Below are 72,089 nucleotides of genomic sequence, written 5' to 3'. Positions count from 1 at the left end.
ACTAAAGCTTCATGTAGTATTTTTAGTAGTTTATATTTATAATATAATATGTTTATATCACAGTTCAAACAACTAATGACCAGTTCAATTCCATCTCAACAGAAAACCACAACAATCAAACTATCCCTTTAAGGAAGCACTTGGCAACAGTGGGAAGGAAAAACTCCTGCCATCACCCGCGACCTGTTGGCGGTAAATGGAGGGAGACTGGACGTAAGACACGCTGTGGAAAAGAGCCGGTGTTTTAAATATAAATCTGGTTTAAAATTGGTCAGCCAACCCACAAACAAAAGTTCATGATGACCTTCCTTTAGCAGCCTGTCAACATAGTCCTGTACCGTGGGAACCCTGAACATAAGTGCTCAGGAGATGTGACTAAATAACATCCAGTAATAAAAAAATAGTGGGTATTTATTTTCAATCTACTTCAAGAAAGGACAGAAAAACACTTTATTAACAGAGTCGTGGACTATTATACCTGAGGAAGATAAAGTTTTGGGCTGACAAATAACTGAAACTTCCATGAGTGATGCTATCACTCTGTGGAATAGGCAGAGGCAGACAGGCAGTGTTGGAGGCTCCCACTAATTTGATCTGGTGACATTTTCTTCTCCAGCTCCTCAGGGGGAAAAGAGCAGCAGAGACAGAGTGAGGGAGTTAGAAATGGAGGTGCTTGGAGAGAGAGTAAGAGAGCGATAAAGAGGGAGAGAGGGAGCGAGAGAGTGATGGCGAAGGAGACACTAATGAACACAGACAACAAAGACCCTAACCTGAGCTCCAAGCCCCTGGAGACACAGAGAGGTTTTTCATTGGGTCAATAAAAGCACTGGACCGTGTCTGCGTTGGCTTGCCCTTCAAGCACCCGCTTAACTACTGAGGGAGACTTTTGTTCAAGGTTGCAGGAGTTAAAGGGAGTATCACTGAATTTCATATCTGAAAATTGCAGAGAGTGTTGATCATAGTCTGTTGTGTGCAGAAAGATCTGCGACATCTTGTTTGAGTGAAACCAAAGCGCACAGGGGATGTGTTACAGTCACTATGTCACTAGATTTTAATTCAAAGCTATGGTTCTGCTGTAATAAAGTTTAGTTAGATGCAAAATCTCAATCAAACAAGGCAATCATACACTGATAAATATAGAACCTCTGTTTTTTTTTAAATTTAGACTCACTCAAAGGGAGCTTTTAATTGCATCGGAGAATAAATCAATTCTTAATTTAAGGACTATTTCAAAGTTAAACAATAAATAACTGACACCAAGGTATATGGAGAAAGGATGACTATATTTCCCACTGGATATTTCAGAGTTAATTTCTGCAAGAGAGCAGCGCGGTGTCCCTTTGCCAAATCGGAGGAACGTGGCAGTTAGAGGAAGGAGAGAGAGGTTAGCCAAAATCAGCATGATGAGTTATTGACTCTTGGCTTGTAATTTCATTTTATGCACCAAGTGGCATACAAGATATCACACTGTTCATAATCCTCAGCGTCCCTGAACACACACGCGTGCCTCCCACTGACTCCTTCTTGTTATTAAAGGGGAATCTAAAGCCGTATGTCTTCCTCCACTGTGGGAGGAGAGCCTCGAGTCTGGAGTCTTCACACCAGGACTCACACCTGAAGGGAAAGCGCGAACATGCACACGCACATGCACAAAAACACTGGGGGATATATACTTAGTTGCCCTACGAAGTCCCCCCACGTCTGACATATGTCACTCCCAATCTGTTCAGCAGGCCACACATATCTCTAGTGGGGTACTGGCACAGCGGCACAGAGGGCTGCAGAGGGAAAAGGCTGGGCAGAGGGAAAAACAGAAAGAGCTGAAGACTGAACAAGAGGGCACAGGGGGACGGAGACAGCAAGAGAGTGAGAAGAGAGCATGAAAGAGGCAGAGAGAGCTGCTGCTAGTGGTTGCCACCCTTTCCGTGCTAATTGGTAGTCTGGAAACAACACCATCTGTTCTTTAAGAAAGTCAGATGCACAATATAAAAATATGCCACCACTCCTGAATACATTTACAAGCAGCCAAGGCAAATAACTCAACAGCCCCGGGCTTCTTTCAACACAAGGATCCTGTAGGACACAAGCTAGACAGGCATCTGTTATACTTGTTATAATGTTTAGGGATGTTAAATCTAGTCCTGGGTTCCTGCCAGGGAGTGCTGAATAATGTAAATATATGATGGTGGAGATGCATTGAGAAGAGGTCTGCAGAATATTTTTTATGTATGAAGTAGGAAAGGAGAAGGAATAATTCAGAGTCCACCTGTAACCATGCAGATTGCCATTTGCATCCTAGGAAAAGGCACAAATGGAAGTGGGGTGCCATCATGTGGATGAGTAATGCAGTTACACTTAAAAGAAGGAGAAGAAATGCTGCTTTATGTGTGCCACTTAATTATCAAATAATAAAGAGAGGAAAAAAGTGGCTGTAGATGTGGACTATCAACACTTCAGAAGTGATATTCATAAAATGAGATCTGACTTTCATCTGAATATAGTTATGGGCTAATGCTTGAATTATGCTTCAGCAAGAAATCTACATCTTAACGTATGACGTTAACTAAAACTTCTTTTAACCCTACACCATAACCTTCTACATAACCTGATGTGCACCTCTCGAGAACTGTAACTACACATCTCGACGACGGAGTGACTTGAATGGCGTGGAAGGTTGTAGTGTGGGGGGAAAAGGAGTTTCTGGTTATGATGTAAGTTCAGACATGTTTTCCCCGAGAAGTCTCAATCAAGCTTAAGCGGATAAAATAATCACCTATACTTTTTATGCCTTTGTTTCGCACAGCGCTCATGGTGAAAATTAAACAACTCTTCAAATTAATAAGTCCAGATCCTCCTGCAATTAGCAGTTTATAGACTTGTACAGGAATTATTCCTACAATCAAGTCTGAACCGAACAGTCTTCTTTAGGTCACGCCACAGCAGTGCATCAGCTGCCCTTCCAAGGACTTCTTGACACAGTTTTGAGTTTGTTGTTCAGACCCTGAGGTGGCCGGTTAATCCAGATCATGGTGCTCCTTCCACTATCACTCACATTTCAATGCTGCTTTGCATTTTGGGTTAAATATTGTTAGACTACTTGTTGGTATTTCTGAAGGTGTTTTCTTTTAATCTCTGGTTCACATCACGAAATCTTGATGACATGCATGATGTGGGTCCAGAAATCTGAAGTCCTTGGCATTTCGCTGAGTTGATTGAGTGCACCTTTTCCAATCTCATCTTCATACCCAAAACAGCTGACTACATAGCTTTGTAGAAAATTAATTAACATAGATGTTCACAAACCGGGACTGTGTACAGATAAGGTACATGTGTGGTTTAACCTGGTTGTGTTTATTGATGACTGTGACCTTACGTGACATTCAGACCACATTATATGAGAAATAAATCCTAGTGAGTCAAACTTTTTGATCCAGTGGAATTACAAAGATTATTGCTGAACAAGCCCAAAAACTCCCCAGCTCCCCTTCATGTCCACATCCACACACCTAGTAGCAATCACACTGATTCACACTAATCACTCTCACACACAACAGTTGGAATTATAGGAATGGATAAAAATTGGGGGGGGGATGCTGTTCAATGTTCAAAAATAATCCTTATATGTGGGAGTAAAAGCAATACTAATGCTTTTTTTTACTGCACAAAAGAAATGGGTTTAAATGTTCATTAGACCGATAAAAAAATAATAATAATCCAGATGCTAGAAACCATCAATCTTACAATGGGAAGGTTCTATGAGATGCATTTAACAAAAAAATTAATCTATACCAACATCAGCTGTATTGGGGAGGATAAACTGGGTTCTCTTGGGATTCCAGGCACACAGCTCAATGCAATGACCGTGTTTTACATCTCCAATCTGTTACAGTGGGATCTCCCCTGCTTCAATCCCATGGATGATTAAGCGTGATAATTAAGGTTTTTGGACATTTTCCACAGAGGAGCAGACGTGGCAGCTGGTGACATTCATGCATTCCCAAACACAGAGGAGGGAATTACAATGAGGCCTCCATTCATTTCAGTGATCACAAAGTCTGCTCTTGGCACCAGTTCAAAAATAGTCAAGCTGTTGTTGAAAATGACTATTTATGGCCCTTTTTGTTGCAATATACCTTAATCTATTTGGGAAACCGATGGAGAGCAGCCAAATATTTGGATTTTAGAGGAAGGAATTTGGCACTGTTAACACAAAGAAAAGAAATACTATTATTGCAATACTATTAATATTTGTAATAGTACAGCACAATATTACATATATTAATGAGATTGAAAAGCTGCTTTTTGTTAGCACCAGCCCATGTTGCTGTATGAGAACGCGGGGAATAAATTACCAAGCATACACAAACATTAGGTTTTCAAGTTCATCAAAACTATGTGAAAAATACTAAAGTGAAACAGATGGATATTTAAAAATTTCATGGTTATGATGACAAGGTATTCATACAAAGAAGGCATCATTGTTGTTTTAATAAGAGGCCTATGTCTCAGTTAGACACTGCATTATACAGATATGTATTATACAGTCTTGAAGCATTCAAACCTTATGAGTCAGAGACATAAGAATTTAGGCTGTGTAAGAAAGGTGCATTATAATAAATATATATATATATATATATATATATATATATATATATATATATATATATATATATATATATATATAAATATATACCCTCTGATATCTGGTTCAAAAAAAGACTGACACTGAGAACACTTAAGGAAATCCTTTGCTGCTGTTCTTTATAAAACCCTACATCAACTCCCTTTTTTATGACAGGCGAACACACGTCAGGATGCAGCACACATTTCCGCGTTATTCCTTTGGGATGTCGTTTCTTAATCTAGTATAATAGTGTAATTATCATTGGTTAATGTTATTTGCACTGCTGTTTACTAAAATCTCTTTTTTGTACAATATTATTTTTCAGTAACTTTTTTTCCTCATTTTATCAGTTTTGTATATAAAATTTTGCGCCATCTCACATTATAATCGTGTGTGTCTATGGTACTTTTAACAGTGTTGCCTCTGTTTGTCTGTTTGTCTATTTATCTATCGAGGTCATCCCTGTAATAGGTAGAGTAGATTATTACATTAGACATGATTGCATACCTGTCCATTTTCCGTCATCTTGAGAAGCTGTAGCTGTAAAGAAAAAGCAACTTTTTCAGTGGCTTCAAAGAAAAGTAAAGAAATAAAAAAAGAGAGAGAGAGAAAGATGGAGCGCTTACAGCTATAACGACTCCATCTCCCAGGATTCCTTTTTGCACTCCTAAAGCGGAAACGCTGGAGGGACTCCATGGAAACGGTCCACTGGCGTGCTTGCCTGATAGAAAAGAGCGTTCATTGATAGCTAGCTAACGTAAAATCAGAGATTCTATCAACGCGGATCTACCCGAACATATTTCACACCGTGTGCCTGCAATGATGAGCCGTACGCCTGACGCGAGCGCGAGGTAAGAAAGATCCCACCCGTCAAACACATCCCGTGTTATTTAGTGGGGAGAGTTAACGTTAGCATTAACAAAATAATCGGACGTACTGTACATAAAGGTACATAAAGGTAGGCTAGCAGTTAACTAGTTAACCTGTGTCGTCACGCTTCTCATCGATAAACTGCACTCATAACGAGTTATTTGTTCGTCGGTTAAGCCATAGTTAGTGATGCTATATAGCTATAGAGTCACTATTCACTGAACGGGCATGTGTTTATAATACTAAAGCAGCGCACTTACTAGTTTAGCTGTTTTATTGCATGCAGCTGGTCGAGTGACCGTATAACCAAAGAGTAATGGAGCGAAGGATAACAAGCCAGGATGCATCGCATCTACAGGATGTTTTGTATGGATTGCTACTTGCATTTAGATGAAACAGCAATAAGTAATTTTCACAGGCCTTGTGCAAAATAGACGTTTATCGTTTTCCCTACTCAAATATATGAAACCGTTTATAAAATTATGTTTCATTACTGCTGTTGATGTTCTCCTTTATCCTTTCCAGGGATAACCAGACAAGGAGGATCCAAGAGAACATCACCAATGTGGAGAAACATTTTGGACAGATGTGCCAACTCTTTGCTGCCTATGTCAGTAAGACAGCCAAGGTACGAGACAAGGCAGACCTTCTAGTCCGGGAAATTAGCCTGTATGCAGACACCGAAACACCAAGCCTTAAGAGGGGGATGAAGCAGTATGCTGACCATCTGGCCAAGATTCAAGATTATCGTCAAGCTCAGGTGGACCTCCTTGAATCCTTACCATCAATCATTATTTCGTGTTCATATCCATAATTTAAATATTGGGTAGAAGAGAAACTAATGCAGAGCTGGTCTTGTAGGTGGAACGACTTGAATCTAAAATCATAGAGCCATTAAAAAGCTATGGAGCTGTGGTGAAACGGAAAAGGGTAAGTTTTACTGCAGCCTACTGCCATGTTGACACTGATTTGAACCACACATCCATCCAATAAGGTGCGCTGGAGCCTATCCCAGCTGTCATAAAGCAGGATTTGGAGTACAACCTGGACAGGTAATCAGGTTGTCACAGGGCCAACAAGGATTTTAGTGAATTTTTTCAGTGCCTTGTTGTGACTTTTTCTGTCAGATATTTGCGTGTTAAAATCCAAGATTTTACACACAAATTCATAAATAAATTTGTGAAATTTTGCAATAGTGTCGCTAAATGAATAATTCATTTCAATTCAATTTTATTTATATAGCACCAAATCACAACAACAGTTGCCTCAAGGCACTTTATATTGTACAGTAGATCCTAAAATAATAGATACAGAGAAAAACCTAACAATCTTATGACCCCCTATGAGCAAGCACTTTGGCAACAGTGGGAAGGAAAAACTCCCTTTTAACAGGAAGAAACCTCCAGCAGAACCAGGCTCAGGGAGGGGCGGGGCCATCTGCTGTGACCAGTTGGGGTGAGAGAAGGAAGACAGGATAAAGACATGCTGTGGAAGAGAGACTAAGAGAAGAGGGAGAACAGAGATTAATAGCAGGTACGATTCAATGCAGAGAGGTCTATTAACACATAGTGAGTGAGAAAGATGACTGGAAAGGAAAAACTCAGTGCATCATGGGAGTCCCCCGGCAGCCAACATCTATTGCAGCATAACTAAGGGAGGATTCAGGGTCACCTGGTCCAGCCCTAACTATATGCTTTAGCAAAAAGGAATGTTTTAAGCCTAATCTTAAAAGTAGAGATAGTGTCTGTCTCCTGAATCCAAACGGGAAGCTGGTTCCACAGAAGAGGGCCCTGAAAACTGAAGGCTCTCCCTCCCATTCTACTTTTAAATACTCTAGGAACAACAGGTAAGCCTGGATGAAGGAGCCTAGGGGGCAGTGAGGGACGCAGAACAATTTGCTGTTGGTGTCATTACTATGGCAAAGGCACATGAGGGCAGTATTGTCTTAATGATAACATATCACTACCTCTACAAGCCACTTTGACCCATTGCCAGCACTCTTCTCTGCTAACCACTATTTTTTTTTTAAGTATATCAAGAAGACATCCTGTGGTATTTCACAGACGCCGCACTACTGTCCAAATTGTCTTAAGTAAATGTTTGCCTTGTTTGGCTTTTAGTCCTTGTCTGTGTTTACTTGTATTCTGCTCTTGCATGCATTCATTCATTTTAATTTTTAAAAAAGTGTGCCCTCTCCTTCAATATGCTCAACGGCTAAAGTCACAGAGCAATTAAAAACCTATGGTTGACAGTACAGTTGAAGATAAACCAAAAACTTGCACAACAGGATCTACTGGAGATCCTGATCCTCACTGATGCACACCAAATTCTTATATGTTAAGTCATGTTTAGCAAACTGTGCATTACACGCTACCACTATTAATTCTTTTGATAACTTCTGGGAATTTGTGTATCCGTGCAGGAGGATCTGAAGACTACTCAGAGTGCCAGAGACAGAGAAGCCAAACAGATGGCTCAGCTCGAGAGGACCAGGCAGAGAAACCCCTCAGACAGGCAGATCATTGTATCCTTGACTTGTTTCTCTTCAGTTCTTTAAATCTCTCTCTGATACCAGATTGACAAAAAGGCTTCAGTGTTACAACAGCCATCTGTATAAATAATCAAATGAATGCCTGCTAATATCAATTCAATTCTTCGTTAGTTATAGACATCAGCTTAGAGCTGTTTGAAATGTTTGTTGTGCCAAGTTTGGACAGTTTAAGCTTATATTTCTTAAGTTTCCTTGACTGAGCTTTCAGTCTCAGGTGCGTCCCATGTAATATGTGTTTTCATCAGTGGTAATGTATGAATAGAAATATGAAAAACATTCCAGAAACAAACTCACAAGCACAGTGTAAATTCTTTACAAGAGCTTAAACCAGTTGGACATTGCACCTGACTTATTTTAGTCTGTTATGTTTTGAGTTGAGTTTTATATGTATATATTGTTTTTGCCGTTAGGCTGAGAGTGAACTCCAGAGAGCCACCATGGATGCCACACGGACCACGAAGCAGCTGGAGGAGACCATCGATGAGTTTGAGAGGCAGAAGATCCAAGACATCAAGGTTTACTTTCTGTGCACCTCAGATTATTAAGTACTGGCTTCAAACTTGCATTAAAGCATTCACACTTGAGAATTTTAAAGAAAACATATTTAATTAGTAAAAATTTGGAACCGTTAAAATGCAATAGGAATGAGTAACTTATAAAAAAGACCGAATGACAACTGACCCGACCTGTATGTAGTACAGTTAATGTTATTTTAAACTATAAATAATAAACCTAAATACATAAGTTTACAGTTTAAACAACTGAATTATCAAAAAATATGATTTTGAGCTGTGTTTAACACGGTCACTAATAGAGGAAAGGATGCAACATTCAACATTTTGTTACAGGTCAGATACTTAAATCCTTATATTAAATTCAGTTATGATAGCTTTTAATTGTAAACATAGAAATTAAGATGGGAATGATTGAACAGGCAAGCAGTACTTGACTACAGAGTAACAAATGGCCACATCTGCCGTTCACAGCAACTACTTGCAGACTTTTATGTCGATCGTGGTTCTTTGGACGTAGCATGGAAATATCTGGAAAGATTTCCCTGTTGTGACCATGTTTCACCCTCAGTTAATGGTGTAGAATTGTAGAGGCGTGCCACTGGTGTGTATGTATGTGTATGTGTAACATACATATGAACGAGCAATCATTGCATTTGATTTATGAGCGTTAAAAACTGACGTACGTTCATGAACCGATCTCGATCATGAAGTTTTTATATATAATTTTTTTATATATTTTTGTGTTTTTATATTTAAGTTTTTATATTTAAGTGTGTATATATATATATATATATATATATATATATATTAGTACAAATCTTGGTTTAATTAATATTGAACTAGTCTGATGATGATAACAGTTTGGTTTGGATAACTCTGGTGAAAGGAAGATTATTATAATTATTGCTGTCTGCAGTAATTTATATTTCATAGATTTGCTTTGACTTAGTAACCCATATGGAAAAGAAATAGTAAAAACTTATATGTGATTACTCATGAAAATGGCCACTTTCATGAGTAAATCATATAAGGCTTACATGATTTACTCATGAAAGTGGCCACTTTCTCATTACTTTCATACATTGTTTTAGTAAGTATCCAAAACATACAAGTTTCATTATATAATTTTTCAAGGGATCTTATATCTGTTTTCACTCTTATATGCTTTTCATACAAGTTTCACACAAGACAGATACAAACTTTATAAGATTTATATATATCTTTTCCATATGGGAACCATGCACATACACATGCACATACAGCCCAACATGCACAAGAACAATGTCAGAGGTGGGGAAAAGCAGAAGTAACAGTAGTGCAGGGCCTGTTGCAATAGGGCTAGCATGTGTGCGGCGACTGTGGACAACCAAACAGCCCCACGTAGGATTTACTGTGATATGTAGAAAGATATCAGCTGATTTTGTGGACTGTCTGGACTGATCCTGTGCTCTGTCTGCTGTCACAGTGCACTGGTCTGTCTGGTCCATATTGAAATATTCAGTATTTGATATTCGTGTCTTCTCTCACTGTAGAAAATCTTTTGTGAGTTTGTGACAGTGGAAATGTCATTCCACGCCAAGGCTTTGGAGGTGTACACCCTGGCCTACCAAAGCATTCAAAGTGTGGACGAGGAGGAGGACTTGGAGGTAAGTTGATGCTCTGCTCAACAGTGGCCTTGGCCTTAGCCAAATGGACATACTGAGGTTAAAAATGTACATAAATGTATATACATCGTCAGGTTATTTTAATACATCGGTAATAACACGGTCTTATGCACCCATCTTTCTTTGAGTCAATGCTCGTACATGCACACACCCTTTAATTTACGTCAGCGTTTGAAGTAACCTGCATTGAATTCTACACAATTCATTCAGTCATGCTAACTGGGTTGCTTGTGTTTACAATTTAATGAGAGGTTTGCTGTATTATTTTTAAGAGAGAAAGCGCGTCCTGAAAAAACAAAGGATCAATGATGTTCGTCGAGCAACGTTCCTCCTGCAGTTGCCCTTGTGTTATTTTCCTCCACCCCTCGCTATCTCATCTGTGTGTTTTTGCACTGAATCATTTGCCTTCCATTCATATGGAAGCAAAACTCCTCATCGAGACAAGGCTGTTTTTCAGTGACTCATAGTACAAAGCATGGGAGATTGAATCATCTGAAACGGGCACAATGACAGGCATGCAGATAATCCTGATCGAGAACCATGGCTGAATTTGTTTTCTACACAGTGAAAACCACTGGGGTGGTTTCAGCAGTAGTTTGTGTTTGCTATGAAAATAATAGTTTTGGAGCTGGTTTAAGGACATGTGTGACATTAACAGACTGTCATTGCTGTCGGTGACTTTTGTTGTAGAGTATTTTTACTTTCTCTATCTGTTTGTGTGTTTTTATCCGAGTCCCTACTTTTAATGCATTGTAAATAAAATACCCTGAATTTAACCTATATGACCTTATTGTACTGTTTGCTATGCCCCGTGGGCTTGTGTACAGGTGCTGCTTCCATTCAGTTTTGTCTCTATAGAAAAGTACCTCTTTTCAGCCCCTCTTACTGTCTCTGGCAGGTGTTCAGGAGTTCTCTGCACCCCCCCGACTACCAGTCACGCTTAGACATAGTGCGAGCTAATTCCAAAACTTCCCTTGATCGGACCGGGTCCTTCCTGAACTCAACAGGGACATTACAGGTAAGATACAGTCAGTGATTAAAAGCTCCAATACAGAGACAAGAATTCCCCAACAAGTATCTGTAATGCCATTCCTTTTCACCTTTGGCTTTGAGTGTTGCACAAGTTTCATTGCGATGATAAAATTCAAAATTCCCTTCTTCCTGTTGTGAGCTCAGAAGTCTTTCTCATACCACTCATACGTGCTTGATAACAGTGAGTCTTATCAGTAGTTGCAATGATTATGCGTGGAATCACCCTGGCCATCAATCGGTGTTGTTTTTTTGTTACCCATGACATTGCATCCAAGGAACATCACGCATTTCCTCCTGCATTCAGTTTTACCCCAGGATCTTAACAGTGACACTGCACTGTTTTGTGATTTCATTTAATTTTTTTATATATTTGCATTCTAGACTACAATTTCTCACTAATTGACAAATAAGAATTTGATATTTTTAATTAACTGTTTTCCGTGGGTCTCGTGGAGTCTGTTGAAATGTAGTGTCTACACTGTAGACTCTACAGTATCTACAGATGCCCATATTGGAACTTGCAGATACAGATTGCTGTACGCAGCTGTCACTAGAATATGCCTCAGATATGTGTTGCGTCACATCTTGAGATCATACTTTGGCTTCGCTGATTAGGTTTGATTTTTATCTGAGAGAAATTTGCAATCACTGCTAAACAGAAACGACATTTGCAGTCAGGAAAAAGAGGATTTATGACCCTGTTTGCATTAAGGATGAAGCCAGAATGGAAAGTTGAAAGTAGAGCATGTTAGTGGACATGGAGAAAGTGTCCTCATTCTTACATGAATACCGTTCACACAATAAGGAAGGTACTTTTGCTTCCTGGAGCCAGACTTTCTTATAATTTTTACAGTGGTCTTGAGCAGTAGTTCTCCAGGCTTTATGGTTTCTCTGTGTTTTTTATTTGGACATTGGCTACTTTTTCACTCATTTGCAGTGCAATGTGGATTTTTTTAAAGGCATCCAACATTAAGAAAAGAGCTTTGAATGTCCTTCAAGAAGCCTGAAGAACTATTCCTGAAAACTACTTAAAGGCATTACCAAAAAGTATGAATAAAGATGCCAGATATTGACTTTCAAGCTTGTTAAAACTGTACAAATTCTGTTTTTGATTTATGTAAAAGGTAAAGACACAGGGAAGTGTTGGCACGTTTAAAAACAATCTTTTTCCACGTATATTTGCACATATATGGAAATGTGTGTGTACATATATCTATGTTTGCTTATGTTTCATCTATGTAAGCAAATTACAAAGAAATAATGGGTAACCCAAAACTTACACAGTACTGTATAAATACATAAGTCAACCCTCATGAGAAGTTAATGTGAGGAATGTGGTCTCAGCACACTTTGCGGTGTGTTTACACCTACCCTTCATTGTTTCTACTAACAACCGCGACTGAAGAAACAAAGCAAAAAAACAGATTCCTTGGAAGTTGAGCTTAATGATTACCTGCCAGGCGTTTTAGTTGCATTGACTGTTTATTTGTTGTCACAGCAACAAAGAGCTGGTAGTCGTCAGACGAGAAAAGAGGAGGAGGAGGAGGAAGAGGAGGATGAAGATGAATCCGAAGAGGATGTTGACGAGGATGAAGACGACACAGATGATGAAAATTAAATACTCAAATTGTTTGGTTTTGATTTTATGATAACAGAAAGATTAAAAGGCAATTTATAAATGAAAAGCAGCCTCATTGCCAAAACCACATCACACATCTGCTCTGAGCAGTATTGCAGTGGTAGTGTTGTAGCGCCGTGATGCTTTGTAAGAGATCTACAATTTGTAATCCAGGCTCCTGTTGTCTTTGCTAGACTTTTATATAACACAGAATAAAATGTGCATTATTGGTCGCTTGCATTTAAGAATAAAAATATATTTTTATGCTTTGCATTGTTTCAGTGAATCAGTTTTTCTATAATAAGCATACCCTCTCTCCCTCTACATAAAAATGTCGACAGAGAGGTTGATTGTTATTTTAGAAATTGTTTGGCGAGTGAATCAGTCTAAGTGACAGTAGTTACGTGACGACTGCAGTTAAAAGTGACTCATCTCTTCCACAGACATGCAAAAATGGTACAAATGAGTTCGGGAACATTTTGCACTGCACTGTCTGTGTTCATCTGGAAAAAAAAAACCTTGGTGTATGTGTGCATTATGTGTAATTTGAGATGTGCCTCTCTGTATATGGCACTTCATGAAGCCAATTACGTGCATGTGGGTTACATTATGTGTTGTCTGCCACTGTGTCGGCTGATGGCCGTCCTGCATGAGTCACTCAACACATTTTATGTTCCTCATCTGCCAGTGTCATGATGAATTCTTTTCTGCCTTTGGTTTTATGCACACAAACACATCTGTACCATTATCTGTTCAACACACATGATATGTGCACACTTTGACACCTTTTTTTTTTTTAATAAGTACAAGGGCGACCAAAAGCAACAGCAACACTTATTTTCTCGGCGACGGAGATAAAAGCTGCGTAGGTGGCGTGTCATAAGCCCTCCGCGTAACAGCACCCTAATGCATATAAAGGTTAATGTGTGTGGCATTGCAAACATGGCCACGCTAACAACGCACTCACGTACCAGTTCAACTTTGGTGTACTGTGGATCTGAATGGCCTGCGTTGCAATGAGTCATCGCCTATAAAATGTGTGTTTGTGTGAGGGAGTGAGTCAGAAAGCTTTTCCAATCGCAGATAAACCTAAAGGCTCCACTCCCTGATCGCAGCATAAGAAGGGACAAGGATTTGTGCGAGAAAAGAGCCTGAAAGGAACATGAAGAGTCATGCGCTTTAAGCAGAAAAACAGGGTCTGGCCATTTTCGGTCTAGAGTCAAAGGTACACAAGTAGGCAAGAGTTGGTTATGAGTCACTATCTTAAAACAAAGGTTGAATAACAAACACGGCGAGCAATTCAAACAACAAGATGCAAAGAGAAAGGAGGAGGGCTGTGGGGTGAAAGAAGGACAGTTGAAAGAGGTCAGTCACACCTCCTGGTCCTTATTGACTCTGACTCATTGCCCCTCAGCACCGAGCCACAGCTATCAAATTTAACACCCACATCACATGTCAATTGCTGCACGGCTCATTGCAGTTACTTTCACATTCTGCGTCTTTCATTTGAGCTTCATGTCAAAGTTCCCAGAAACCTTCCCATGTTCCGCAGGTATTTCTTGTTTCGGCATCAAATTGTTACGCATTCGTCAGATGTTTGCCATACTCAACATTAATTTCATTCTTTCAGTGTGCACAAAAAAATGATCAATCAAACAAAAAAATTATTTAAAAAATCCTGCTTCTTCCAATTTTTGAAAAAGCTGAGCCACTCCTAAACACCACTAGAGGGCGATGTTTAAAAGTTTTGTTACCTGCGCTGTTCACCTCAGAAAACTGATATGGAGACACTGTGTTCTTTTTAAGCTTGTGGGTAGCTGTGGTGTATGGATTTAGCTTCAGGCATCGCATATGCATTTCTTAGCCTGCAAAGCCTAGCTTTTAGCATTCATACAACATTTTACAGCATGTATTACTTAACCGTGTCCCAACACTGTTAATGACTCAGTCATTCTGGCCTCCACCTTGTTTGGGGTTAACAGGTTTTGCAAAAAAATAATAAAAGGCCGATCCTCGATGGAGTCTACCAGTTCATTTATACGTAATGTGATTTAGTCCTTCTGGCATGCACCGACATTAAAAACAACCGCAAAACAGGTGGGAATTCACTTTTTCACCTCAGAAGGCTAACACAGTTTGACAGCTGAGCTGCAGCCCTTTCTGAATTTTTCTTTTCCTGAAGCTTCGCACGTTCAGGAATGTGCAAATGTACACAGTGTATAGGGGAAAGATTCATGGGTCAAATCTAATAGAGTCAGTATTTATGGCGCCGAAGTCTAGGGCTGCGTCTCCTATAGATCAAGCGCACAAAGAGCTAAGGATTCCCTCCTCTCTCCTTCTGACTCATCTGCAGTCATCCCCAGTGATGAGTGTGCCTCGCTCTGTCAGTGCTCGAGTGTATTTGAAGTGCAAAAGCCACAAAAGTGAGTGCTTTATTTGTGTATGTGCCAACATAGCTCCGAGATCTCAATTGTGTCGCAATATTTTAATAGAGCAGGTAATTTACATGTCTGTGTCTCGTGTGTGTGAACATCTATAGAAGTGCATGTAAATGCACACGAATGTGTGCTGCACAGCCCTACAGTACAGTTGTTTAGAATATTAAATACAGTGCCGTGCTGGCGGCTGCTATAAAATCAAGAGGCAGCATAGCCGGAGTGTGACTCACACACTGACTCACTGACAGCACTGCCATGGCGTGTGTATGTCTCGGTGCATGTGTGTGTATGTGTGAGAAAGAGTGCGTCTCACACTAAGTGGTTTCTCTGGCAGACCTGCTGTGTGTTGCTGGTGTTCGAAGAAGTCTAAATCTTGCCACATTTGCTGGATCTCACACCAGCATGCAATGCTGTGTGTCTATATTTGTTTTGGTTTTTCTATAAGAGAATATTTGTTACATGTAGAAAAGTCAGAGGATCCACAAACTATACTGAGTACCAGTAAATTCAGCCTTCGCACGGGCATTGCGAGTTAATTCACTGAAAACAGCCATGCAGAGAGAGGTAAACTCACTCAAGTGTTTATGATCCACAACATTTACAATTTGTTTATTCTCATTTAGGCCCAATCAGAGCTGAGTTAGATAACCCAGTGTAATAGATCCAGGTACACACCTGGGGACAAAGGGGACAAACTTACTGAAGAACTAAAAAAGTGCATAAATGCCAAGAGATGAATAATTTATCTATATTAATGCAGGAGGAAGCTCGTGTTTGTGAAAAGGCTGTCATGATAGGTTTTAAGACTTGTTTGCAGAGAAAAATTGCACGAGCTGCAATGATTATTATTCTCAGTTGTGTTAATTAAGGTTCCACTGACTCAAACGTGACAGGCATTTTTGTTCATCAGATAAAAAAAGCAAAGCACATGGATTTCTCTTAAATGAGGAAATAGACTCGTTGCTATTAGTGCACACTGACTGAATATGCTTACAAGTGTAGTCGACCCCCCTAAAAAGGCTCCTGAGGAGACCAGAAAACCTTGAAAAGTCCTTCCAGTTATTTTTCGACTGTGATGCACCGCTTGTGTTTGAAAAACTTTTTAAAAATGTAATTTAAGGGAACTTTTTATGCTTATTGAATCCCCCTCCCCCCGCAGCTATATACATGTGTTGTGCCTTTTTATGTATCTAAGCAAGTTTTCATGGGAAACAGGAGCACTGTATGCGTGCTTTCAGTCATGTCGTGTTGCCACTGTGAGACCAGACTTCAAGGTGCTCCCAAATGTCTTGTTTACATGTATACAGAAGGAGCTCATCCTCCTACTTCCCTGATTTATGCACCAACATGAAAGGCAGTGAACTTGTTGTCAAGGGCAGTAACTCATAACAGTTATTGTACAGTATCTGCCGCGTATTCCGGGATTGCAGGTAAAACTCTAAATCACTGTGCTCTACACGAGGGGTATAGTAATGTAAGCTTCTGTTGGTATGTGTCAACTCTGGAACAGAATATTATTTGACGGCAATAAAGTCAGCGTGACTTCTCGTTTGCTTTCAGATGCCTGATAGCAGCGTCATTTGGTTATTCCCGCTATGCATTGTTTGCAAAAGAATAAGGGGGAAGTGGGAAACCTGGTATTTATGTCCATGTGGGTGCGTTTTTTTCTACAGACCAAACAAAAAGTAAAATTACGAAAAAGGCCAACCATGCTTGCGGAAAGGATTACTTATCCTGTTAAGAGTTTGATTTAAACTGAGATTAGAAGATTTAAGGTCACTTTCCAAGTAAATATTAGACATGGAATTAATTAAGTCTAATATTAAATATTCTTTGATATACGGTGCAACAATAGAAAGACGTGGTGAAACGAAGTGCCTTAGATACGAGTGCATAACACAGCTGTTAAGTCATGTTTGCTAAACGGCTTCAGATACTCGCGTGTATCTGCTGGACTTGATATCCAGGTTTGGCTTCTTACTCTACCTACTAATCTGTTTAACCCTGTAGCTGTGTAGATGTTGAAATCATCTGCTTTTAAAGGAAGAGAAAAAACGGGAAATTAATAAGGACACTGTACACAATGTAGAAAAACTGCATTCTATGCTGATGTTTTATTGGGACTCCAGCTCAGGAACTGCTGCTAACATCTTGGTGCCAAATACCACAAGGCCCTTCAAGGGGTCTTTTAGAGGTCACGCTAAAAGACCACCATGGTAGGCACTGGTGGTCTTTGTTTATGGTCATTATTGTTATTTGTTTTTCGTTTTGCGCTAAGGTCTAAAATTCCCCAGAATAATGAAGAATTTTGTCAACAATCAAAATTTGAAAGATGCAAACCACGATCACATTTCCTGCACCCTCCTTATATAAGCATGGGACTCATATGGGTCGTAAACATGAACAAAGTTATCAGGCTTATTTTGCCTAGTAGCAAAAACTGTCACCTATGGATAAACTTTGTCACATTAAATAAAAAATGTGGATTATCGGTATATATTTTGTAAGACAGATAAGAAATTTAGTAAAGAGTAAAATGATCAGAAGCAATGGATGTTACTTTGACTTACAATGACAGAAGTGAGCAACTTCTTTCTCTACAGTTTATGCACTGCACAGGCTGCTTTTTCCAGGCACAGCAGCGAGGCAGACCTTGACATGGCTCTGCATAAGAGCTTTAGCCTCGGCGTGTAGCGCTGTGTGTAGGTCTGTGTGTGTATTCAAAATTCTCTGTGTCTGCCTTGTTGTTCTGTCTCGTGCCTATCATCAGCCAGCAGCCTCATATCTGTGGATCCTTGTAAGCCATTTTAGGTGGTGGCCAATTTCAGCCTCATGCCAGGTGAGCAGCAAATGTCTCTATAGTCAACCAACAACTTCCTGTTATAGTGCTACATTTAACCTGCTGTACATCAGCCTTATTAGTTCTGCAGTGCATCACTAGTTCTGTAAACAGTTTCTGAATCTTAGTTACAAAATTATTTAACCATTTTACTGTTTCTATGTCATAAGTTGTATTTTGCATTTACACCAAGAACCAAACCTGATACAAATATGCCAACGCATCAAGATGAAAATCATGATAGCATCCATCTTTACAGGCTTTAAGCAGCCAAACTGTTCAAGTGAAGAACTGCAGGTGTGAATATGTCACACGGTCCATCCAGTATTTTTATAAAGTGTATAGCTAGCTACACTGGCTGCTTACAGCTTTGAAAGCCAGTTATCCATCTTTCATGCTTATTTAGTGTGCTATGGTTCACTTATTACATGAAATTAGCTCATGGTAGATGGTGATAGACAGATGGTTTATTCAAAAAACCTGAATTTTTTTGAAAGCCCAAACAGTTCACAAGGCTGACTTGCCGAAATGTTTCTGTCAAAATTTTCTAAGTCAGGCAATTCCCATTTGATGACAGAGGTCAGTAATTTGCACCAGAGGTACACTTCAACTGTGAGAGACAGAATGTGAAAAAAAAATCCATGAATCCACATGGTAGGATTTGTAAAGAATTTATTCGTAAATCAGGGTGGAAAATAAGTATTTGGTCAATAACAAAAATACAACTCAATACTTTGTAACATAACCTTTGTTGGCAATAACAGAGGTCAAACGTTTACTATAGGTCTTTACCAGGTTTGCACACACAGTAGCTGGTATTTTGGCCCATTCCTCCATGCAGATCTTCTCGAGAGCAGTGATGTTTTGGGGCTGTCGCCAAGCAACACGGACTTTCAACTCCCGCCACAGATTTTCTATGGGGTTGAGGTCTGGAGACTGGCTAGGCCACTCCAGGACTTTCAAATGCTTCTTACGGAGCCACTCCTTAGTTGCTCGGGCGGTGTGTTTTGGATCATTGTCATGTTGGAAGACCCAGCCTCGTTTCATCTTCAAAGTTCTCACTGATGGAAGGAGGTTTTGGCTCAAAATCTCACGATACATGGCCCCATTCATTCTGTCCTTAACACGGATCAGTCGTCCTGTCCCCTTGGCAGAAAAACAGCCCCATAGCATGATGTTTCCACCCCCATGCTTCACAGTAGGTATGGTGTTCTTGGGATGCAACTCAGTATTCTTCTTCCTCCAAACACGACGAGTTGAGTTTATACCAAAAAGTTCTACTTTGGTTTCATCTGACCACATGACATTCTCCCAATCCTCTGCTGTATCATCCATGTGCTCTCTGGCAAACTTCAGACGGGCCTGGACATGCACTGGCTTCAGCAGCGGAACACGTCTGGCACTGCGGGATTTGATTCCCTGCCGTTGTAGTGTGTTACTGATGGTGACCTTTGTTACTTTGGTCCCAGCTCTCTGCAGGTCATTCACCAGGTCCCCCCGTGTGGTTCTGGGATCTTTGCTCACCGTTCTCATGATCATTTTGACCCCACGGGATGAGATCTTGCGTGGAGCCCCAGATGGAGGGAGATTATCAGTGGTCTTGTATGTCTTCCATTTTCTGATGATTGCTCCCACAGTTGATTTTTTCACACCAAGCTGCTTGCCTATTGTAGATTCACTCTTCCCAGTCTGGTGCAGGTCTACAATACTTTTCCTGGTGTCCTTCGAAAGCTCTTTGGTCTTGGCCATGGCGGAGTTTGGAGTCTGACTGTTTGAGGCTGTGGACAGGTGTCTTTTATACAGATGATGAGTTCAAACAGGTGCCATTCACACAGTTAACGAGTGGGGGACAGAAAAGCTTCTTACAGAAGACGTTACAGGTCTGTGAGAGCCAGAGATTTTCCTTGTTTGATGTGACCAAATACTTATTTTCCACCCTGATTTACGAATAAATTCTTTACAAATCCTACCATGTGGATTCATGGATTTTTTTTTCACATTCTGTCTCTCACAGTTGAAGTGTACCTCTGGTGCAAATTACTGACCTCTGTCATCATTTTAAGTGGGGGAACTTGCATTAGTCACACCTGGATAAAGTCCCAAATGATTATTTTAGATTTAGCTCAAAATTGTACCTAGTTACATGTATGACGATGGCTTAGCCCAATACTTTTTTCCATATAGTATAATCAATACTATATTTTTTGCACGACTAAAATAAAATGTTGCTATTTGTGTCTAGAAGGAGGTGGAACTATCTTGCAAGCTTCCTGTAGGTTAATTCTAATTGACCAACGGCAATTTTAATATAGTGTGATTAATAGAGGTGAACAGACTCTCTGTAGATGGCTGGTTTCTGTATATCAGACCAGCTTCTGAAAGAAAAACAAAGAATACAAAGCACTACAGAAACTCCAAACGACATATATATAACATTAGTGTTGTTGTATTTTTCCCTCTTTTTAAACAGGGCTTGAACCTGGCACACTTTTCAAGCCTTATTTACGGTATAATTTACAAGAATGTGTGAAGTGGCTAAACGTGCACAGAGCGTCATAAGGAGCGGAAAAATATTAGTCTGCATTCTTGCTCAACAAAGACAGCTTTCTCCTTCCACGTTTTGAAAAATCTGAACACAGCGTTTCCCCTTAATGCTCGTGCTGCCCATGCCCCCGCCCTCTCACTCTCCCTAAGTAGAAAAATAAAGTGAAACTAAAGACAGAATGTGACATGAGAAGCTGTCAGGCCTAGCTCGGGTCAACAGCAGGGGGTCAAAGCTACAGAGTTATTGAGAGAAGTGTTAAGCGTCTCTCAGGGACACTTTGTTACATGACATCATGGTGAAAAGGGAGGATGAGCTGTTTGCATGTTTGCGCATACATTTACAATTTTTACAAGGGTGAGAAGAGTCCATCAGGCAAGCTAGTCCGTCCTCGTGTAGACTTTACTGACCTCCTCACGATCCTTCACTGATTATTACACAACATGTCAAAACAGAGACAGGAAGCCAGCTACAGCAGTGCAACCTGTCTTTTAAAAATACAGTCAAATAGAAAATGCAGTAGCATCACACAATAAGAAAGAGAGGAGAATCACGCACAGACTCTCAGACCCAAGAGGACATTTATAGAAGAAAAAAAAATGTGTGAACATATAAACAAATGCTTTCACCTACACACACACACACACACACACACATATAAATAGAGACACAACAGTGGCTATGAAACAGCCTGGGAACAGCTAGTCCACTAATGAGGTCTATCCCATGAGGATTTAGTACTGCACAGAGGAATGCAGGCTCATGACTGACCTGCCCTGTCACACACACACACACACACACACACACAGATGGAGGAACTTTACTGTCCGAGAGCTACCCTCTTACACATGAATGAGAAGTGGTAGAGGGTATCCAAGACTAGGGTACTTATAATCTGGTTGGTAGTGCGCTGGAAACAAACATAACAAGCACACTGGGGAATTTGACACTAATTTGAGACGAGAGCAGCGCGGGCAGGGAAAAAAGGGGGGAACGGGCTAAGAAAACAGAATGAGAAGAGAGAATAAATAAACAAGGGCACAGTCGGGTCAGAGAGACACAGAGAGAGGGACACTGAGTTATGAGGATATGAATCTCAGAGTTTTATTTGCACTTAACATTTGTTCTCAGGACTGGCTCATGATGTGGATGTGAGAGCCAAAACGAGTGAGTTTACTAGAACAGATCTGGTGTCTGAAGCAGACAGACCCCCATCACTGGTGGCCCGCTGACGATGCCTGCTGCTAGCTGAGAGACAGACAGCATGGGTGTCCATCTCCGTCAGAACTCTCTCACATAACAAACCAATGTGTTCTCCACTAGTGAAAGTACAACTTTGAGATAAATAACTTTATAAACTAAGTTTGTTTTGAACAAGCGTTACAGTATATGAACCGTGTGGCATAAAAGCAAACAATCTCTACTGTGTTCAAATTATGCTGAAGAAACTCTGGATTTACAATTTAAGATGTTTGCACCACACTACAAAATGATTGTGTCTTCTCTTACAATAAACAATGAGCTGCTCCCCAAAATGTATGATAATTTGAGCATTTCGTGATAATTAGTGGTGATAATCAGCACAGGCATTATCTTTAGGTTCAAATATGTAGCCTGCGCCTTTGTTTATTCTCACATGATAAGATACGTCTTTTCACACCTTCCCGGCCCATGTTTGTTGCGATAATGACGAATGGGATGAGAACGTTTTGTTCTCCCAACACTTGTCGCTCATTTGTTCATTGTTTACACTTCAACTATTAACGCGGATATTTTTTAGAGCTTGTGAGACAATAGTAAAAGATCTTGAGAATGCATTTCAACTTGTATTTCCTTTTTGCACTCCACACGGGCTGTTTATGTGCACCCAGCAAAAGCCCACTCGAACGAGATGCTTCAATGCTGCTCAGACTGCCAGTATCAAAAATTATGCCCTTTGCTTCTGAATTTCAAATTAAAATAGTTACATTAATGTGTTACCTTAATCAGGTCACATTTTTCAGTAATGGAGTAATGTAAGGCATTACTGTGCCAAATTCAACAATCACATTAGAGTTACAATTATGTCCTTGCTTGCATTACTAAATTCCTAGATTATCTGCTTTAAGGGTGGATAGAAAGGCAAGAAAAAACATACCTTTGTCTTCCTGCACACTTGTGCTGCAATTGGCTGAGTTCTTCAGCAGGGAGGAGAAAAATGCTGGACCGGTCAACAACATTTGAGGAGTGGAATGGTTACTGGTTGGTTATCAGTTAACTGTGATCTGCAGTTAATTATTTAACTTGGCTCATTTATATCAGAAGAAATTAAATTATTAAAAAAGAAGAAATCAAATGACAAATCAAAATGTTGTAGGTTGAAGCTACAGCTTATGTAACACCTCCCCCTGAAACAACAGTATGAATGAACTGCATCTTTAACATCTGGCTTAAATACAGAATCACGACTGAAGAAGAAAGAAAAGATATATATGAAAGCTGTGTCCAGGACAGAAAGAACTGCATTTTACTGCTACCACAACATCATCTTTGTAAGCATCTGCACAGTCAGCAGGCTAACAAAATTAGCCAAGAGCCCAGAGTGATGTTAAAGCTGAAGGTATGCAGAACCCAGTCCAGTAGCCAGAATTGGATCTTCAAGAGGTAACAAAAGCAATGATGATCAGTCATGTGTGTACTCATTAAGATTTGTGTTAGTGTGTAAATTTAAGTTGTTAACTGGTAATTATGTAGCAATCCATTTCTGGCACATGTTACAGAGTAATGCACAAGTATTGTAGCCTAATGACTAGGGTAACAAATTATTTTCTCCAGGGAATAATTAAGGAATATAATGCAATTTACAGGGCACGAGAAAAAGAATCATCCAGTTTCAAAGTGTTTTTATTCCTCAGCCGTTCAGCCGTTAGAAAGAGGGGATTTGTTCGTTTCACAGGGTCCTGGTAAGCAGCATAATTACACTAGTGGCTGCAGTGACTTTGAACGTGCTCGCAAAGTATGGGATATGTGTTGTGCGTCCAGAAGGGGAAACATATATTGAGCAGCATGTTTTAAAATTTACCACAAGTTTGTATGTCTGTTACTTTAAAGAAATATAGCTTTTTGAAAGTGGATGATTCTTTTTGATACATACTTTGTGATACATTGTGTGAAACATTACATTTATTGAGTAAAGGCCCAAACACAGATGATAAAATATTAAATAGCAATAGTAATATGCAGAAAACATAGTTTCCTATTTTTTATTATGGACATCTTCTTAGTTCCACATGTTGTGACAGACAACGCTTTCTATTTAATGCTAAAGATAAAGTACTTCCTGCATAGCAGTGACCTGAATTTTGTGGGTATTCTGCCAGATTTTGACCTGATAACAATGTTTAGGGATGGAAGAGTTTATAATCACCATGAAAGAAACTTGACTATGTTTAATGTCATGAAAATCCTTTTAATACTTCACAAATTTCTCTTACAACCACAAATGGTTATCTTGCAGTGCCTCTAGGGGATATTTCAAAGGAATGACCAAAGTCATTATGATTCATCATAGGCTCATGAGCTGTCTCCACAGTGGCAATACATCCAGCAGATATGTTTTACTGTGGAAGTTATATTTCTTGAGAGAAGGCTCTCTGATAACTGTTCAAATATTTTTTCAAAAACAAACATTATGTTCACTACACCAAAAGGATCTCAACAAAGTCACTAATGGATTCATTCTGTAGTCACCATAATTTCCTTTTTAAATGGAATTAAAATGCAACAGCTATTGAGAAATCTTAGTGTAAACTCGAGCTGTGGCCAATGAGACCAACTCTATAACTGAGCTGTAGAGTTGCATTACGAGTGTGTGTCTGTTCAGTGCAATGGTCTGGTTATTGTTAATTATTACAGGTTTCATTAATGCTATATAGCATTGTTCGTGTGCTGACACTACCCTAGAAATGACTGCATTTTACTAATGTGTACACATCCCCTGAAATAAACACTGGGCCACTGCTAATCGTCCATGTGTCAGCCATGCGTAATACCATGTCACAGCCCCCATGCATCTTGAATGCCTTCCAGGTCTTTGTTTTGGAAAATGTGGCAGAGGTTGCCATGGAGCCTGTGTTTGATCTTTTGTAATTAACCGAGTCCATTGATTGCACAACGCTTTGCCCTGGCTCATCTCCGTCAGCGGGCAGCCCCGGACATCTTGTTGAACACCACAATAACCACCGTTTATGCAGTCACCTACCCGCAGTGATTTAACCTTACATGGCCTAACAGCGATGAAAGGAGCACAGGAAGTGGAGGGGGGGTAGGGAAATAAAGATAATTTGAGTATTTAGCAAAACTGAGGTTTACTGTTTAAGACATATTTTGATTCTGAGCTTTGTTAAGTGATTACTGTTGATTACTCTGGTGATTACTTTGTTTGTGATGGTGCAAGTTGTTACAAACCACATATTGACTCACAGTCAATCATTCCATTTTAAGCTGATTTTGCAGATAAAAATTAATTCTTTTATTTTAAAAAAACTTGTTTTTGTTTTTTTGGTTTGTTTGTTTTTGGGGAGGGTAGCTGGCTTGCTGCTAATTTGACCTACTTGTCATCAACCAAACTACAGACCTGCTATTATACATTCAAAATTAAAACCTTACACTAAACTGCGCATACAGCTGTTGAATTACTGAGGATTTGTCATTATGGTTTTGTCCCCTTGTAGATATGACTCAAATTCCTCTGAAAGGCAGTCACTATATCCACAGTTTCATGCTGAGGAAGCTCTAAAAGGTGACCACATCCCTCTGTTTGGTTATTGTCCCTCAGTGGTTCAGTCACTGTGTCATGATGAATGTCTGTCACACAGGCTGGTTTCAGTCAATTAGCCCAGCCTCACAACCCCAGAGGTGGCAATCTTGTGCTCACATGGCCCATCAGGGGCGACCTTCACATGAGGGACTGAGCTTCACCGCACTATGGCCAAGCCCTGGGGTGGGAAACTGCCTACTCTGGCCAGGGTCAGGACAGTGTGAGAGGTAAAAGGATGGATATGAGGATGAGCTTGTAATTACTAGAGAAAGCACTGATTTTGTTTTGTTTTTTGGACCTTAAAAATGTGTGAAATTAAAGGCAGTAGCTAAATTAAATTCTTTACCTGTTTTAGTACTACACATGATGTTGTTGTTTTTTTATGTTTGTTTGCTCGTTTGTTTGGGGTTTTTTTGCTAATTTTATCTGACTGACGTGAGAAGAGTCTTTTTTCTTCCTGAACATAACACACTATGATCTTAATCGGGTAATTGTCTCCAGGGGATTTCCAGTGAAATGAATTTCTCCTTTTCCTGGGCTTGGTCTTTGAAAGTGTTTGCAGAATGGCGCAATAACCCCACAGCCGAGTTTATATCATAACCACAATTAATGCCATTACATGGAACCTAGATGATGTAGACATGCTAGACTCCATGATTTGTGTCTGGACTTTCCCAAAGCTGCGGTGAAAATAAACTTTTTATTTCTTGCTTAGTAATCCTAGGTCACTGAGGGTATATCCCTTGAAGCAAAAGTAGGAGTGGCTCAGTGAATCTGAAGGCTGGAAATAAAATATGTAACAGCAGACCACCCATCATAAAGCCACGGTACAAGAATGAAAAATTCACCAGATTTTTACCAATGCACATTTCAGGATAAACTGCGGTTTATATGCTGGAGGAGATTGTTGTGATCTATAAGCCAAATAATGCTAAGATCATGCAGTGTTATACCGTTTACAAGCTTTGACGATCATTAAGCAGGGGCGTGTTATGAAACTAAGGTCTGCTTGTGTTAGAGTCCACTAAAAGCATTGGAATATGTGCGAGCAGCCTCGCTGCAGTAAAATGAGGTGTTTCTAATTTGAGGGCTGTTAAATTGAAATAAATGGAAAAGCAATTCTGAAATGCAGTGAATTGCCTTGGATGAATTTCCAAAAGCTGTTTACTGCATTTTTCTCTGTGCGAGAGTGTGTGTGAAGTTTTAAAGCGCTGGTTGCTGCACAGTTGTGCAACTGCGGCCCATTTGCCCAAAGCAAATAGCAACATTCTAAGAAAGAGGAAAGGGGGGTTGTGCATTGCAAATGTTCTTTTTTTGCATGTTTTTCCTTTCCATTTTCCACTAATGTCATTTGCGTTTAATCTGCAGGGTTTGCACAATTTTCTGTTTCACTTGACGTTGAGCAACACTTTGATAAAGATCACAAACAGTTGTGGTACTCCTTTCAAAAACACCTCCCTGAAATGCGCAAAGGCCTGGATCTGAATCATGTGTAGTACCTTTTTAATAGCGTTTTAATCATAGTGTACAGTGACAGTCTATCAGCGGTTCTCGAGATTTTTGAAGAGGTCATCTGGTTTGCACAAATGCATTGCTAAATAGGTGTTGGCTCAACTTGTAAGAGCCTGTAAGTCTGCTTGCATTCCTGCATAACCACGGTTTGCTGGTGAAAGCTTAATGTGGTGTACTCACTGAATGGAAACTAATCCAAATGCCATTTGATTAAATATTGTGCAAAATATTGACCTGTACACAATAATACGTAATGCACTGAAAATGAAATGAACTTGAATCTATAAAAAGGAATCTTAAAGCAGTCCATCTAGATGTAGGTATAAATCTAAATTAGATTGGCTTTATCCGTCAGTAAAAATGGACCTCAAAACAACAGGAAAGCGGAACACCTGTGTTGAAAGTCAAATATGAAGGATGATGAAACAGATGTTTCAGCAACAAGGTAACCCTGTCAACACTGAACTAACCAATACCATTTGTGTATACATGTGTGTTTGTGTACCCTTGTGGAGGGGTAATATCCGCTCTGCCTTCCTGGTAAACCTTTGTTTACTGTCAGCTCCGCAGTCAGAGCGATTTTACCAGAAGTCTAAAGCCACAGGAGGAGGTGCACAAATGGGATCACCAGTAGGGGAACTACTGAGGCTCTGATTTCAGATCACTTTTTCGATTTCCACTCCTGATGTAAAGAAACAAAAAAAAAACCATACTGCAGGCAAGTTTATTTAGTTCGAGAAGTGACTTTTTTTGCCCTGTGCCACTGTAACTGAGTCGTTTCACCAATGGGAATCCTGTGTTTACTGACCACACAAACAGCACTCAGTGCCTGGTACCAAGATTGCTTACAGTCACTAAGCATACATATGTCAGTCTATTAGTCAGTGCACTTCCCCATGTGGTGGCATACGGATGTCTGCTCCTCCCAATATCAGGATGTTAAGTCAGTCATCTGTTCAGTGGTTCTCCTCTGCCCAGTCTAATGCTGGTGGAAAATCATCCTGTTTTACTGTCACATGTTCTTAATTGCTGTCCTGTGGCAACAAATATGGGCAGCTTCAAGGGGGAATGAGTGCAGAAATGAGAAATGGTGGTTTGGCAGTGTAATTATAGAATCTGACTGCTGTTTGTTCTGAGCGCCTTGCACGAGATAAGACTCGTGAACAGTATTTTATGAGGAAGTCCTTTTATGTTTCTTTTATCTACCCAGCTGCAGATATCACACACTGCTGTGCAAAAGTCTTGAGCCACACCTTGGTTTTTTAGATTTTTTCTTTTCAAGGGCTCAGACTTTCCTGTAGTTTTTGAGTAAAATGTTATTGAGCAATAGTTCTCCAGGTATTCTGAAGTTGATCTTTGGACAGTGGCTGTTTTTCAGCCCAGTCCTTATTCCTGACCATTTTCAGACAAATCTTATTTTTTGGTTTATTAAGCCACTTAAGACTCACCTATGAATTGATCATAACAAAAAATAACACCTTACTCAAAGGGCTGAATGACTGTTGTCTGTATTCAGGCACTTTGCTGCTAGATGCATGTTGCAAAAACTTTCCATTTCTTTAGTTGAATCTGTGAAAAATGGAAAAGATCACCCAGTTTGACAGCCATTAGATTCTATTTTTGCACAGATATGGGGATTCCCCATGTGATATTAGCTGAAAACCTGATATGCAGTGAGTTCTTCAAAAAAGGGAGGAAACTGAGGATAAAAGAAGAAGCAGTAAACCTAAAAAACTATCTATAGCAGATGAACATTATCTGGAAGTCATGTCCTTAAGAAATAGAAAAAAAATTCCAGCAAAGACCTGACACCGCATTTTAGAGATGTATCTGGCTCTTCGGCTGATCCAGCTACTGTATACTGAAACCTCATCAGAATTGGTCTCAGTGGGAGACTTACTGTCAAGAAGCCATTCTTATGGAAGTGAAACATGGAGAAAAGACTAAGGTATGCCAAATTACCTAAGAACTGGACTCCGTGGGCAACATGTCTTTTCAGGAGTGATGAATCCAAATTTCCATCCAGGGGGCTGGAGCCTATCCTAGCTGTCCTAGCTGTCCTAGCTGTCCTAACTTTCACGGACAAGTCACCAATTTCTTCCAATTTCAACACTGAAGAAGTGTGAGATCATGATGATAGAGAACAGAACAAAAGAAGAGCTTTGGATGTCCTTCAGGAAGACTGAAGAACTATTCCTAAATCCTGTGCTGAAGAAACTGCAAGAAAGCATGTCTAATAGAGTTCATGCTGTGCTGCAAGAAAAGGGTGGTTATTTCAGCCTCATCAGGAGTGTACAAACTGTTTTTGCCTTCATCGCTAGATCTCACTGTGCGTCTTTCCCATTAGCAAAATATAAAATACCATGAAATAAGGGGTGACTCAAAACTTTTGCCCAGTAATTTTAAGAATCTACAAGAATCGAAATCATTATTATGTAAAAAAAAAAAAAAATGTTGAGCCTGCTCAGCAATGCCATTATTCAGTCATGTTTTGTGGCAACGCAGTGAAGAGGCGGGTGGTTGTGCATATTTAGGCACGTATCTGTATGCCTCTAATTGTTTACAATATGACCTTTTCTTGACTTTAATAAGCTGCCCCCACTTTCATGGTATGCTAATTGCAAGTAGCTCATCTCAACTCCGCGTTGCCCACCACATTTTCAGTTTATCAACATATGATGCAACATATTTCATATGTATCCCATTCCAACACCAAAACCCAAGGTCACATTTTAATTGGCTGCAGTGTAGCTCTGATACTCTCATGTTCCCAGTAATGATGGGTTTCCGAGCTGAGCGAATTTGTAACCACCCTCTTGTCACTTGAGTCATCGCGCCCTGTGCAATCCTTTGTCTGCTAGTCTGTACAAGGCATAACCAACAGACAGCAGAGCTTTTGAAATGCAGCAAATTTGAAATGTAAAAATGTTCCCTTTTTTTGTGTTTGATTAATGCCGCAGACCACACACTGTGTGGGGGAGCTGTGGAATTTTTTTTTTTTCCCTTAATAAGCACGTTTCAGGTCAAAACAGGCTGTTTTCTTTTCATACATATTCATGTTGCAGTGTCTGTGAAAACAGGCATGTCTGAATCATCATAGCACATCACAAGGCAAATGTGTGTGGATGGTTACTTCAAAGTGAATGTCATTTACTTCCCAACAGAAAATCACTGAAAATTATATTCATTATCTGACTCTAACAAGCTTTCGGTTTTCCAGTTCTTCATTACACTGCTGTGTGAAATCATTCCTTTTGGGTTTTTTATGCACAGTTCAAACAAATCTGTAGCTCGAAACTTTTTCAGAGCTACATTACGAACAGACACTTCATTGTCCACGAAGCTGAGTTAAAACTTCCCCATGAATAAAACAAGGTTTAGTCATAAATTCATGCATTTCAACAATAAGAGCGTCTGCTGTGCGCAGAGACTGAGGCACGCCATAGAGAGAACGTTTTTTATCTTTCTCCAGCAATGCTTCTGCCATGACTCTTGGACAATAAAGGAAGCACTGGAAAGTATGCTCCTGCTCCGGATTACACATTCCACTTTCACTTTGAGATATCTTATCTTGACAAATGTCTTTACAAACATGTTTCTGACTGCTCAAGCCTATATTAGGCATTGAATGCTCTCCTGTATACACCAGATGAGACAAAGACACCAATCTTAAATACCTGGTACGCCACATTAAACAACAGATTAACACAGATGACCCACAGAACTGCTGAGTTATCACTGCAGGAGCTTCAGGACTTGTACAGAGTCCACATGTTAAAGCTTTCCTGACTAATATTTGTCTCTTTCTCACCGCAGTCCCTGCTGTTTTTGGATTAACTGTATTTTCACTTTTTAAGTAGCAGCATAATTCTTGTCAAAATGATTCTCTCGGTTATTTGTAGAGTGCTGTGTTGATGTTACATTAGATAACACCAGTCAGGAACTGAGGAAGAATATATATAGAGAGGGAGAGACAAATTTGGGTCCACTGTGTCTTAACATACACTAATACTTAATCTTTAAATTCAGCTGTTTTCAGTCATATTGCCACAGGTGAGTAAATTCATCATCTAGCCGTGCAGTCTAACTTTACAAACAATGCTGTAAATGATGTAAATGGAGTGTGGTGCTGTAATTCGGTTTGTGAAATTTCTTCCCTCCCTTAGAATCCACAATCAGCTGTAAGTGGTGGTGCTGCAAAGTGGAAGTGTTCAGGAGCCACAGCAAGTCGCCCACGAAGTGGCAGACTACACAAAGTTACAGAACAGGGTCACCCCTGCTGCATTTTTAGTATTTTATTTGTTTATACAGCAGAGACGACACACAGTAATATTTAAACAAAATGCAGCTGATGAAATATGCATGGGGCTTCTAGCCACAGCTAATTAGCAGATCTGAGGCGCAGTGTGTAAAAGTCACCACTGCATAATAACCCAATAACCGGGGCCTTCTGGACCTCCTCTGGCATTAACACCAGGACAAAAACTTTTCACTGGAGCTTCACGACGTGGGTTTCCGTGGCTGAACAGCTCCCATGGGTGTAATGTGTAGGTGGCCCAGTACTTTTCTGTATGAATAGGTTTCAGGCAAAGAGTAGGTGACCTGCTCTATATCATGACAAGTCACAGTCACCCTCCTTTGTTAGGTGCTTTCATGTACATATAGGTAAAATCTTCTGAAGTCAGAAGACTTTCCAGCGCACCAACATGTGTCAAAATAATAAAATGAAACCATCTGCTTGGCATTCCTCATGTACAAATAAAGAAACACCAAAGATGAATAATTAAAATAAGGAACAGCTGCAATGATTATAATCATCACCAGTTGTTATTCCCATTTTAAAGTATAGCACAACATATTTGCTTGTATAATAATATAATCAAATATACCATTTGTAGTTGATTTAACATTCATGACTAAGTTTAAATATGCACTTTTAATATCTGTATATAAATATATTTCCTATACAAAGGTCTCTAACTTCACCCCCAAAAACCTTACACCGTTTAAATTTGATCTCTTTTTGTATCTTTGCATCACTTACACTGCTCCTGCTGTTTGTAGGAAGCTCCCTGAAAGTCCCAATCTGCAGTCCCACATGCATGTGTGCAAGTCTTCAGTTTGCTTTTTTAGGTATGAGGACACAGTCATGGGAAGACAAATTCTTAGTAAATAGCTCAGGTGATGAGGGACGATAGAGCTGGGTTGGTGAACACGCATTTTCAGTGCACTGTGAGTGTACAGTGGCACATGCTGAAACTCAGGTTCTTTTCACCACATGTATTCCCTCAGACTTATTATACAGGATATTGTAGTGGAACCCCACAGTGGCAGTCTGAACCTCTGTGCTCCGGTCACATTCCAGACATAATCTGTCACCATTGGCTTTGAACAGTTTCAGCTTTTTCTACTCGAAGCTGCTGTTTGGTCTCTGAGTCGTAGCTGAACACTTCACTTCTTGACACCGGTGATGATTTGTGGCACGAACGTTGGGCAAGTTTGACACAGACGTCAGTGTTTGCTCGGTGTGGAAGTTTGAGGCCTGTGGTAAAAACGCAATGCCAGCACTTCCATGACCTCTGTCTCCAGAGGTGACCTTGGAGGGCTTAGGGACCAAATTTAAATAACATAACTAATTTAGTTTTTGCTTTTTGTGGCTGGAGTTACAGAACTTATGAGTTGCGCAGCATCTTCTCTCTTTTTTTGGCAGTTTAAAACAACTGTCAGACTAGTAACATATCACGGACCATCCAGTTTTAATAAATTGAGCGAAAAATTACTGTACATATTTATTGTAACATAAAACCGCTGTGCTGCTGACTCTGAAGGCAGATGTGTGCATCTGATCTGTGGCTGCATGGAACATTACATCCCATCAATCATTTAGTGATGTAAACATCCCCTGAGCATAACACATTTCCAAATGCCCTTCACAGAACGAGCTAACGGAAGGAGGAGAGACAAGAGAGAATAAATGCAGGAGGAAGAGAGAAGACAGATGATAACCAGAGGACGGTCAAGAGACGGAGTGAAAAAGAGAGAGACACTGAGTCAGAATTAAATATCCTGACTGAGGAGTATACAGGGATTTGCCGAGTATCCTGCTCTCCCCGTGAGAGGATTTGTTTGGGCTGGACAGGATACATAGAGGGTACATCTGGACAGATTCAGCTCAGATCTCACTTCCCGTATTGTGTGGGATTGAGGGTCATTTCCTTTAGGGACAGTTGATTTCCGAACTTCATCATGAGTCACTGTATGTGGCTGTAAATGTATAAGCTGATTTGTTATTTTCTAAGCGTGTAAAAACTTGAGCATCCTAATAGTCATTAGTAATATAATTGAGCTCAGTAAATTAATTACTCTTATCTGCTCAAACACAGTGTCAGCAGTAAAACAATCATGCAGGTTATACATTGTCATAGTGAAGACTCTATCACCAAACTGTCCATAACAGTGATACGCTTGAGGCCTAGATTTGATTTTCTGTTTATTAAGTGATTATTAAAAGTGTAGCCTAGTAAAATGAACTGATTCACAAAATTGTTATTTTTGTAAGTTTAATGGTCTAATATTGAGCTTTATTGAGCTTTTAGAACTGCATGATGTGACCATTGAAAGACCGATGACCTGTCCAGGATGTAACCCGCCTTTTACAGGTATTACTTGTGTAATTACTTGTATTTTATTATTATTTGGGACGTTGTGCTGTCAACATTCAGACCTGTGTTACAGGCATTTTTTAACCACTTGTAGGTGCGGATTTACCTTTCAACTAGACCGCCATTGAAATGCCAAGTGCAATTCCATTAATGGCCACTTGATGCTGGCGAGTGAGTCCCCAGTAACTTCAAGACCCAACCTCAGCTGCCATATTAATAGATTCACTGACTGGTACAAAACAAAAGTTTTGGTCTCTTTAGCTAATTATATCCTTCATTACAACTGTACAGAGGCTAAATGTTTTTATACTCCAGGCATTTTCATTTTATTGAGGCTTAAAGTCACCCCTGTGTGTGAACACAGCAGCTGTAGCCGGGCGTTGTCTGCCAGACCTCACCTTGGACTGGGCCTCTTGATCTTGTAAGTGCTCTTCGTGCTTTTTGTAGCATTTTAATTAAATTTGTAATACAGCTCAGTGAAGCTCTAGCATTTTATTCATCTGTTGCTAAGCGCTAATTGGACAGGTGATTCCCAAAAGAAAAAAAAAGAATATAAATAAGCGACTTGAGGTAGCCAACAATGAAGCTTCAAAATGCAGCTTCACAATCTAATGGCTATGTCAAAGTTGTTAAGTCCATCTTTTATGTACAGTCTATGATCAACACTTTAGACTGGCAGCCAAGTAAAGAATGTAATTCACATAGTTCAAATTCAGGTGTGCGGACTTCCTTTTGACCTCTAAAACTGGTTTAAAAAACAAGGGCCTGTTTACACTCACATCGCACAGGTTGCAAACATCCTAACTCTTTACCGTTGACTAATTTAGAATGGTGAAACACAAAACACAGTAACATTGTTGCAATGACAGCTGGATGTCATCATAACAACATTGCTGAAATCAAATAAGATACAAAATGTAGACAACTGGAAATATAGTTTAAAACCCTCCAGGCACCATCGCAGTTCTTTGTTTATTTATTTTATTGTGACAAGAATTTATTGTGTGCGTCACATAAATCCATAACGTTGTCGAGGGAGCTTCACTATATGACTTCACTATATGGCTGTTTGAGTCTGAGTTGACTTGCACAGGACTGGACACGTCAAAGTGCTTGTAAAACTTGAGGTGAGCGTTACACGAGCTGTGCCTGTGGAGGTAAGATCAGCCGATCATGGTGGTCCATTTTACAATCTGTGTCATTCTTTTATCACAAGTTTCGAGCAGGCGAGAAGGCGTTACATATCTTTTCTCGTATATTTATGTCTGAAGCACCTGGAAATTACAAGAAGAATGTAGTTTGTCTTTTAGTGTTTTGTTCCTTCTTCTCAGTCCGGCTGTTTCCAGTTACCTTTCAACCGGTGAATAATATTTACGCCTGAAAAAGACGAGGATAACTTTCCATCTCCGACAATGTTCCAGGAGCATCTGGCTTGTGTTAGAGGAACTTCATTGTGTGTGCATGTGTGTGCGTTGAGAATGATAATCCTAAGAGAAGTGTATTGTTTCACTGTCTGCGTTCTCCCACAGGGGAAGTCAGCTGCAGTGAGTTGCACATGCATACAAACCACAAACTATCCCAACCAAAATAGCAGAGAAACACCACATTTACACACACAATGGACCTCCCCAGTCTGTGTACTGTACGTGTAGGAAGGGGATTCTTGCTGTGCTTCCTCTTTTTTCATGAATTCATATTCACAGCCACACACATACGGAGCATTCAATGGAAAATTTGTCATTGATACATGCAGCATACCACTACAGTCTGTGTGAATGTGTATATTTCTCCTGCTTGTACCAGGAAGTTGGCCCTGATCTTCCCCTCATCGGGTCAATGAACCTTTTGTGTTTTAAACCCAAGCACTGACTATGAGTCACCTCATAGTATCACATTTATGAGTGAGTAAGGATTCTTGTTGATATCATTCAAACAAACAGAAAGTTTAGTGATGCCGCTGACCTGAACTTCTTCTCTAAGGATTCACATGACGTGTTTTTAACTGCCTTCTGTAGCAAGTGATATTTTCATTGACCTCTGACTATTAAAAAAGCAACAAATCAAGGTTACATTTCTAAGGGTCATAATAAGACCTTGAAAATGGCATGATGTTGCATGTGAATATGCAGAATCTGTATGAAAGGAGCTTTCTGGGTTTTGTTTGTGGTATATTTGGTACTATTGACACAATTATTTTGTGCAAGCATTGGTTACACGCAATCAGTCCATGACAGGATGTGTACTAGTAAAACTAAGTTGAAGTTTTAGGTGCCTACTAGCATTTTCAAATGTGTTAGCGTCTCTAAATGGGTGAAAAATGAACCTAAGTGCCTGAAACCTGCGTTCTATTTAATGGCCAGTAGGAGGCAACAGCACAGACACACACAAAAAAGTTTGATTGTGTGGAAATCTATGAGAAAATGATCTTTTGATTTCCTTGATCTGTGACCTCAGTAAACACTTCCCTGAGGAGTTTATGTTACCAGTTGAAGGTGTCAAGTCTTATTCGTGATAAAATGATGTTTGTTTGTTTGTTTGTTTTTCTTAAATTAAGGTCCAAAAGCAGGAAAAAGTCAGAAAACTTTGAGGGGCCTGTTTTTTAATTAACAAGTTGCATATATGTGAGTACGCAGCTTTTTTTCATTCAGATCCACCTGTCATGTATCCGGCTGTTTCAAAACACCAAGATGGCAATGGTAAAAATGCTGAGCTCAGTGGGGCTTTACTAGTCAATCGGTAATCTGCCAGTAGGTACCGACTCTGGAGCAGGAAGTCCTCAACCAAATATCTCCTGAAGTAGCCCTAAAATATAGGCCCCTGCCACAAAGACTAAGACAGCACACTAGCCACTAAGCTCCCAAGCTTTTACAATACTAGTTAAAATTACAGGAGCTAGCAGGTTAATTAATTTTAAAAAAGGGAAAATAAGGGAGGCTTTTTATCTCTTTTCTCTGCTTTGTGCTTTAAGTTGACCAGCTGCTGGGGACACCTTCATATTTACTGCACAAACACGAGAATGGTATGTTATTTTACACAGATAACTCCCGGGCGAATAGATGACTAAACCTGTTTCCAGAGATGCCACAATGTTGTTTTAAGCATCATGAAAGATTCCTTAGAACACAGTTCAAGTGAACATTCATTTACAAGCTGAAAAAAAAAATATTGATTTCATTTCAGCATTTTTCGCTTTGGGCTTTTTTTTGTTTGTTTGTTTGTTTGTTTGTTTGTTTTTTGTGCATGTGTGTAATCAACATCTCTTGTTCTTTTCAGTGATGGCACGGAAACCCGTCATAGCCATTGCTTCTATGTAACTGTTGTTGTGAAGAAGCTCAGACAGCATGATGAACGTCAGCCCACCAAAGAAATCTTCTGCTGTTCATTGCTGCTTTCAGATTGTCAGCCCTGAAGGACTGCTAACACTGTCTACCCTCTGGATTTGTAAGGAGTAATTAGCATTGATAAATATTCATCGCAGATGTGAAATGATTTGTTTCATAATCTTCTTTGAGCTGTTTGATTTTCTTTGATTAAATGGTTAGCTTGAGTGGTGGTTTTCAGCAGAATTTGAGCAGCTAGGTGAAGAAATCCCCGAGAAGCAGCTCTCTTTCCCTCCTCCTTCTCTCCACGCCATGAAAACTTCACCCTTTATTTCCAGGCAAACCTCCATGCAGGTTTGAGCTGTTCTCTTAGATATACAGCCAGGCGCGGTAAAGAATAATAACATGTCAAAGACGCTCACACCACCACAGACCACAGAAAATGGAACACGCCTCAGGGTGGATAAACGCTTCAAGATTTCTCGCACTTCTCTTGAATTTAATAAGTGCCCCAAACCCCCTGCCTACTGCTCAGGATCAGAGGACAAAAAGAGGAGAGAAAGAAAACAGTACTGAGACACTATTTTCATTTTGACCTTGCTAGAAGATAGCAGTACAGTTTTGTTATTTCAGCTACTATGAAATATATCCCATGGCTGCTTGAGACCACCGATGTAAAAACTTAAATTGCATTTGTAGGTTTTTTGTTTGTTTTTTTGTTCCTGATGAATCTCCTGGGACATGGACAGTAAAAAGAAAGATTTGCTCAGATGGAAAATCACACAGTTGTTCGTGCTGATGTTGATTAGAAAATCAATTCCCAGGAATTCCCAGCCCAGCAGAACTAATATGGCTTTAATCTATTGCTTGGTGTACTACAGGGATTACAGTGGTGCTGCAGGACCAGGATTTAGTCTTGAAGTTATGTGCATGTCAATTTGCAAATGCATCACAGGAATGTGGTAGCTGCTTATTGCCAGTAAATACCTTCACTTACCTGAAGTAATTATATAATGTAGGTACAGTGATCTTAAAAAGAGCTTTTGGTTTTATTTTAAATTAAATTTTAAGACAAGATTCTTGTACCCCTTCTTTTCTTGCAGCTGTTGGCTTACTTTGTGATCTGTTAAAATAACTTTTGCTAAACCCTCACAAATCTCTTGTTCAGTTTGTTACACCGCTGCTCAACCAGGATTTAAAAGGACCAGATCAACCTAACCCCTTCAGAATTCACCCTGAGGGAAAATGACATAACACTAAACACTGAGGGAAAATCAACACTAAACACTGAGTCACAGCCTGGTAACTTGCCTAACACCTAAGCCCTGTCTCAACACTGCGGCGCAAACAAGCACAGCTCCTCTTCAGCTCGCTGAGCCACGAATAGAACATTTCTGTCCTAATTTGCGCGATGGCCCTGTCACGACTACATTCACCGAGTGCCCCATGCAGCCTGTTTTTGTTGCAAGCTTGAAAGGCAAAAATGAACTCGTGAACCAAAAACCAGTATCAGAAATGGGACACTTGCACAAGCACTAAAGCCCAAAATTGGTTTTGCACTCTCACTGATGCACAGACTGAAGCACATTTTCAGACTGCAGTGCAAAGTAGTTGCAGATCCCATTCACAACATACGGTGTATTTCTGTAGTATTCTTTCTAACTCAGAGAAACCAGCTCGCACGACACGCACAAACCTCGGGGCTGTTAAAGCGGCAAGGCATGACAGATCACGCTGCCTCTCCATTATTACGTCGTGTTACGATTAATAATGCATGTTTCCTGACACCTTAATTACCTCCGCCCACACCCTATACACACACACACACACACACAAACACACACACACACACCTTCAGTCAGCACAGGCTCTGTTAACATTAACGCACACGCTCTTTCCCTGTGAAGCGAGCACATCAACAGCACCCATGATGAACAGTGGATGAGCTGCCTGAAGTATCTGCAGCTGTCTGTCCCTGAACACACACTGCAGGACATGCTGCTCACTCGGCTGTCACGCATCCATAGTGATCCCATCACACTGACTCAGTGCTCAGTGCAATGAAGACAAAACCTGTTTCCTGCAGGTCTAACTGACTGGGTTAAATTTGGTGCAGTGAATCACCATTCAACAGAACCTGTATGACTATAATCTCAATGGGGCCTCTTGACCTAGAGGCTGAGATCTGTAGAAAAAGGTTATGTCATGGAAGTGTGTACAATGTTGGCATTTACCCAGTCTGACACGCTTCAGTTTAGAGAGTTGAAAGAAAACTTTGTTAATTCTGCATTAATTGCATTTACAGTTTTTCTCCATTGGTTTGGCTCATTTCTTGAAACAGAAATTACATTCTCAAAATAACATGGACAAACCTCCAAACCTCTTGGCAAATGTTCACAACAGAATGGCATTTCTCATTCATTTTATCAAATGGCAAATGCCTAAGTACATGTCTCAATTGTCTCAGTGCATCTTTGCAAATGATTAAGTACAAGTAGCCTACAGTTATACAGTTAGCCCACATTTAGCACATTTTCCAAATGAATAGATCTTGTAGATCTAAACTGATTAGTTGATTCTCAGTCTAATGATCATTCTCTCCAAAACATGTCAGCATGATTTCATTGTATAAGTACTCGCATGCACAACTGTCTGTTCAATTGTCAAAATTGGTCAAGAACATAATACCATGAATACCATATATGAATTTCTTTGAATATTTGATAAATTGATGACAGTCATTGACAGTCAGGTGAAACTAGACTAACGAAGGGGGAGTGTGACACACAGGTGTGTTCCATGATTGTGTGCTGCCAAACACAGATATATAGAGCTTGACCAGAGCCAGTCCGATCTCTGAACATGGATTCATGCTTGAGTGTATGGAAGGGCCGAAGACGTGGCCGTAATATTATTGGCCACCTGGCCACAGTGGATGTCCCAGGTCAGCGAGGGGGCAATATAACTATGTGTGCTGCCATTTCTGAGAATGGTGTGGCCACTCACATCCCCAGTCTTGGCCCATACAACACACACAAGCTCCTCATCTTCTTGGATCGCCTTTATACCGATTTTATCCCTGAAAATGAGAGAGGTCTCATAGGGCCTCACCTACCCATTCATTTAATTTTGTGGGACAATGTCAATTTCCACCATAGCCCACTCATTAGGGGCTGGTTTGCAACGCATCCAAGGATGGTCATGGTCATTCCTACCACCTTACTCTTCTTTCCTCAATCCGATAGAGGAGTTTTTCTCTGCTTGGAGGTGGAGAGTGTATGAGCATCATGCTCAGGATCAGCCGTCCCTGCTCCATGCTATGGACGCAGCGTGTGACGACATTACAGGAGATCAATGCAGGGGACCAGACGGACAACAGCGTGTAAATAATCAGGAGGGTGAAGACAGTGGACAAGAGTGGGAGAATGAGTACAGCGACCACTGAATAAGTCCTTGTTTTTTGATTTTGTGTTCATACAATTTACTACTGTAATGTACATTTTCTTTTTACATATGTATAAAACTTTCTTTGCGTGTGAATAACAAATGGTTATAATTTCCTTGGTAGTGTGAGTGCAATCTGTGATGTCAAACCTTGGAGGCTACTCTTTTCTGTTGTAAATTGTTGGTCCTCTGCCATAGTGACAAAACATCTAAACATTTTGTATGGCAGTACTCACATAATGCCAAAGGGACGATGCATTTTGGGGGCACTGACTATTCAGATTAGAAAGAAATGTAGTTTTGACACATGAGTGAACTGTTTTAGGGGAGATATGAGCTTTTGCAGGTGGACCATGTTGTTGTGATCAACCATCCAGGTTTATTTTGACAAAAGCACCAAGAATGATGAGAATGTCCGATCTGTGTCGAGAAATGAGCCAAAGCTATTGAGAAGGATCTTTGCCATTTTGGAGACACTGACTGTTTAAATGAGAAAGGGATTTAGATTGAAGCCCGAGTGGACAGTTTTGGAAGAGATATGAGCTTTTGCAGGTGAGCTATAGTGTTGTGCTAAACTGTAAGAGTGTTTTGCCAAATGATCTTAGAGTTTTGAGAATGTAATTTCTGTTTCAAGAAATGAGCCAAACCAATAGAGAAAAACTGTAATTGCATTTAAAATTGTAGTGATGACTCAGTTCCTGGAGCTCTGTAAGGTTGAGTCTTAATTTTTCCTGTTCCTGGTTTTACATCATGAAAATATGAAGAGCCATCAGCCTAAGAGGCGATCATATCAGACTGGATTGTGCTTTCATCCTTCAACAATTTTGTAGCCTTTACTTCCTCAGTGTTAAATCGTGGTTTTGTCCTGGAGACCAGTTACTCACTGGTTGAGTATTTCTTCATTAGTTGGCAGGTGGCTGCTTTCAGTTGCTAGGTAAAAACTGTTCACAAAGAGAAAGCTGATTGCACCTGTAACCCATGGTCCAACTTTGGTATGCTGACTTGCTTGCAAACACCAACTAACTAATGCGGGAGCAGTAGTGAAACTGTGAACACTGTCAGCCATCTGCTAACAATAGCCAGCAACCACTGGGCAACCAGTGAGGGCATATATACTATTCCCTAGCAACCAAATGCAGCTAGGGGTTCGCCAACAGGTCTCTCGGCATGTGTAACTGAGGCCTTTTGCCTGTTTTCATGTTTTTTAGATAGATAGATAGATAGATAGATAGATAGATAGATAGATAGATAGATAGATAGATAGATAGATAGATAGATAGATAGATAGATAGATAATGATGTAAAATACCATAATATACAAATTCATTTGCCTCTCAATTATAGGGAGTTGTCCATACCCAGGGGCACAAGAAGCATACTCCTCTCTATTTTGTTCTTACATACCATCCATTCTATGTCATACATTCGTACACAGAACAGCATGTTCTACCCAGACAATTTAACCTCACCTGAATCTACTAAACTGACACTTTATGTAGTGATTTTCTGCTAGAGAAATCTTGATTTGCATGTAGTAGACTAAAGAACCCTAAAAACCAGCTCAATTGACTCTGTTTCATTCTCTCCCCCCCCCCCCCCCCCCCCCCCCATTCTGTGTTCACTTCAATTCAGTTCAGTCCAATTAATTTTACCTATCTAGTGCCAAATCACAACAAAATACACCTCAATGTGCTTTATATTGTAAGGCAATAGATCATACAATAATACAGAAAAAACCCATCATATGACCCTCTATGAACAAGCGACAGTGGGAAGGAAAAACTCCCAGGAAGAAACCTCCAGCTGAACCAGGCCCTGGGATGGAAATCCCAGAGCATTTGACCCTAGAACTGAAGAAGCTTCTCGGATGACAGGTGAAACGTCTTCAAGCAACTTAAAGAAGTCCAGACGCTTTTCTTTGCAAGCTCCTTTGACTACGATGACCTGGATGACTGAAAACCTTCACAGACATAGTGTCTGTCTATGTAATCCAAACAGCAGGGAGCTGGTTCCTGGGGCCTGAAAGCTGAAGGCTCTGCCTCCCATTTTACTTTTAAATACTCTACAGGTAAACCAGCTGCCGGTGAGCAAAGTGCTCCACTGAGATGATGTGGTACTATGAGGTCTTTAAGATAAGATGGGGCCTTATTTAAGACCATGTATGTGAGGACAAGGATTATAAATTTGATTCTGGACATAACAAAATCCAAAGTGTTGTAAGTTTGGAGTCATCTCACTAGAGTGCAAATTTCTAGGGAGGTTATCCACATCGCTAAAGTGTGCGGGCTGATGGATATCTAAAGCGGAGATTATTTCAGACTATTTACAACTTTATGCAAGTCAGCAGAGTCTATTTTTGAGAGCCACGGTTCACATCAGGAATAGCAAACTCCAAATGTCCATTTTCTGTCTGTGTTTTTTATGAACATAAACATAACCAACACCTCCAATCCTGTGTCACTGGCTAGATGAAAATCTCTGACTGTTGCCAGGCTATTTTTCCTTCTCCTCTTCCTCCTCCTTCGGCCCCTTTATGACTGTTTGAATCATGCGTTCAATATAGAGAAGAAACTTAAAAAGGGAATGCTTTCATTCATCGTGTTATTTATAAATATAGATGAACGACTGACCATGAAATGCTGAAATCGCTGAGGAGCCTCAGATGCTCATGATAATATTTTAGCCTGGCTGACTACATGGTGCACTCCTTAAGTGTACTGTCCACCTTATCTGATATGTAACCGGTAGTGCTGCCAAGAAAAAAAGGAAACACATGCTAATGTAAACTGTTGCAGACTACTGTCCGCTGGTCACTTTTCATTTTCTGCAGCTTGAGTACATGAATATGTGTACGTGTGTTATATATTAGCAGAATTTTGCTGTACACATACGAAGAATAATGTCTATACCTCTTCTTCCACTTCTGTAATAAAAGCCTAATTTGCAGCATGCACATGCAAGTTTAAAAAAAAAGACTTTATAAGACATTTTATAATTTACAGTAACAACAATATTAAGTAATAACATTTTGGCGCTTCCACGTTTGGTTATTTGAGTGAGCAGATCTCATAGATCAGGTCTCGTGCAGGTTCTGAATGAACTGTTTCAGGCTTTGTTCCGGATGTTTCTTGAGATTTAATTTGCCCCAGTCGGCTCTACAATCTCCCCTTAATTAGCAAGCTGTACCGCCACAATTCACCGGGGACGAACGCCTATGGATCCATTCCTTTGAAAGACTCGAGTGCCAGTTTCACTAACATCATGTGTACTCCTTTATGATGACATTCTGCCATTGAAACTCAAATACAAACTTCATGAATGTTAACCCACATTTTCAACATCCTTTAAAACTGATGAAATGCCAAGAAACGCGGGGCCTAATTTTCAGCAGCCACACAGTCTGCAGTTAATGGAGCAATGCTCGGCTTTCATCTCTCTCCCGTGAGTTGTAGCGCAATCATATCATTAAAGGCTCTGCGTTAGGTAATTTGTGGAGTGACAGGTTGTTGTAGCCTGCTGAATGGTAAGTGCGTTTGTATACTCCCAGACACTTTTGTCTTTTCCTCCTGAATGGTAAGCGCATATGCGTACACACAAACAAACACTTTTGTCTCTCCCTCCTGTTCCTCGCTTCCTCTTTCTCCCAATGGCCTGGCCCTCGTACAAGCAGTGTGTTCCAATGCATGGGAAATAATTGGCCATCCCTTTCATCATAGGATTATAAGAATAAATCTCCTTTTGGAGCAGAGAAGTGCTAACAGTCATTGAAATCCTGTTACATGGGGTATTATCCTGCAATTAATTGCTTTTTCCAAACGCTAAGCTCCTCTCTCCCCCTCGTGTTCACACACTTTGATAAATTCACTACTGGTTGACTCACTCTGGAAAGAGGTTGGGGGTTAAGGGACTTGTAGAGGGGATTGCTAACAAATACGAATCTTTTTTTTTTCTGTAAATCTGTCTCACTCGTTCACTTGAAGTGTCATTAATGATGATCCAGCCTCTTATGTTTTGGCTGGAGGATGCGCTTTGCACCCTCGGTTATTGAAATGAAAAGAGACTTGAGGATTTGCTCGCTTATGAATATAATTTTGTGCAGGTATGTTAAAAGCGAGCTCCGTTTTTGAACAAAAGCCACGGCTTATCTTTCATCACGCCGCACAGAGGAGATTAATGATGGTTGACACTTTCATGTGCCATCTTCTGAGGTGGTGTTTGTAAAAGAATATTTTTAACACGGCCGATTTAATAAATCAAAGCGAGTGACACCAGGGGGAAAGGGTACGAGTGGGAACACTAAGAAAGGACAAGTGAAGAAAATAAGAGGCATTTACATATTTTTAGCTACAGTCTCTATGGTCTACCAGTGGGGCAGGCCACCCCAATCGTTGATGCAACCATAAAAAGAATCTTAATGGCTCTGCTGATCCCCTTAACTTTTCTCACCTCAGTCAATCACAGTGTAAAGCCGCTGTGACTTTATGGTAACACAGAGGCCGTCAAAGCAACTGGAGTGATAATTTTGACTGATCTGTAATCAGTCACCTCTACTTCCCTACCTCTTTTTCCTTTTTCCTCAACTGAGCGGACAAATGACGCGATTCACTTCTTGTTTCCTTTCGCTGTGTTTTCTCATTCCACTGACAGTGACATCATGGACTCGGCCTGTCTGAGCAAAGGCTACTTGTGCAACCTCAATGATGGGCCAGTGACAGTATGGTGGTGACGTGTGTGTTTTGCGGCTACAGCACACACACACACATGCATACACAACTGTCATTCACTTCCCATTAACAACAGGAAACCCCTTGAGTCATCCTGGAGTGGAACTCTGAGAGTAAGACGAGCTATTTCAGTGAAATCATGTGTTGAAGAGTGACTGATAAACACAGAGTTGTGAAATTTTTGTTCTTAGGACCTGAAGGGAAGTGAGCTGATCTTTTCAAATGAAATTCTGCTGATGTAGGGCTGAAGGGGGGTGCCTGATACATGTGAGTTTTCCAGTTAAATTGCGTTATTGCACCAAAAAAGGATAACTGCGCTGTTTCGCTTTGAGTTTAGTGGGTTACAGTGGGTGAACGTAATTCCCATTTTCTCACACAGTGCACTTCTTTCATCTTCAAAGTCATTTTAGCCTCTTATGTGTAAGATCTTAGGATGTTTAAGCTATTTTGTGTTTGTCTTGTGTGCTTATTAGTGCTGCTTATATAGTCACAATAGAAATTAATCAGCTAGTTACACCAGCCTGCTTTCAACTAGAAGCATGTGTTTATTGTGTTAGTAGAGGCTGGGTTACAAAGTTACTCATAAGGATTTTTAAACACCAATGCATGAGTTATCTTCTCAACCAGGTGAACTAGTTAATGGAAAAGGCTCAGAGGCCAATTAGCTGGTTAATAAACAAAAATCAATTAAAAATGATCAAAGACAATCACTCAGTGCCTGAACCATACAAGGCAGAATGGATTAATGTTTCAAGTTGTTCACTCCTAGTTCTGACTCTACCATCTGCATTTTGCATTGGACCAGGTAATGCTTTTTCCAATCTTCTATTGTCCACTTTAAGTGAGCCTGTGTGAATTATAGGCTGGTCATATTCTTCTGACCTCTGATATTAACGAGACATTTTCATTCAGAGAACAGCTGCTTAGTGGCCTTTTTTGTACCATTCCCTGTAAACCCTAGAGTTGGCTGTGTGGGAAAATCCCAGTAGTTCAGCAGTTTTTGAAATGCCCAGGCACCAGCAATCTCACTTATACTCACTTTCTTCCTCATTCTGGTGCTCAGCTTGAACTTCATCAGGTTGTCTTGACCATGTCTGAATACTTAAATGCATTGAGTTACTGCCATGTGATTGGCTGATTAGATATTTTCATTAACGAGCAGCTGCCAAGGTGTACCTAATTAAGTGGCAGGGCAGTGTACATATAGAATATAAATACATTTCACTGCATTCAAAAGTTACAAAGTTGTTGGGCTTTTTTGTCCAAAAGACTTCATACATCCTCAGTCACATCAAGAACATCTTTACGATTACAAATTGATCAGTAGTCAAGACAAGAGCCTATAGTGGGCCATGATTCGGTCCACAGGCCATTTGTTGATAAGTGATGGCCTACATGGTCACCAGATCTCAAACTGGTTAAACCAGAAAAAACTGTAGACCAACCATGCTATAGCTAGTGTATCTACCCATCATATAATAACCAAAAAACTTTCTTTGCTCAAAGCAGAACTCATATCAGTAACACCAGGTTATGTCTATGGTCAAATACTACACCTGTGCTTTGAACGACACACTGCCCTAAAAGTCATTTCTGGATTTACACTGTTGGAGATAACTCCACGCCCCACGAAACTGCTGACAGGTTATTGCCTCAACCTCTAAACATGCCTTTTGCACTGCACTTCTAGACCAAAGCCTATTTGATTCTTCTTATTATGTTCATAGCTTCTGTTCAGGAGGGTTACGCATCCATCTTGATAACAGGTCTTGCACTTACTGCAATTAACTCCTCTGAATGTAAAATAAATTTTAAACTAAAACAATGCCTTGCTCCCCTTAGTTTGTGCAGGTTATGAGTGCTTTGTGACAACATATCAGTACTATTTGGTTGGAAATTTGAAGAAGAAAAATATTATAGGTTCTCAGTCAGGAAGATCATGGCAGTCTTGAGTGCTTGACTTGAGGGCCACTGAACTTGAAGACGTTTGTTTTCTCATCTGAGAGTCTTCTTTAGTTCTGATAGAGTGATAGAGAATACCTCTCATGGATCTGTCACCTTGGAGGTGGTCTTTTTATCAGACTATCAAATTTTCAAAAAGAAGTCACACCTTGGCTCTTGCAACCCTAACAACTCAGATGAGGACATGGTTGGTGACTCTCAGAACACAGGGTTAAATCCTGGGACTCCCCATCAGCTGGTAAAACTGAGGAAGCACCTTCATTTGCGAGGTCTTCAAAAACCTATAAACAAAACCCAGATGCCTTCAACTCAGGCTCTTAATATTATAAAATATACAAAGAAAAAACATTTAAAGGAACTTCCTGCCTTCTGAACCACAATAAAGATGACAAAGCATGTAGGTTTGCTTTGCCAATCATTCATTTACAAGAACTGTCAGCCATAAAAGACATATTAACATTAGATAGCACTTCGTGTGAACGCTCTGTGGACAGCAGATGAAGAATTTAATTTTTCAGCTTAACTTTACAGCTTCTCAGAAGACCTTTGGGGAAGTCTTTGTGCTGAGTATGTGCAAATATGACACCTCCCCTCTGTGAGAACAAATGTTTTCAATCACAGGGGAACAATGTGTAGGGGTGTGTTCCAATGTAAAAACAATTAATGCTATAAAACCTGAGCTGAAAATATTGTAAAAATTAAAAGGATGCATGAAACCTAACCTGGGATTGAATAGCACAAATATCTGTGCTGCCAAGGAGCCAGTGAGTCTAAGCTAACCTACCGTGTCTCAGCCCAAAGGATCAAAGAAAACGTGATGGACAGATTGGGATAACTAACAAGGACTGCAGAAATTTTTGGCCAGACTACAGTCTGGAGTCCTTCCACATGAAACAATCTCCATCTCAGCTCCTGGTTTGATTGATTGTCCTTGAGGTCAGTCTAGGTTGTAAAAATATAGAGCATATTCAGTAGGAATGATTATTGCGGATTGATGGCTAATTTGGTTGGGACCTCAACACTTGAGTTCATGCAGTTCACAATATGGGAGCTTATGTGAGAATATACACTAGAAAAAAGGAGTACTGCATGCTTTAAACCATTTTTTTTTGTTTTAGAGGCAGAATTTTTATCTTGACAGAATAGAAAGGCAATAATTTTTTATTAAAAGCATGCAGTTTAAAATCCATTGGCCCACTTCTATCTCCCACACTCTAATTCAGCATTCATAGCAAACTGTCAGCTGGCCAGAGAAACAATGGTAATGGCAGACAACCAGACATTTGGAGAAAACAAATTCTACTTTGCAAATGTCATAAAAGAAAACAGGCTGCATGATACCAACAGTGGAAATGATGGGCTTGTGAAAAGACTCATATAATGTCCCTACTTCCTTCTGCTTCTTCCAGATTTACAAGAATAGGATCCAAGTTCAGCTGTAATTATACTTAACTGATATCATGAAGTTTGTGAAGCTGTTACTTTGTCAGAGAAATACAGATCAGCTTTCCTTTGCTGCAGAAGAGTTTTTGGGGGGAGGAGTTTAAGATTTGAGGTGCAGTCACTAAAATCATTTGACTAATACTTAACAATGATAATAATTTTAACAATGTTAGCAAATAAATGCATACTACCAACAACAGATGAAAAAAAAAATCAAAATTAAAAGTGAAAGTGAAAGTTTCACATTTGGGTCAGTTCCTGTCTCAAAATGTCAAACTTTACAGTTGAAATAAACATGCTGGGGAAAAAAGGTTTGGGGCTTTACATTAGATAAATATGCATAGAAGATTCAAAATATTTTTCAATCGTAAAGCTTTGCAAAAAGCGTGTATCGCCTTTTAAGTGGGTGCTTATCCAGTCACTAGCTGTTTGCTAGCCTGCTAGCTTGACTGATCTGGAGCTCCCATTTTTTCACTGTCGGGATGCTTTTGGAGCAGTTTTCATGCAATTAACTGAAAAGGATGTGAATAGTTTTATGTCAAGTTTAGTAACAGTGCTTTGGTGAATGTTCAGTCGAAGTTTGTTTGTTTCTCTGCAATGCATGAATGGACTCTACGGGTGCACCTGGCTAACCAAGTATGTGTTTGCTTGTCAGACATGGCCAAACATGCTCACATCTGTCTCCAAAAAAAAAACTAATAAAAAAGATTAATGCGAAATTACTTAACTGAACTCAACAAACGTGCGATAACGGGACAATTTCTGTGGTGTTACCATCAAGATAGCTAACAGATGTTTCTCCATCAATTGCATGAAGTCAGGTTATGTCAATAGACGCTAGCATTCACTGGTGCAGTGGGTAACACATAGCGCAGAGGTTCTTCATTCAGATCCTGGCTGCGGGGCCTTTCTGTGTGGAGTTTGCATGCTGTCCTTGTGTTAGTGTAGGTTACCTCCGGGTATTCTGGTTTCCTCCCACAGTCCGGAGGAATACATGTTAGGTCAACTGGTGATTCTAATTTGGCTATAGATGCAAGTAAAGTGCAGTATGTAATGCTTTTTTGGGTCAAAAAAAGAAAGAAAAAACAGTTCTAAATAAAAACAAATCTTTAATCTTTTTTTAACATATTACAAAACTAAACTAAACTTTAAAAAAACACACATGAAAGAAGCATTCTCACTGTTTACTCATCATGTTTAACACAGAAACTGATAACATGTGGAAGATTTAACAGTTTTTTTAATTATTATAAAGCATCTAAAGTATCAACAGAAAGAGGTAGCCTAAAGCAGGCTGAGCTGATTCTGGTGACTATACATCTAACTTGAGTTACTGTCTCACATCTGCAGCTCTGTTAATTGCATGTGTCTGTGTACGTTGGTAAAAATGAGCATGAATGAAAAGTAACCCACAGTGATGCCTGGATGTCAGCCAGATCAGACTTGAACTATTCTCAGAGCAGATCAATTCCCAGTCTCTCTTTATTGCTGCCAGTGGTGAGTGACTCAGCTAATTATAACAAGGAAGATCATGCCCTGAATACTGTTTTCACTTCTAGCTCACTGGCTACTCAGTAACACTCCTACTCAGGCACTGTATACATGCACATACCCACACACACCATGAGGCACACACTGGCTGACCGGCTATATATACTGCTACAACCTGCTGTTCGGCAATAAAATCTACATTGTGTAGTCCACAGCCCACATATCTTGATGTGACTTTGCGTGATGTGATTCCAGCGTGAACTCTCAGTTACACTGATACAAAATGTGACCTTACATGCACACACAAGCTTTCTTTAATCATAGCCAACACAAATAAGTCAGCTTTTCCAGTATCCTCCTAAACACCGTGTCACGCACAAACAGACTCCAAACACACATAATCACTTTGATGTCACATAACAATAAACCTTCAGTACCTCTGCCTCCCATTCCCACAGTGACTGCTCATCCTGTTTGTTCGACTTCTTAAAAAGAAAAAGAGGGAAGGCAGAGAGAGAGGAAACCTGTTCCCGTGCCTGCTCAGCAGCATGACAAAGACACTTGCTCACAGAGACACGCATGCATCAATCAGTTGAGTGAGTCACCTTTTTCGTAGGACGACCACTGCGCAAAGAAAGAATGCAAGGCCTAAAAATAACAGCCATCATTCCTATGGAATCTGCAGCTCATCCATGTTTGGACAGCCTGCAGAAACAGGTTTGCATGACCTTTTTGAATCAAGCTGTGCCCAACCGCTGTGACCTGGTTAAGTGTGTGACATGTTGTGGAAGGAACCGTGTTAGAGATGTGAAAAGAAACGACTGGGAACGGCCTGCTTCTGATTGGCAGGATTGGCCGCACTAAAGAGGTTTGACGGTGCACACGCGCACACCGGCCAGCTGGTGCTCTGTGTTTTCAGTGAATGCTCAGTGAGCCTCTGCTGCAGCCACTGTGCTCATTCAACATAAAGCAGTGGAAAAAGAGAACTCTTGCACAACACGCACATGGTCACACGTGTGCACACACCCCGACAAACGCACACAAACATGCACATTTATAATTGCCCAACACGACTCGTCTCAGCGCTCATCACAGGAATGTTTTTCAAATATATCCTGCACTTCACCCTTGAATTTTTGACGGTCCATCGTTCGCTTGATTCCTATCATTGCATAATTCTCATAAAGAATTGCACAGCATTTGGCTCCTTTGGTAGAGGTGCTTGATGTACAAGTGGTTTCACCTTAGCCCGGCTGCTATGATGTTGTTTACAGAGCCGAGCTGGCATATTTTTCTGTGAGTTCTTATAGCCCAACAAAACTACAGCTTTACGGGGGTGAGTCATATCCACAGACCCAGCATGGGAAAATATCATGGTGTTGTTAAAGCCAGAGTTCAAGCTAGCACACTGAAGCTTTTTGTATGGGCTGGTTCACACCTGAAGCCCAGCGTTTAGAGAGCAAACAGTTCCGGTGCCACGCAGAGGTCTGTGGAGAAAATGTTACAACTGGCAATAAAGGGCAATAAGAGCCGAACACTAAGGAACAACTGAGTCAGACAAGGTACTTCAAGGATTGTTAATTATTGCCTAAAACATGTGCATGCTTGATGAGGCAGCTGATAAGTAACAGATGATTTCTTCACTCCTCTCATCAGCTCCTCAAGTTCCTTTGGTATCAGCAAAAAAAAACTCTTATGGGGGAATTTGAAGATTCATGACACACTGGTTAGGAAAAATAAATAAATAATGTTTGAAGCATATGCTCACGCAGTCGTCTGAGAAAGCTAATACAGTGGGTAGTGTCATCAGAGTCGCGCTGAGCAGGATTGCTCAATGGTTGTGTCACCAGGAGGCTGGACTGGTCGGGCGGAGTGTTTGAGCTCAGAGCTCAACATCACTGGAGCTCACTCACTCTCAGCCACTCTTTGAGTGTGAGGCGGTCTCTCTTTCTCTCTGTGTCCTCTCTCTTTTTTCCTCTCTCTCTCTTCTCTCTCTCTAACAAACACTGACTCTGGGCTATGAGGGATCGGATTTTTTTTCCTCTCACCAAAAGTACACAGACCTCAGAAGCCACGAGCACTCACTCTACAGAAGGACGTCGATTTGGATTATTACCAAAATCCGCTGAAGTTTCTTTTATGTGTCACCAGTGCTGAGTCTTCTACGGAGAAATGGAGAGCACAGTTTGTAGCTTATTTTAACCGTCAAAGGGAGCATCTAAAAGCTGACGGAACGGACCTCGCTTCTGTTTTTTTCTTTTTTTTTTTTGCTTTCATGGTGAATCGGCCTATGAGGATGAACTTGCAGTGGAGCAGCCGGGCACCTTGCATCCGCGCGGGGAGACTCGCGCACAAGCGGCTTGATTCAGACGATCAGCCGCCGGCCAAATGCGCCCGGCTGAGCGCCGAGGCTGGGGACACGCAGGGACTCCTCGGCACCTCTCCCGGATCCCCGGTCAGCCCCGGCTTAACCTCTGTCCCACCGACTCACCAGGGACCGTCCAGCATAGGATCGTATCTACTTCTACCTCTGGCGGACCGGGAATGCATGCACAGCGCGATGAACACCGATACTGGCAATGAGCTACTGTGTAAGGTATGCGCAATCCAGTCATTGTGCAATTTCTTTGAATGAAGGATGTTTCAAGACATCCCATTGCCCAATACCCTGTCTGACATGTCATCCGTATTTGGCTGACTTTTTCACCAGATGTCATTCTCACGCGAAATGTGTCACGATTTCCGTAATAAAAGTCTTACTTCATTGTATATATATATTTTTTTATTTTTTTAAATGTCTGAACCTGATAAGGTTCCTTTCATTTTTACACGTCGTGAAAGAGCAGCCAAACCCTGTGCTGCCTGTTTTGTATTGTGGAAATTCAGCCTATCATACTGAAGCCCACCAATCCTTGGCACCGGTGCTTCGCACTGTGTCTGTCAACTGGGCTCATTTGCATACACGTCACCGCAGTACGCCACGCTGTGACACACAAAAATGCAAACATGTGAGGCAAAAAGGCTCTCGTGATAAGGATCTTTCCCGATAAGGACAGGGTCCTCCACTGTTCCAGATCCCTGTTTATTTTGCATGATAGACCTGCAGGCGTTTGGCTTTGTTGATTAATAAAGTTAATCGCTTCATGCTTTGATGATTCATTTGTCACGCGCTTGCAAAAGCAATGTATTGAGCTGGAATCAAAGCATATCCCAAGCCTTTTTTATGTCGCTGCCAAATTTTCATGGTTGTTTACTTAGATGATCATTAAGAACACACTGACCTATTGCCTCGTCCTCCTCCTCCTCACACTCACTTTCTCTCTTCTCCTCCTTACCCATCTTTCTAATTTCCATCCTGCATCCCTCCTTTTCCTCCCATCTTTCTTCCAGGTCTTTGATATGGGGGTATACCAGGAAAAGATCAGAGCCTATGGTATTCTACCAGCACACAAGAATGTGGCCGGCATCAGGGACATCATCCTCGGTGAGCGCAAGGCCTACGTGTTCCTGGATAAAGACTTTGGGGACATGCACACTTTGGTAAAGAGCTGTCGCCGACTAGACGAGGGACATGCCTGCAGGCTCTTCCGTCAGGTGGCCCTGGCCGTAGCCCACTGCCACCAGGCAGGCATTGTGCTGGGTGACCTGAAATTACGCAAGTTTGTCTTCACTGATGACAAAAGGTGAGGATTCTAAGTCCTGCTGCAGCGTCAGATTCACCTGTCACGATTCTCGAATTGCTCTCAGTCCTTAACACTGATCTCACCTATACAGATTTATTTGAATGCTCTCAAACGTCTAGTGTAGTGGCACATGCCAGTGAAAACACAGAGCGAAGACAGCAGCAGCTGATACACACACAGGCCATGTGTGCAGATATCAATGTGGGCACAGATAGAGTAGGAGGTTCTGTACTTGTGGAGGCAGACTGCTTAGCTTCCCAGATTTTCGCCCTCTCTGTCTGTCTCCCTATTTCACTCTCGATGTGTCTCTTTGTATGCAGTGTTGTGTGTTTGTTTTGCATGCTTGTGCACAGGCAAGCATGTGTGAATGTGGTGGGTGGTAGTTTGGCAGAGCTGCGAGACGAGGCTGCTGAATGAGAAAATCATACCTTCTGTGGTCTATATCTTAGAATGCATTTATTACTCATCATTTATTAATAAATTACATCATAGCAATGCTGCAGGATAAATGGCGTGTCCAGCAAGATTTCATTCACTTACATCCATGAAGTAGTATGCTTTGAACCTGCTCCCACACACACACACACCTACACACACACACACACACGCACACATCTAAATGCCTGCATCTCCCAGTGCCAGATATAGTTCAGGAAGATACACAAAATCCATGCTTGCAAAACTGTTTGTCGCCTCTTTGCCCTTGCGTCACTCTCTTTTCTGTAAGCGTCCACTGATTCCCCCCCCCAATCCGGCTCTCCAAAGGGCCTTTTTCATGGAGACTTTTGAACAGTAACATTCTTCAGTCATGACCTCTGGGTTAGCTGGGTTACAGTCGATGAATGAGAGCAGACAGCCAGTGAGAGAAGTTGAAGTTAGTCGCGTCCCTCTGATAGCTATATGGCTGCAGAGCGATGAGTCACTGTGTATATGGGCAGAGGGGAAGAGGGGAGGGAGGGGGGTGTTGCACAGCTTTTTTCTTTTTTTCTTCGTGCGTGTGCATGTGTCCGTCCATGCATGTTCGCGCATTCAGAGCTGTAAAGCTGCGGTCCATTGCGAGTTCAAGTGGCTTGTTGCTGGCAATTCAGTATTTCGTTAACGGAGCGACGGCACTGCAACATTAATGTTGGTAGGCTGACCTGCTCGACCCGTGAAGATGTGTGGTGACGGCATCTTTTTTTTCTCATGCAGACTTCTCTGTGCACTTTTTGTGGTAACATTTCAAAGCGCCACTACAAAAACAAAAAAAAACTCAAAAGCATCCTGTCGTGACTAACCTGCAGGCTTTGCTGATAACATTAAACGGCTCTGTGACATAATGGAATTTGGCGGTATTCGTTTCCAGAAAATCAGCTTTGTTCACCCTGAGATCACCTCTTTTGCTCTTTTGTCCAAACACAGACAGACAACAACTTAAGGCTCACTGAGCTCTTACGATTCTGCATGACCTCATTTATTCCGTCATCCATTCCTCCAAAATTCACAATCAGGCATCTTTCAAACCCCAGCGCACAAGCCGTGATGCAATGTCCTGGCCAACAATGCAGCGGCCGAGCCAGCGACAGAGAAAGTCACAACATTTTGACAAATACTAGCTGCATTCGCGCACACACTCGCACACACACACAGACATACACAGTGCAGTTGGGAGAGCCAGTTTAGGAAAGGTGACTAGCACTCTGAAGCATGCAGAGCTTCACAGTCAGGCCAGCCTTCCCGTGCGTCACTGATGTGGCAACAGCCATTTGAGGGTAATTATGGGATGGCTGGCGCCGCAAGTGTGGGACCCAGGTGCAGATAGCCTCGGCTCGAGAAAGAGAGAGAGAGAGCGAGAGAGGAGGAGGAGGAGGAGAGGAGATATGTACTCTCAACAGTAGGATGAGTCATTCTCTCCACCCCTCTAACTCTCTCTGTTCTGTTTCCTTTTCTGTCTCCATCTCCTTTCTCCTCTCCTGACATATCTCCTTCACTATCTCGCTATTTAAATATCATTTGCTTTTCTGTCTTGGTCCTTCTGGCTGTCACTCTTTTCATCCTGTCTCCGTGGCTTTTTCTTTGTCTGCAGTCAGTCCATCTGACATCTCAAGTGTCTCACTGGGGCGAACCCCCGAGACTGAGATACAACAGAACTCTTTATGTGCGCTTCACTTGATGAAATCCCCTCAAGTCATTATACACAAATTAAATTAGAACTAAAAACAGTCTGTATCTGCTGCTGTAAAAAGAAAAAAAAAGTCGAAAAATCCATGACATATTTTTTTACCCATGGAAATGGCAAAAGTTTCCCATCAAATGTTCTATCTTTGCGCAAGAGCGTTTCAGTGGTGAGTACCTCATCCTGAAAAAAAATGTGCTCTCACAGTCTTAGTTGCTCTGCTGCAGGACTAAATGTACGTCCTGTCATTAACTTGGCTAAATATAGCATTGTGTGTGTGAGAGTAAAGAAGGAGGAGGAGGGTGTTGGTGTAGTGTATTTATGTGTGTTTACATGACCATGTGAGTGCCAGGAAGTCATTGGAAATTTGCTTAGGCAGCTCTGCTTCTTAAACGGGAATCACAGTGGCGCACTTGGGTCGTAGTAAGTTCACTTCTGTGTGTGTGTGTGTGTGTGTAAAACTGTCTGTCCATCTGTCTGTTGCACAGATTAAAGCTAGAGGAAGGAAACACACTGTACTTATGCTGCTTTACAGTAAAATTAAAGCCCTCTCTTGTGGTTATTTTTGTGGGATAGCGGTTTGGCTCAAACATACATATATTGACATTTTGTGCTATTGAAGTCCATTCCAGATATCTTGACCTTTGTTTTTACTTGCTTTACAGGACGCAGGTGAGACTAGAAAGCCTCGAGGACTGCCGCGTTCTGGAGGACCCCAAGGATGACTCTATGTCAGACACCCACGGCTGCCCTGCCTACGTCAGCCCAGAGATCCTCAGCGGTTCCACGCCTTACTCCGGCAAGATGGCCGACATGTGGAGCCTCGGGGTCATGCTGTACACCATGCTGGTCGGCCGCTACCCCTTCCACGACCCGGACCCGGCCACACTTTTTTCCAAAATTCGCAGAGGCCAGTGCTGTTTGCCTGAAGGTTTGTCTCCCAAGGCCAAGTGTCTGCTCCAGAGCCTGCTGAGGAAAGAACCCTCTGAGAGACTCACAGCAACTGAGCTGCTCGCTCACCCGTGGTTCCACGTGCCGCCATCGTCCCGGGAAGCGGCGCTGGGTGACCAGGAAGTAAGCTCGGCCGAACAAACGGTGCCATCCTTTGATGCGGAAGAGGAAGACGACCTCTTCTGCTGACGGATTCGATTTGAGCCTGACTGAGGGACCAAAACAAACTATGAGGGATTCATTGTTGTTTTGTTTTTGTTGTTTTGTTGGTTTTTTTTACATTGGCACTTTTTAGAAACCCATTTGTGTACTGTTGTGTGTACATACACCCTCAAGCTTTCTACAAAATCTTACTGTACTGTATTTTGTTGTCGTATACATGTTACTCGCTAAGGGCATTGTTCACAGTGATCACTCATTGTGTTTCTGTATGTGTGATTTGGAAATTATTTGGTGCTAGAAGAATTAACCATGACAGAAATAAGCCAGATCGTGTATTTTTAAAAAAAATCTCCACAGGCTTCTCTGAGCGTGTCACGGGAATTTAATACCCAGTCGGAGAGAAGTCATTGATGTTTGTTCTCAGCGTGAACTCATGAGGCTTCATAAAGCATTAGCTGAATCTCGAGCGGGAGGCGAGGAGACCAGGATGTTGTTCCTCTCACTCTCTGACCAGACTGCAGGCTTCACCAGCTGACTCACCGATCAGCTCGAGGACCGCCAAGCACGAGCTTGACGTCTTGAAGCAGACAGTGACATAAAGTGAGAAAGATGGATAGCAGAGGACTGATGTGTCATCCTCAGCGGGACACTACAAAGGTGTCTCACTGCCAATCTGGCACTGTCTCCGCGAATGGAGCGCATTTACAAATTTCACACCACGCACAGAAGGTTGAGACAGGCAGGGTGTTACTGGTGTAAGACTGGCAGAAAAATGGTAAGAGCTCGACACACACACGATGCTGACACAAGTCCTTGTTAATGGCTAACAGAGAAAAGTACATCTCGGTCATTTTATCATTTAGAACTGTTAAGACTGTTTAACATTTATGGCACAAGCTCAAAGCTGAATATCTTGCCTAAAGGTTGAATCCGAACACAAATATGAGCATCAGTCCATCCAGCATGTCTGAAATCCTGCATATGTGCAATTGCCATCAGCTAAAACCCAACACTAATGCTTCTGGTTTAACTACCTAAATGCTGGGAGCAACTCTGGTTTTAAAGACTTGGCCACATGAATCAGCAGCATCAGAGATTACTGAATAATTCCTGAACCCGATGGCATCAGTGGGATTTCAATCAAAGAAAAAAAAAGGGAAAACAAGCACCGATGCAATCAAAAAAAAAAATCTGCATTTGTTCATGAAATGTGCCAAATATGCACTTAAATTAGAAACCGACGCATTGCAGAAAAATGAAGACTTTCCCAGCTGAGCAGTCGAGCCTGTTTTGTTCATTTCTGTCGGAACATTATGTGAACCTGTTTTGCTTTAACAAAAGCCGAGCTGTGTGCTGAGTGTTGTGCCCGTATCACTGTGTTTCATAAACTGAATGACTCTGAATCAGTCGCAGTCAGGCGATATTTGATGTTGGTTGTCTGTTGATGACTCAACACTTGAGCGTGTCTGCAGAGAATGGTGATGACCTTGGCTGGAAGAATCTGTTCAGACTGTTTCACCTCTTTAGTGGTACTTTTTTATTTTTTATTTTTAATCTCCCCCCTTTCCTTTTTTCTTGTTTTGAAAGCTACGGATCCATGGAGACCAGTCTTCATAGTTGGTGACATTTTGTACCACGCTCTAAGATACACTGTTCGTTTGTGAAAAGCAAATAGAGAGTTTCAGCCACATTCAAGCTATTATAGCCAGCTGTTTTGCTCTGGTACAATTTATTGACAATGGTACTAAATCTGGCACATCAGAGAAGCGTTGCGCATTAATTTTTCTTCCTTTTTAGTCACGCAGTAGGCTAATAGAGCATCTCGCGGTTCTTTCTTTCTTTCATCTGCTTGAGAAGACCAGATGGAAGGAGACTCGTGACAATCGCAATTGTCCTTCACAGCGAAATTAATTTAAGAGGTTAACGATGTTGTTTCTGTTTCATACATGTAGAGTGAGTCACGCCTTCATGTGACATGTAAGCTGACACGGGTGCACAATCTTCATAATGCACTGTGAATTATGTATTTGTGACACAACCTAGAGGCTATTTTTAGTCCGGATAGGTTACACACAAGAGTTATATTCATTGTATAAAGTATGTAAATATGTATATTTGAAATATGTGTGGAGTTGTTGAATAAAGATCACATTTTTCATATTCTCACAGCATGTTATTATTTATCACTGCCACTTGTCTTTCGCACACACAGCCATACTAACGCCTGCCCGGCTCTGACGCGCGCCTCAGAGGTTTTCCTGGAAGAATTCTCTCAGCGCCGCTCTTCATCACCGTGAGGGAGAACAATGCGATTTCCCTCAGCGCTTTCAATTTCATTTTTGCAAGAGAAAAGAACCGAGGAAAAGAAAACTGCCTCTCCCGCTTTCTCCATCTCTGCCTCTAGCCGTTTACTCTTCTCTGACCTTTGTGTAATGTAACATTTAACTCCTCAAACACACAAATGTCAATAGTGGGTCAGTGTTTCTTTCCTGGAACACACAAGGGGGAGCATAAGCGCTGCACTCGTTCTCTTTTTCTCCAGCTTCAGCAGTAACCAGGGGAACTCGAGGTCATCCCATCAAACAGTGAACAACAGCACTATTTGAAGTCAAATACTTACATGCTTTCATATCCAATCCTTGTTTGCCTGTGAATCATTTGACCTATAAGAGCTTGGCATATCTCCACCCTCTGTGTGTTATGACTACCTTAGGCATGGCTGGCCGGGGCTTGCGTAAGCGTTGTTCGTGTGTGCGTGTTCATGTGCATACCTGCCTGCATGTCTGTGTGTGTGTGTGTGTGTGTGTGTGTGTGTGCGCGTGTGTGTGTGTGAGAGAGAGAGAGAGCAAAAGAGTCAGATTAAGTATCAACAGGGTAACTGGAGTGTCTCAGCTGCTGGGAAGCTGCCAAACGATTGCTTAACACATCAGAGCCGGGCTCCTCCAGGAATGACAACAGGGCCCCCGAAAAGTAGGCTAGTAGAAGGTCAAGTAATGAATATCTGGAGACGTGTGTTGGGGGACTGTGTGTCTGAGAGGAAATTTGATTGTGTGTAGCAAGCGACAACCTCTGGGGCTTAAAAATGAAGCCAACGCGGAAGTGCCGAGTGCACTTCCTGCAAAGGCCACCTCAGGTTAGCTCCAAAAGAGAGTACATCCCTATAGACTGCCATGCTACAACATCCCTTTTACAGCATTAAAAGGCATGTTTATGGTCTGGAGCAAACACAGACGGTATAAAAGATGAACGTAGCTACCATGATGTCATCCTCTGCTGTCTAAACTTCCATTTTGAAGCCTTGACGTAAGCGTTTCTTTTGCATAGCCATTTGCAAAAAACAGACGTGACTGACAAGTAAACTAAACAATGAGTGTTTAGTTTACAGGTAATCCTTCAAGTATGACCAAGATGTACTAAATAGATTTAATTTTTTGATTCAGTGTGACCTAAAACGGGTGTCTGAGCCCAAAAACCCATCAGCAAAGTGTTTACAGAGGTTAAAACTGAAAGCTGCTTTCCCTTAGACTTCTATGAAAGTGGAAGTCTTTTTGGAGCCACAGCTTTTGTTATCTGTTGGCCTTAAGATAGAATGCAGGTTTGAGGGAGTTCTAACTTAATTGTAATGACCCGTAAGATTCATTCTTGTTTTCTTCAGTCTATGAGTACAAAGGATTGCATACCGGTAAGGCTTAGAGCAATGCTGATTGACAGCTAGGGTTGAATGGCAGGATGTGCCAACACAGGGAGATGTAGCCAGTGGCTACAATGTCAATGTCAAGCATTGTCAAGAACATGTCAAAGTAACAAGTGACGATATAACCCCGATTATATAAAATATTGCTTAATCAGAAGCTCACATAGTCTGACGTCTAAAAGGAAAATAAAGGCATAGGCCTATGCCTTATAATGCATAACAAAAATCTTTGTTTTCTGTATGCACTTCCATACAAAGACAATGAATTCCTGAAAATCTCCACCCTGGAAAGAGTTTTAGAAAAGGTCAATTTTCAGTGACCTAACAAGCCGTTTGCATGTTGCCAAAACACTAAAATGCATAGAAAAAGCTACGTTTACCAAAATACCCATACAGGTGTGGACAGAGCTTGGATTTTCCTAAGGTTAAAAGTTAGGGTCATGGCTACTTTGACAGATGTGGCAATTGTCCGCAGGTCATCAGCGCCATTGATTCAAACTCCAGAACTGGATTGGTAACTCCAGTTCAGTTGTCAGTGTCTTTTGGAGCACTTTAATAGATTTCTCTGTTTAATATAGCTTCAATTATGGTGGGTGGAATTTTTATATTTTATTAGCATATTGTCTAATTAACAGCATCTGTGGCTGAACAACAGCGATTTCTCATGTCATGTTACGTGACATCATGTGAGAGTTGTCCACTATATTGAAAGGGATACAACTAACAGTTGCCAGGGAAAAATTGGTTTTTCCTGACTGGTTACAAGAAGAAACTAGTGTCAATGAGAGTGTTCCACCAAAAACGACTTCTTTGGTTGCTAGCAGCCCAAAGCTGTTACTGGTAGTTTGTATGGAAGACACATCTTGTCTTCAAATGCTCGCTACTAGCTCCGAGCCGCGCGGTTCGAAATGTACAATGTTCACCTTCAAAATGAAAGTTGTGCCTCGATGCAGCAACCACCACATTTCAAAACATGTAACTTTGTGTTACACTTTTCATAAACTATACATAGTTTGTTGTGGTTGCTAGTTCTGGTTGCTAGCTCCGGTTGCTAGCTCTGATTACTAGCGAGCTGCTAGCAAACTATTTTAAAGCCAAGAATGTCATAACCACCCATACCAGTCTCAGCAAAAAGCTCAGACTGTAAATTATTGGTGTATGTTAACTGTTCAGTTGGGACCCTGCTTATCTTACCCTAGTACCTTCGTGTCAGACAATCATTAGTTTCACTTTTAACAATGATTGTCTGATCTAAGAAGGCTATTTAGTGCATTTATTGAAATTAAAGTCATGGTTAACAAAAGTTTTTGTGGTAAATATTAACTTAAGGTGAGGTGTTTTGAAACGGACTAAGGCACACTGTGTGTCTGTGTGAGATCATCCTGCCACAAGTGTAAACTTTATCCTTCCTTTTATCCGGGATCATTAAAGTTTCCCAACCACCTAAATGTAAACAGCAGACTTCACAAACTTCCCCAAAGCATTATAGCTGTCCTTGTTGGATATTACGCTCACTAGGGCTTTATCAGATACTTCCTTGATTATCTATGATGTCATTTCATAAAATAAAAATGACAACAGGGTAATTTATAGTATTTCAGTGGATTTTTAGAAATGATTTTAAGGTTTGTAAAATACATAAATGACAGAATAGCCTTTTCCAACATTATCTTTCATTTAAAAACTATATGCTTTGTTTTTCCATGTAGCTCAAACGGGAAAAGGTGTAATTTAGGAGTCTTTCTGATCTCCTTATTACAAAAATGCCACATGAGGAAGTGAAACGGCATATCTGAAATATAACAGTAAAGCACCTGCTCTGATGATAAAAGTGTTATGCCTCTTCCTGGAACTTGTTGGCTTGGTTGACCACTCCGGTGATGCAATGGAAAATAGCCTCCTCTGTTTAAATGACATGTTGACCTGATTTATTTCATAATACGAATCCCCAGAGGAATGCGGGGCATTGTGTTGACGTCGTTCGGGAAGGAATGCTTTTAATAAGGTTGGTATTTTCGCCTTTTCATCTTAGATCACAAAGGCATACCTGGAATTTATGTGACAAGACAAAGCTGTGATCTCTGCTGCGATCTTGTGGAGAAACTGTAAACTGCAGCTTTGCGTCAGATCATCTCCGCTCAGTAGCCAGCTGAGTATTTCCTGCATTTTATGACACTGTTGGGTACAGAGGTATGTACTTACACAAAAACAATTGTATGCTAATTGTATGTGTTCCTGATTCATGTTGTTACTTAGCAGACATACACATCTAATGTTAATATTAATAATATTAATACAAATTAACATAATAAATAATAATGAATAATATTACTAAAAGATTAGTATTGATCATTTATTTATTTAAGGACACCTCAGATTATGTAAATCTTGCCTTTTAAATACAGAACTGACAAAAATGAATAAGAACTCTGTTCATAATAAGTATATTTTAAAGCATTAAACCCAATCATTCTCATTCGTTGTCTGCTTTTCTCTTGTTTATATTATAAGCGCATCGAAGCTGAAGGACCAAAAGTCTCAAGCCACAACAAGGCATCAATTTGTCCACAATTCACAACAATCACTACTCCCTCTACAGTGTTGCTTACAGTTAATAAATAAATAAATACATGAATAACTACAATTTACACCCAAAATGTTAACTTTAAGTAGCTTGATTACATGGAAATTTTCCATGTCATTTAGTTACAAAATGCAAAACATTACATTTATTGGAATCTGGTCAAATGACATTTACTGGATTGGTATACATTCAGTTTATACCAAGCATTTTTCCATAATGATTAATTGTTTAAGTAAATAAACCTCTGATTTTATATATTTCTGTTGCATTTTATTCAAAATTATTGCTTCATATGTATTTTATCAGAGCAAAAGAACTGTTTTGGTGTAAAATTTAATTCAAATTCATTAAACACAGTGATCTTCTCTGTAAAATAATGGAAAGGTCAAGGGCACATTTAACATTGTTCTGAGCTAGGTTAGGGCCAGCCAAGATCTGGGGTCAAGCCTTTGTTAGATTAAGATTCTTCATGTTGATTCCAACCTGTCTCCATATTTATCATGCACAGTATGAGAATTTTACCAAGTGATGTGATGGTTTAAAATGTCACTTTGCTGCACAACTTGCACATGTTAGTTGCGTTGCTGGAGGGAGTGGTCATATTAGCTGGTTCCCACATTAGGAGGGTATGTTTGGGGCCTTCCCGTCACCATTGCGCTAACATTACAGTCACTGCTATGGCATGCTGATGTGTTTCATGCTTTTTATGGACTTTGTTTACAACTGACCACGTGCTCATAAAACTCCTGAACTCAAACGCTTGTATTTGGTGTTGCAGGAGATTAATTTGTCCTTGATTTGATTGTGGTTTTCTGACAAGAAAACTTTCTTTCTGTGCCTTACACATTACAGTAACCTGTGTACTGTGATGGATCATGAGCTGAATGGGCTACTAAATCATTGATGTTGTGGTTTTATTGCTTTGTTTGAGCAAAACGAGACACTGTAAATCATCAAAACTGAAACTTGGGACTGTTTTCTGACCAGACCATAAATTTTTAGATCCAATTTATGTTTATTGTTCATGTTTCTAGCATTGTTTTTCCCATCCTATGCATCTTATGCACTCTTCCTTGTACATATAAGCATGTTTACTTGACATGAATCTTATTTATTCCCGTTATTGGGGCATTGCTGTCTCATCCTTGCATGCTACCATCACGAATGGTAAGAAATCAGCTGCAGAAATGTGGTTGTTCCACACAAAATGGCAACCACCTCTTAAAAACACTGCTCCATAGCTGCTGGTGGTCAAAAGTACAGCAGGGTAATCACAAGAATAATCAGCAAATTAATCAACAGCGACAAAACTCGTTATCCTTGGAAGTAAATTCATTTTTACAAGAAAACATGGAAAAGTGTAATTATCTTTTTCTGACAGCATGAACCTCCACTGGAGGTAAATGGAAGTGTTTGGGTGTTGTAAAACATGGAGGAGCAGGATCAGGGAACATCTTTCTGATGAGGTTATGCCCCCTGGGAGTGTGTGTTATGATCATGATTGTTTTCTATTCAGAATGAAACACATAAAAACATTATTAGGACATTAAAATATGCTGATGACATGGCAGTAGGAGGTCCGGTTTACACGATTGTTTTTATCGTGGCTGATCTACAAAAATAAATCAGTTCAAGTATCATGAATCTATCTCTCCTACTGATCAACAAGCTTGTTGTGAACTGTGTGAACCTGTTCTACTTTTCCTCATTATCTGTCATATATGCACTCCAGTGGCACATGCTCCTACTGAACATGGCCAAAGTTCAAAAAATGAAATCAGTGTATGTGCAAATAATAATAAAAGTTCAGGCTTCAGACAGCCAATCAGAAAAAAGTTGGCTTAAAGGGAGGGTGAGTTACAGTGTGCTGTTTGCACCAATTTCCAATATAAGACTTATATGCACCAAAATGAGTTTGATGTTAGTATGAAGTCATACAAAGTCAAACAAAAAAAGTTCTGATTCAGTGACGGGTTAGGTTAGGTGTTCCTGAACTGCCTGCAAATTAACATGATACATACACTCATCAGACTCATCATTAGGTACAACTTCTTCCAGCTGCTCTCCTTCTGAGATTATTGCCTCTTCCTGGCAGCAAATTAGGAAATTTTAAGTGTTAAGCAAATATATAAACTGCAACGCTATGGAGCCACTAACTGTTCAACTCCTCATTACGACAAATATATAATCAGCCAATCACATGGCAGCAGCTCAGCGCATTTAGGCATGTAGACCTGGTCAAGACAATCTAGCAAAGCTCAAACTGAGCATCAAAATGAAGAAGAAAGGTGATTTAAGTGACTTTGAACATGGCGCAGTTGTTGATGCCAGACAGCTTGGTTGGAGTATTTCAGAAACTGTTGCTCTGCTTGGATTTTCCTACACAAACATCTCTAGAATTCATAGAGATTGGTCAGAAAAAGAGAAAATATCCAGTGAGCTGCAGTACTCTGGACAAAAATACCTTCCCTGATAAATCAACTTTGGCATGTGGTGGAAAATCATAGATGTCCTGCTGGCCGATGAGTACTACATATCAGTAGTCAGGTGTAAAGACAGATAAGAACAGTATAAACTTGTTTTCATTGTAATCTTTTATTTCTATACAATGTTACAAATTATCTGCAGGTTAAGTGAGTATGGACTTTGGCTTAACTGATATTGGGGTTATGTTGTTACTCGGAATGAAGCATTACGCACTATGCAGTGCAAACAAACGTCAAGAATTTACAACGCAGATAACAGATTGAGCTTGATGATAACAGATCGTTCCACTGGGAACTATAGTTAATTACATTTTTCTTTATCTCCCTGTAGTTTGCATTCTTCAAAACCACAGTTTAGATAAACTGTTGATTGTTGTAGCACTAAGACCCTATATATGGGGAGTTGTTATTTAGCAGCAGAAAGTTTTAAAGAGATTATTAAGCTGTAGGTCTTGAGGCAGAAATATGTGTTTTAAAAAAAGAAAGAACGAAAGAACGAGAAAAGAAAGAAAAGAAAAAAGAGGGAGAGAGACATTTATTAACCAAAAATAATGAGAGCAATGAAAATTGCCCTAGGAAGCAAAACTAAATACAAGGAAACTTAAACAAAACTTCAGGGAAGCGCAGTCTCACTGCTCTCTCAGGGTCTATATGCATGCCCTAGATGTAAGAATATATATATGCACTGTGCATCCATATGTTTGCAGAATGTCACATGGTTATGTGCACTTGCTCACTGCTCTGAACCAAATCATGGGGTTTTCCCATGATGCACTGAGTGTTTCTTCCTTTTTCATTCACCTCTTTTCACTCTCTGTGTTTATACACTGTGATTTAGTTATTATTAACATCTGGCTCTCTTCTAGTGTTTTTCTTTTGTCTCTTCCCCCCCCAATGTGGCAGATGGCTGCCCCTCCCTGAGTGTGGTTCTGCCAGAGGTTTCTTCTTGTTAAAAGGGGGTTTTTCCTTCCCACTGTTGCCAAGTGCTTGCTCATAGAGGGTAATTTCATTGTTGGGGGGGTCAGCATTTTTGTAGGGTCTTTTCCTTACACTATAAAACACCTCGTGGTGACTGTTTACCTTGATGCTTTAGAAATAACATTTAATTGAAGTTATTTGAATTAATTAACAGCTGATATTCAGAATCACAGGTGATCCACAAATAACGGACAGAAGTTAAAATATTGAGCTCAGTTTAATTAACATATAAGCTCATACATCGGAATAACTACAAAAAGTCATTAAGTGCCCAGCGATCACTCACTCCACTGATAATATTTGGAAACAACATGTTGTGAGAAGAGGACAGAGTCAAAATCCTTTTATAATCTTAAAAGCCGAATTTGAAACATTATTCACTTTAATGCTGTGTCATTACAGTGAAAAGGCAAACGTAACGTTAATGTTACATTAAGCATAGTTTACTAGGGATTAGAACCGGTTGGAACATTTCATATGTCAATTACAGTCAAATTCCAGAAGAGGGTGGTGTTTTCATGTATCTGCCACATTGTCCCCTTTGGCTGGAGGAGTGTCCGGTTAGGATTAAGGTAAACAGCAATGTTAATGTTATAAAGAAAAACATTTCCTTATGAATGAACATGTAAGTGTGCTGAAATCTACCAAACAGATGCATTTCTAATTTCCCACCACGATCATGAAACATCATGAAACAAGATCCGATCTGTGTTTTAGGGGGGTCTTAATGCACAGCAGACCAGAACTGTTTGGTTGCTAAAGTGATCAAGTCTGAATCAGTAACGTTCAATGTGTCATCACATTAGTCATAAGGATGAAAAAACTCTTAAATTATGTACAGTGGCACCTTAAAGGCTTCTTCTCCTGCGCACGCCACGGTTATTATCTTGAGAGCATCTGCATGTTATTTCGCAGTTTCATTAGCATTTGTTCCTCTTAGCCATAAAGAAGATTACTAAGTGTCACATGAACCTAATTTATGCTTCAAATACCGGCAGTGTATGATGAGTTCTTTCCAATAATCTTCTTTGAGTTCACGCCAGAGAAGCGTGCTTGAATTAAAATGGTGGGCAGAGGGTTCAACTTCTAACAGCTGTGGAGTCATTTGGAGTCAGTTTCCATGTTTCATATAAAAGCGCAGCATTCTTTAGGTTCATACAGGCATATATGCTCTCATCCAAGAGGCTGTGAGGCAGTGCCCTTGGAGGTGGTCCTGACTCACATTTATCATTTGAGTCATCATAAGCCAGGCCACGACAAGGTGTTAAATAGGCATGCCATAGCTGGGGTCAACGAGAGCTATTGAGGTCACCTGAGGCAAGGTGTCAGTAGGGACTGCAACACCTGGGAAGGTCAGACTGCATTATATATAGCTGGTGTCATAAGCCACCGCCTCTCTTCAGCTGTGGTCATTCACAGTGGATGTTGTTGCCTCATTTACTCCTCTCTCAAACCATCAGTCTTCTTAGGAGAAACCAAACAGTGGCCCCAGTGACAGTAATGACTCACGCCTCATGTAAAGACTGATTAATAATGGGACGAAGACCTTAAGGACCACCTCCAAGGCTCCCACTGTGGGTTTAAATACCTGGAACTCTGAGATTGATTTTAGAACTACAGAAGAAACTTCTTCACAAACCCAAACAAGTCCAACTGCCTTCTTTCTAAGAACTCAAAAATAGCTGGTGTTGTTTGCCTTAATTAAAGCAACATTCTTCATCCACTGCTATTTTCCTCCAGTTGTGCTGCTCTTTGTCTTTCTTACATCGTGAGACACTGGTGAACCTCCCTTTTCCATTAGACCACATGTGTCTCTTGCAGTGCAGAAAACAGAAAGAAAGAAAGGTTTAATTCAAGCTGGCAAGCATACAGTGCATGTTCTACATCCCACAAACACTCATCAGTGCATCCATTTATCTCTAAAAGCTGCAGCACAATAGGAAATAGGCTCTATGTCATTTCAGGCATGGAATCCACTGTATGTTTCCCGTGCAGTTTCCTAGAAATGTGTTATTCCACCGCCAGCTCTGTGCACTCAGGCTGTGGTGTTGACACTAACTCATGCCTGCTGCTAATGGAGACAACGAGGTGCACCTGAGCATTCGTGTCATTCATGAAACCCTGCTGACACAAAGCTCTGAATAATTCTTTGTTTTTAATGCTGACATGCTGCACTTACATTTCCAATCCTGATTATTTCTGGTCAAAGTCACGATGGCCTCAGGGTTCCCCCAGCGTGTACTGAGTTGAAGACTATTGTTATTTTATGCGCTCTAAAAGACGTTGGAGAAACACAGGTGCAAAACAAAAATCAAAGTGTGGAAAGCAAATTGTCCCTTTATTCTCTGACTCCCTTCGAGATGCATCGCGTTTTTCAAGAGTGACAGGAACTTCAGCAAGAGGCCTCGAAACCTCTACAAATAACAGACAGAAAAGAACAAAACAACAAAGTGAAACAAGATGTTCAGCTACCTCTTTACTCCTCGAGTACAGTGGTGTCTTTGTCTTGTTGGAGATACTGAAATGAAGGGGTGCACCGCTGTCATCCTGCAGAGTGTTTTTACTCAGAATCGCCCTCTCATGCATGTCACTCATGCTTCAAAGGGCACGTGGTATCTTGTGCTTTCAGGGCTGCCTTGTTCAGAAGCCACAGTGTCGACCACCCAATACCTGACTTTTTGTTTTCCCCCTGCAGACCCGAGAGCTTGAACACGATCACCGCCATAGACCCGCATCTGTGAGGAGAATAGAAATTAATCAACTTTGTGTTTTTCATCATTCATGGCATAAAATGTAATCTGGAAGGAGTCGATTATTTCTTATTGAAAGGTACAAAACAGCTTCCAAAATGTGAAAGAATATAAATGAGAAATTAAACACTGAACAGTAAGAAACTTCTCGAGGATTAAAATATGTCCATTAAAATACGTAAGCAGTTCTCCTTGAAGCCCTGATATGTTTTTTTGTGTGTTGCATGAAGTTGTGTGTTGGACAAGCTGCTTCATTCCCACCCCCATGTAAAAAGAAAAATCGATAAATCAGCAGTTTCCCAACTAATGTGAGAGGAAAAAACATTGCACCGACCAAAGGAATTAGCTCAAAATGAAACAAAGAGCACAGTGTAGGGGGATTGGCCCGGGCCACACGGCCCCGTGTTCGCTGAATGAGTATACTGTGGCTGTAGCTGCAGCCTTTCATGTCACTGGGCTTTGTAATAACTCTTGTTCTCTAAAAATGCCCATTAGCCAACTTGCTGCTCATTTCATTTCCAGGATTAGAAGTGGAGCACATAGGTCCCTTTGTACTTTGGAGGAAAAACACAGATCAGCTGTACACAGCAGCGGCATTAACCTCTCCCCTGCTCCTGTACTTACACCCTAAACTGCACGCTTGAGAGGACAGTAGCGAAATAAGAGGTCGGAAGTACATTTAGAGGAACTGGAGTATCTATCAACTTTATACTATTACACTAATAAGCAGCTACATTTCAGAGGATTGCACTGCTGTAATTCCAGAAATATAGAGTTAAATTACCTCTGTGTTGCCATATGGCTAATTTGAATCCAATTTAAATGTAAATGTAAATGTTAATGGAATGATGATCATCAGTTAAAAGAAAAATCCAGTAATAAAATAAATATATTTGTAATTTTTTTAAAAGAGAAAGGGATTCCGAGCATACTACTTTTTTCATAGAAAGTATAAATTACTTATATTTGCACACAATGACAGAATTATTTCAGAAATAAATTAAAAACTAGCAAGTTTCAATATTATTAGCCCCATTTTATTGAGCCATAGCACAACCACTGCTGTGCAATGATGCATTTTAACTTTGTGATGCTCTAGCCTTGTAAAACAAGTTAAAACGGAGGGTTATCTACCAGTTTACACACAGTATAAAACTTCAGCGAGGGTTTGAGCTGTCACTCAAGAAAGCATCGTGCCGAAAACAAAAGAAGTCAGTTTAGACTTAAGAAAAAGAATTATTGATGCTCACAAAGCAGGAGATGGATATACAAAGTCATCGCTGCATTCCCAAGTGTCAACTGGAATGAGGAGTATCATCAGAGAATACCATACAATAAACTGGTTAGAGATGTGGCCAAAGACCCCAGAACCACTGCCAAGAATCTACTGGATAACTTGATAGCATCACTGGAACACTGAACAGGATTGGACTGCGAGGTTGCAGACTGAGGAAAACTGCTTCAATCTAGATGGATGTATGGTAAGGACAACCTGGAGAAAGTTTATGTATACTGTAACTGTTTCTGTTGCCTTTTGCTGTAATCTGCTTTGCTACCTTGTGTGAAGAACTTTGATGGACACTGTCCTTTTTAAATGTGCTATAGAAATAAATATTGATTGACTGATTGATACTGATTCATAAATATTTTGTGTTATTATTCCTGTGGGGATACTTCAGCGTGTCTGGAACTGGAAATCTCGTCAAGACGGAAAGAATCGTGAAGAAAGAAGGAAATGTGAAGACTTTCAAAGAAAACTTCAACCAGCCAGTTGAAAAACTGGGTCTGAGTCATCTCTTTGTCTTCCAGCACGACAGCGATCCAAAACATACGTCACTCCTGGTGAAAAACTACTTCCAGAAAACCAAAGTGAGCGTGAGTTCACATGACATGAGTGGGCTGCATAAGGCCCTGACACGAATCCCAATTCAAATCTGTGGGATGAATGAAGACAAAGCTAAATGTCAGATGATCATCGAATCTGGAGAAGCTTGAGAGATCATCAAAGAAGAATAGACGGGGATCAGGAGACGTGTGTAAACGACTAGCATCAATAAAACTACCATGCTTAGAAAAGCTGAGCTAAAAATTCATTTGTCATATCCTTTTTGCGTCATTATGGCAAACAATTGCTTTTTCAATCAGTAGACACATAGCATTTATCATTTACTTGGATATCAATCAAATATTTACTCTCCTTTAGCTTTGTGTTTACCAAACCATGCACAACAATGCAGAAAATCTCTCTTCAGATGCTTCGCCAGCTTGTGGCCAGCTGTCTGCCTGTCGTTTGGTGCCAAACAGGTAAGGCACTGCAGGTTTTTAACACTTTTTTTGACTTTTTCACTGAAAACACGTTTCTTGCTGCGTATAAAAGCCGCAAGAGTCATGAAGGAAGTTGAACTGAGACTTGAGCAACTAAGAATGAAACTTGCAACACTTGAATTTACTGTGCAGAAATGTGGGGCATAAAATCGGCCCTTAAAAACAATAATAATAATAAAAAAAAACAGTCAGCCATACAAGGATTGTGAAATTAAAAAAGAAGGAGTGATATTTTGTTACACCATGAGTAGCTTTAGGGTTATTAAGCAGGA

At 40.6% G+C, this 72,089-nt stretch overlaps 2 protein-coding genes across 3 annotated transcripts; both read left to right on the top strand.

Moving 5' to 3' along the window:
- The first annotated feature begins 5,289 nt into the window (after positions 1-5,289).
- On the top strand, positions 5,290-13,145 carry cibar1 (CBY1 interacting BAR domain containing 1). 2 transcript variants are annotated; one of them, XM_040021378.1, is made up of 9 exons: positions 5,290-5,475; positions 6,020-6,254; positions 6,356-6,424; positions 7,917-8,018; positions 8,254-8,259; positions 8,456-8,560; positions 10,093-10,206; positions 11,123-11,242; positions 12,755-13,145. In XM_040021378.1, the coding sequence occupies exons 1-9, from the start codon at positions 5,444-5,446 to the stop codon at positions 12,872-12,874; spliced, it is 903 nt and encodes a 300-aa protein (XP_039877312.1). In that variant the 5' UTR covers positions 5,290-5,443; the 3' UTR covers positions 12,875-13,145. The 2 variants fall into 2 exon arrangements, with proteins under 2 accessions (XP_039877312.1, XP_039877311.1); XM_040021377.1 differs by lacking the exon at positions 5,290-5,475 and adding an exon at positions 5,571-5,860.
- Positions 13,146-51,879: 38,734 nt separating this feature from the next.
- On the top strand, positions 51,880-59,160 carry trib1 (tribbles pseudokinase 1). Its single transcript, XM_040020917.1, has 3 exons — positions 51,880-52,645; positions 53,440-53,732; positions 56,553-59,160. The coding sequence occupies exons 1-3, from the start codon at positions 52,325-52,327 to the stop codon at positions 57,025-57,027; spliced, it is 1,089 nt and encodes a 362-aa protein (XP_039876851.1). The 5' UTR covers positions 51,880-52,324; the 3' UTR covers positions 57,028-59,160.
- The last annotated feature ends 12,929 nt before the right edge of the window (positions 59,161-72,089 follow it).

The sequence above is a fragment of the Simochromis diagramma genome, unplaced genomic scaffold (genome assembly GCF_900408965.1).
Source record: "Simochromis diagramma unplaced genomic scaffold, fSimDia1.1 OVJJ01000753.1, whole genome shotgun sequence".
In the NCBI taxonomy this organism is placed as follows: Eukaryota; Metazoa; Chordata; class Actinopteri; order Cichliformes; family Cichlidae; genus Simochromis; species Simochromis diagramma.
Note: the sequence above shows the minus strand (reverse complement) of the source record. Positions and strands in the feature narration are given on the sequence as shown.

Bases quoted from the DNA above. Each gene is read 5' to 3' on its own strand.
- trib1 (XM_040020917.1), top strand. From the start codon at position 52,325: ATGGTGAATCGGCCTATGAGGATGAACTTGCAGTGGAGCAGCCGGGCA. The intron at 52,646-53,439 runs GTATGCGCAATC...TCTTTCTTCCAG, and splicing joins GCAATGAGCTACTGTGTAAG to GTCTTTGATATGGGGGTATA. The intron at 53,733-56,552 runs GTGAGGATTCTA...CTTGCTTTACAG, and splicing joins GTCTTCACTGATGACAAAAG to GACGCAGGTGAGACTAGAAA.
- cibar1 (XM_040021377.1), top strand. From the start codon at position 5,811: ATGGAGCGAAGGATAACAAGCCAGGATGCATCGCATCTACAGGATGTT. The intron at 10,207-11,122 runs GTAAGTTGATGC...TGTCTCTGGCAG, and splicing joins ACGAGGAGGAGGACTTGGAG to GTGTTCAGGAGTTCTCTGCA. The intron at 11,243-12,754 runs GTAAGATACAGT...TTGTTGTCACAG, and splicing joins ACTCAACAGGGACATTACAG to CAACAAAGAGCTGGTAGTCG.